The 57,647-nt window shown below is 36.9% G+C and overlaps 1 protein-coding gene across 3 annotated transcripts; it reads left to right on the top strand.

Moving 5' to 3' along the window:
- Positions 1-4,941: 4,941 nt before the first annotated feature.
- Positions 4,942-55,058, top strand: reps2 (RALBP1 associated Eps domain containing 2). 3 transcript variants are annotated; one of them, XM_084427795.1, is made up of 19 exons: positions 4,942-5,218; positions 17,547-17,670; positions 20,595-20,770; positions 21,347-21,455; positions 26,700-26,803; positions 28,339-28,477; positions 28,565-28,628; positions 28,716-28,884; positions 29,063-29,119; positions 29,976-30,060; positions 31,752-31,820; positions 34,508-34,556; positions 36,276-36,412; positions 39,066-39,127; positions 39,772-39,861; positions 46,559-46,609; positions 47,364-47,497; positions 48,550-48,655; positions 53,060-55,058. In XM_084427795.1, exons 1-19 carry the CDS (start codon positions 5,039-5,041, stop codon positions 53,126-53,128), a joined length of 1,974 nt encoding a protein of 657 aa, XP_084283921.1. In that variant the 5' UTR covers positions 4,942-5,038; the 3' UTR covers positions 53,129-55,058. The 3 variants fall into 3 exon arrangements, with proteins under 3 accessions (XP_084283921.1, XP_084283920.1, XP_084283922.1); XM_084427794.1 differs by having other exon boundaries at positions 46,556-46,609; XM_084427796.1 differs by lacking the exon at positions 31,752-31,820 and having other exon boundaries at positions 46,556-46,609.
- Positions 55,059-57,647: the final 2,589 nt, after the last annotated feature.

Below are 57,647 nucleotides of genomic sequence, written 5' to 3'. Positions count from 1 at the left end.
GTTTGGGAGGGTTTCAAGAAAAATCCTCCTCGCTCCTCCAGAAACAAACTCCAGCAAATGTAATTGTCAGACATGACTGGAACTTCAAACGGCACAGGGGTCTGTGGTCAGATGAGACTAAAAAAATAGCTTTTTGGCAGCAAACACACTAGATGGGTTTGGTGAACACAATGATAAAAAGTACCCCATGTGTACAATTTAATATACTGTTGGATCTTTAATGTTGTGGGCATATTTTTCTGCTGGAGGTCCTGGACTTCTTGTTCAGATACATGGCATCGTGGATTCTATCAAATATCAACAGATAAAAAATCAAAACCTGATGCCGTCTGCTAGAAATCTTATAATGGGCCGTGGTTGGATCTTCCATCAGGACAACGATCCAAAACAAACATCAAAATCAACACAAAAATGTGTTTCGGAGCACAAAATGAAGCTTCTGCCATGACCGTCCCAGTCCCCTGACCTGATGAGTGGGCTGAACTGAAGAGAAGAAGCACAAACATGGATCTGGGAATCTGAAGGATCTGGAGAGATTCTGTATGGAGGAATGGTCTCTGATCTCTTGTCAGGTGTTCTCCAAACTCATCAGGCATTATAGGAGAAGACTCAGAGCTGGTATCTTGTCAAAAGGAGATTGCAAAAAGTATTTAATAAAAGGGTGTCAATAATTGTGGCCAACGTGTTTTGGAGAAAAACATTTATTTCATAATGTGATTTCCCCCCCACATTCAATTATTTTACTTAAATGAAAGGTTAGAATTTTGCACATTTTTTGAATGAAAGATCAAAAGGATAAATGATGCAGATTTATTTTTTACAGCCAGTTTTGATCATATTTACCAGGGGTGCCATTAATTGTGGAGGGCACTGTATATATACACACACATATATATATATATATATATATATAGGGTCAGTATTTAAAAAAAAACACTTTTATTCGGCTGATCAAAAGTAACAGTAAGGACAATTACAGACTTACATTTTACAAAGGATTTCTGTCAAATAAATGCTGTTCTTTTGAACTTTTTATTCACCAAAGAATCCTGAAAAAAACATCATATTATAAGCAGATGTTTTTGATCGATAATAGTATATTGCTTATTAGAAGACTGGAGTGATGATGCTGGAAATTCAGCTTTGATCACAGGAATAAATTACTTTTTATGTTTTCTATTTGAATATATTTTATTTTGAATTGAAAAACTTTTTTTTACACAGTATTATACTGTATTTTGGTCAAATAAGTTCAGCCTTGGTGAGCAGAAAAGACTTGCTTTAAAAAAAAAATCTTTCTAAAACTCGAACACTATTCAAACACCATTTAAAGGTTTTAGGGTGGTGTGTATATATATATATATATATATATATATATATATACTCTTTGAATATTAGATAAAAGCAAATATTGTAACTTGCTGTGAGAACACTGAAATAAGTAATTCGCTTAATCAGTATTTTGTCATGGAAAAATAAACAACCTTACCACAAGATAAATGTATTTGATAAGCAAAATAGCATGTTTTCAGAGAATATATCTTGAATTATGGTTTTTTTCTTATAGCCCGTGGCAATTTTCTAAGCATAAACTCACTAAATGTTGTTATATTTCTGCTTATAACAAGAAACAACACTGCCAACAGGGTAATACAACAACAACAAGACAGAAGATCTAACTCATGGAAATATATCTTATTTGCCAGAGGTTTAATTCGATTTTTTTTTTTTTTTTTTTAATGGCTTTGCAGGGATTCTGCTGTGTGCTTCATAGGATTCTGGTGCCGTTTCAATTACTTTTTCCACATCAGCAAATTCCAAACAGGATATAAAGTCATACGAGACTCTCTTTAGAAGAATGAAGCTGTTAGATAAGTGTCTGTCGCATGTAAATGTCATAAAATGTCACGCTTTGCTAACTGGGAGAACTGAACACATGAGAGTTTCAGTCAACGCTCAAGAGCTAGGCCTCATCCTTTATAGTGGGACTTCATTGACTTTATAGACAATCTTCCGGAAAGTTCTTTTTTTTTTATATAGTAACATGAAGTACTCAAAATGCATTAACTTGAGCAAAGTCCAAGATGACCCGAGGTGGAGAGAAATAGGCCTATACGGCCGTGCGCGTTCACACAGCAGCAGAATACGGTCCGATGTTGAAGAAAAGTGCGATAACTCGTTAAAGAATGCAATATGCAATGTTACAATAATGCAGAAACAGAAATTGAATAATCAAATGTAAAAATAAAACCCTGTATGAATTAAATAAATACTGATTCTTATTAAAGCTATAAAAGTTATTCAGTCAAAAGCAGCGAGTGATTATCTCTTTGATTTTTTTCATAACCGATGCGAGTATTCATATCGCGATATGCACATTTATGATATTTCGATATATTGTGAAATTTCAAAAATATATATATTTTCTGTAAAAAATAGGGATGCAGCGATCAGATACTCAGTATCGGTATCGGCTCCGATACTGCCATTTTTGGCGGATCGGGTATCGGTCAGACAAGGCCGATCCAAATCCGATATTGTGCGTATACTATTCAGTGTTATTGTTAAGCCCCACAAAAGGCACACAAACATTATAAAGCACCATAAGTTTTTGTGCACAATATTATAAGTGTTCTGAAGCCGTTATATAGTATAATGTGAGATATAAATTAATATTTAAGTCGTTAAATTCAAGATCACGTAAACGTTTCCCTCAGCTGCGCTGTTAGTCATTCTTCATTCAAACAGCGCGTCGCGTTCAGTTACAACAGTTAACACAATGAAACTCTCTCCAAGATGATTCAGTGTTACTATTATTATACTTGATCTGTAGATAAAGGTCTATGGTTTCGCATAAAACAACTCTATCTTGCTGAACTTTATTGCTGTACCTTAATCATGTTACTTTCTACCGGGTGTCTGTCAGTTAGATCACAACACTGGAGTAAAGTCAGAGCACTATTTGTTCTTCACTCGCACAGTAACTGAAATTTAAAACTGTTAAAAGAAAATGCTGAATAGACTATTGCATAGATAGATACTGTACAATACACTACGCATCAATATGTATTTTCTTTGTGCTATAAACTTTTCAATGCGGACTCGACGCGCTGCGCGCTGTGACTCATGTTGCTTCAAGCGCATCATTCTGCGCTCGGGATGCGCATAAGCGCTTTGTGCCGCTCTGTATTGGAGCCTTTCATATCATAATACAGTGACGCAATGAAACAATATCAATAGCCGTTCTTGTTCTGTCCTATCTATTATGTTGCTACCTCATTAAACAGCTGTGCTATACATTTAAAAAATGTCTCAATTTTATTGTAGGCTATAAAATTATTTATATTTTTGATTTTTGTTGTTGTTTTTCATGAATGTATTTTACAACAATACAAAGAGCAATGTGTAAAGTTTTACCAGATTTAGTGTTACACTTATTGTCTCTAATTTGTTCCCCACTAAAAAAATTTTTTCACAAAATGTTCACATTTTATACAATTATTGTGCACTCGTAATTTTTCTAGACTAAATTTTACTGCTGAATTATCCACTAATCTAGTTTATAATAGCATTTATGTCAGATTATGATCATATATTTTTTGTTGTTGTTTTTCTTTTTTCAGTTCTTATTATCAGTTCAACACAGAGTTATAGAAATTCTACTTGATTAAAAAAAAAACTGCGCTGGTATCGGTACGGATCGGTATCGGCCGATACTCAGAATTTTTGGTATCGGATCGGATCGGTTCTGAAAAAATGGTATCGTTGCATCCCTAGTAAAAAATAAATGTATTTTATTTTGAATTTAAATACACAATATTATACTGTTTTTAACTGTATAATATGTTATTATTATTTGTTAATAATAATATATAATATAATATGTTATTAGTCAGTTATGTATTTGAGTCGTCTGTACGGTTTCAGACAGCATTGGTATCGAAGCGCTACTGTAAGTTGCTGTGTGAAACGAGACTCACACCTGTAAGTAAATGCGGTTCGCAATCCCAAAAACTGACAGTGTGAAGGTAGCCAGTTGTGAGTTACCAGATATAAAATGTGGCTAATTTGCTAGTTATGACATGCACTATCATTTATCACCCCATAGTCTGAGTGCACTTACCCGACACAAGATGGCAGTAAAGATCTAATGGAGTCTGTCATTAATACAGACCAATGAAGTTGATTCATCCAAAATATTCAAAATATCTGTGATGTTTTTTTTTTTAAACCATTTGATTCATGTCAAATACATAAGATTAATACAGTTTACCATTTGAAATTGCAGCTCTCTTTTAAGTTGAAATACATCAAAATGAAATGAATAAACAGTAAATAAGTAGATAAACAAATGCCTCTGGCAATTTTAAAATGTACGTTTTCATAATATTAAATATGTTAAAGTAAATGCAAATGTACACATAAATATTTGATGTAAATTTAAAATGTTAAAGAATGTCAATGTTAAGTCTTTAAACATTGAATATAAAATGTAAATATGAATATTTCATATAAATGTAACTTTTCAAATGCAAATGTAAATAGGCCTAAGCTTTTAAATGCAGATCTTGAATATGAATTGAAAATTAAATATCAATTAAATATTAAATAATGTGAAAATAAATATTACATCTAATAGTCTAAATAAATCTCAATCTTCAAAAGAAATGTAAAAATTAAATCTACATCATTTTAAATAAATCTTAGTTTTGAAGCAAGTGCATTGAAATTATTTTACAATCTAAAATACAATTTAAACATTTACGTTTATATATATATATAAGTAATTACTCAATAAATTGTAGATATTACTAGTAAATATTTAACCTGGTGTGTAGTGAGGGCTTTGTGTGGTTGTGTGGCGCCTCCGTGCGGTCGGATGTGGAACTGAGAGAGATTTAGCTAATCTTCATCTGAGTTCACAATATGTGTGTGTGTTAATATGTGCCTGTGCTAGAGCACCGCAGAGCAGACGCGACGCGCCTCCCTCCGCCACAGGGCCACGGAGAGGCCGTTCGTCTGCGGCTCGCGCTCGGGCATGGATCCGGGATCTGCCGCGGGCACCGGAGGGACCTTCCTTTCCCTGAGCGACAGTGAGCAGAGATGTTACTCCGGGCTGTACGCGCTCTGTCAGCCCGACAGCCTCGGCAAACCGGCGGCGGGGAAAGTGGCGGATCTGTTCCGGGCGTCGCAGCTGCCGGCCGAGACGCTGCACCAGGTGAGGGGGTTCACGCGGGTCTCAACGACGCGACGCGACGCCCCTGAACGCGCGCTCGGATATCAGATATCTGCGGTGGTGTGTGTCTGGATGTACAGTACAGTACAGTATCAGTGTTTTCAGGATAGAGTGAAGTTCAGGAACCGGCTTGTGCTTCGAGCTCTTTGGTATCAGATGGTAATACTATTGTACTCTAATATAGGCTACTATGGATGAATGATTACCATATTCATTCATGACATAGTTCTCCAAGATACTTAAATTAATTTCATAGTATTGCCATGGTACCATGTCCAAAAACATATGGTACTACCATGGTGCTTTTTGGCACTTGAAACTAGTATACTGTATGGTTTATACTGTACTGTAGTATACATACTAGAGTATAAGATGCAATAGTGTTGATATTAAAGTATACACTAGACTAGATCATATACAATATCTTCATAGTATAGCCTACTGCATAGTTTATTATACTCATTTGATATCTTGTTTGTTCTTTGACCGCATTCTTTGTACAGTTGATGGAATAATATGGTAACACAATGGTCTAGTGATATATTTTGACTATGATATTGAATGATTGCCATATTTAAATACTGTGTTGTTGCTGTCAAAACGTGTAGTGTTTATACTAGATGCTGTAGTTAGTATACATTCATTTAGTGGTATATTATTCTCTTATAAGCTTATATGCTTGATAGTGTTTGAGGAATACTATGATGTATCTTGTTGTAATTCAGTGTAATTGCAGTTACATGAGTGTAAAAGGCTGAGTTTATGGTCATGTGCTTGTTTTGAAGGCGTTTCACTGGTTTAATCAGTTTAGAAACTCTTCTATATGTCAGTTTTGAGGAGCATTTGAAGCATCGTTCTTTGCAAACATCCGTGTCTGTAGTGAAGATGTTCTGCTGATGTGTGTATTACTAGGCAGTTTTGTAGAGTACTAGTAAACATTGCGACGTGTTGTGTGCCACTTGACACGTCATGTGAGTCAGGCGAAAGGTGTTTACCATGTTCAGCCTGTTTAAGTCTGTGTGTGTGTGCGTGTTCAAATACTGCTTCTCCGTCCAAATGTGTCTGTTGTCACTGAGGGTGCTGAGTAGCTGTGTGTTTGTATGTGTGTGAGATGACAGGAAGGGTGCTGCCTCGTTCACACACAGATAACACTGGGCTGGACTGTTTCACCATCCACAATAATTCCTAGTTCCACTTCAGTGTCCTTGAAAAGTTTAGCATGTTTCTAAACAAAGGGTTTAACAACATTGGCCATATTTAGAAACTTATTTTATTGTAGTCTGTCAGAATGGGTCTGCTGCTGTATGTTCACACTAAATGTGTTTTTTGTGTGTGTGTGTGTGTGTGTGTGTGTGTGTGTGTGTGTGTGTGTGTGTGTGTGTGTGTGTGTGTGTGAGATGTAGATCTATTTTTTGGATGGCAGTGTGAACCTTAATTTTCAGATCCAATTTCTGCCACATTCATATTTGGAACAGTGTTATTTTATGATCATTGAGTATAGTTTTTATTAATATTTTGAATTATTTCAGTTTTTATTTTAATTTAAGTTAAGTTCATTTAGTTCTCTTGTCATCTTAGTTTATTTTTAAAATGTCTGTATAGTTTTGTATAATTTTTTTATTTCAGTTTAAATTTTTTTAGGTATATTTTTTTTTATTTCTGTTCATATTTAACTTTTTCTTTTAAAGAACTTTTTTTTAATGGTTTTAGTTTTAGTTAACTATAAAAACCCTGATTTGTAAGTAAATAAATATGATACAGATGTTTTTAGTTTTAGTTTTATTTACGCTATGTGACTTCAAGATCACTATTTCAAATAAATACTGTTCTTTTGAACTTTCTATTCATCAAAGAATCCTGAAAGAAATGTATCATGTGACGGTTTCCACAAAAATGAAGCAGCACAACTGTTTTCAACATTGATAATAATCAGAAATATTTCTTGAGCATCAAATCATCATATTAGAATGATTTCTGAAGGATCATGTGACACTGAAGACTGGCGTAATGATGCTGAAAATTCAGCTTTGATCACAGGAATAAATTACAGTTTACAATATATTCACACAGAAAAATGTAAATAATATATTACAATATTACTGTATTTTACTGTATTTTTGATCAAACAAATGCAGCCTCGGAGAGCAGAAGAGACTTCTTTCATTCTTACAGACCCCAAACCTTTGTATGATATCTTATCATGTGTAGAAGAATGATTTCTAAGATCTGTGTGTTCTGGCTCATGTTACGGGACCAGATTTCCTACGGTTTCAGACACAAATAATTGAGTGTAAACAAAAACAAACACAGGCTGTAATATGAGCTGTGTGTCAGCAGGCTTTGGCATGGCGTACGGTTGCAGTGTGTCATCTTGCGGTGTTCCTGCACAGACAGGAAGTCCAGCTCGTCCTTCTGCTCTGTTTCCTGTCCGTTTGCCCCGGTGTGGCGACCCATACTGACTTCATGTGAACCGCAACACACACACACACACATGCGCAAAGATATGAAGGAAGTTTCACACACATAGACATCATCAGAGTGATTTTTTGATGTAATGTTTCTCTTGAACTGTTTGTTGTTGCTCTGCTGTTTTGTCAAATGCATATTTTCCCTTAAAGACAGTCACAGAATGAAATCAGTTTTATCCTGAAGAAACTGGAGAGAAACAGGAGAGTCGAGGTGCGCGTTTGATTCTGCAGTGAGTTGGGCAGATGTGGTTTTATGTTTCAGTTTTAAAGGTGAACTAAGTAACTTTTTTACCTTAACTGAACAGCTTCGGAGTCATTGGAATGGTTATATTACTTATTTCGGGTTGAATGGTGGTCGTTTTGCACCCCCCTGGTGCCCGTGAGCGGAAAATCCGCACTTGCAACTTTGAGCCGGCGGGCCGCCGCGTCAGGAAGTATCGCGTGATATCAGGTCTCGCGATGTAAACAATTGCTTTACGGCCAAAAGAAATCTGCTAAAATGCCGTCATTATTGCGCTCCCTCACGCTGTCTGAACCCGAATGAAGAAGACGTTTTAAAGAATGTCCCATCTGCTTTGATGTCGTTGATCTGCTAGCCTCTGGTGTCTGAGAATCGCCAACGAGTTTTTACAACAGTGTTGTCAAATATCTATTCCGAAGCTGTGGGGGGAGCTCTAGAGAGAAACCTGCGAGCAAAAAGCGAGAATACAGCGAAGAAATCCCGAAACTACTGAGCCCCGCTTTAATACCTGGACATCCCGTTTCAGACATCTTCCTCGTGCGTCGACACTTACTCCTGTTGGATTTAGTTCGTCCGACATTACCCTGGATTAGGGGTGTAACAATATATCATGTCACAATATATCGCAATACAAAAATGCAACAATATCTATCGTGGATATGACAATATGTATTGTGTGTAGTTAAAAAAAAACAAGTTTTCAGAGTTTTAGTTTACATTAAACCGCTATATATAATGTTCAGTATAATGTATAATAATGCAATGGGGGAATATTTGTGGGTCCTGATGATGCCAAATATCTTATGTTACCAGTAAAAGACAGATACATTATTTTAAATATATCTAGTCAGTGAAAGAGTGCAAGCATATTCAGCTTCAGAATCATGAATATTGTTATTCTAGTGTCACTATTGTCCTTTGCATTGGGTTACCAGCAGCAAGTCCAAGCCTATTCATTTACACCCCCAGTGTAATACCCAAATTTAGCATTTTTTGTTCATCTTTTACCATATGTCTTGGAGTATCGCAATAATATCGTGTTGTGAGTGCGGTATCGTGACATGAGGGTATCGTTACACCCCTACGGTCTGGATACCCCTCAAAGACTTGCTGTCCTGGTCACAGATGAGCCAGTGAGAGACACACCAACAATGTGTCCTCTTTTGAACTCTGATATGCCTCACGTTGTAGTGTGGATCGCAAAAGCTATGCTATTGCTCTGCTAATTCAACCTTCACACTCTGCTCTCACTGAGGGAATGTACAATCAGTGAAGTTTGGCCACAAGGCGCGTGCGTTTATTAAGTAATGAAGTAATTAACTTTTTTTTTTGTGTGTGTGTGATTTTAGTTGTTTTAGTAAGTTTAATAATCCTGGCCCTCTGTGTCTCGATAATCTCCAGTGTCTCCTCAGACTCTCAAAGTCAGTCAAGTGAAGTGAGATAATTAAAGCGATACACGGCTGAGAGAGAGGCGTGTGTGTAACGGGGAATAGAGGAGTCATTGTGTGTCTGTCAGTAAGCTCTTATGAGTCTGCGGGATTCATATCAGCTCTCAGACGCTCGGATCCTGGTGTGAGCGCGTGCTGATCTCTGCTCTGTGATGGATGAGTGTTTCTCTGCTGAATGAATATGAACAGGAAGTGGTTGATGTGTTGATTTCCATGAGTGACAATCAAAATATTTTCACTGCTTTAATTACATGACACAGTTTCCCTTCATTTGTTGTCGCAATCCACAGCGCCCAGCTCAACCACAACTAGATATTTGTTAGTTGCTTGTTCTGTGGTTACTAGGGCATTGCTTTTTTGTTACTCGTATGTGTTGCTGAAGTTATTGTGCATGATCTGCAACATGAGCAATAAAAGCTGGTGCTGATATGATAGTTGAGCTGATTTTATGCAAATGATCAGCAACACGATACACGGACTATCATTGGTGGTTCTCACATGATCTTCTGTGTGTCGGACCCCAGGAACAGATCCAATCAAATCAGCATCTTTAAGGTCATCTTAGTAGTACTGTGTGAGAGAGTTATTTTATGAGACCCACTACTATTATAGTTTCTATTATTATTCTAGTTTAATTTTTGTCTATATAATGTCTATAATTTTTTTATGTTAGTTATTTTAGCACATCAAGTTAGGCATGAAAATCATAAATGTTGCCTTGCCAACTAGCTTTTTTATATATATTTTTTATATATTTTATTTTATTTCAAGGTTTTAAGCCCTATTTGGACTGGACTAGTTTTCCAGGGGGAAATTTGTGTTTGTAAAACCGTTACTTTGCGATTTTAATCCCACCCGAAACGGCCATGTCTGTGTTTTTCTGACGCTTATCCCCATGTTTTTTTTTGTTTGTTTTTTAACCTACCTGAGCTACTGTTTGATTTGCGACACCAATTTTACGCAGGCTTTCATTTAATTTCAACATGGATGGTATCCGACGAAAAAATTAAATGATAAAATGAATAAATAGATCCAAATTGCGGGAACCGCGAAGACTGACCATTTTAATGTCTGCGTCAGATAAGAAACTAGTTCCGTCCGAACAGGGCTTTAGTTTCAAGTAACTATAATAGTACTTGATCACATCAGTAAGGTCCATCTCTGCATCTGTCCTTGAGGATAAATGTTAAAGCACTGACTGCACAGGTGTCGTGTAGATTTACTGGCTTGCTCACAGCAGAATAAGTCTGTTGTGGGATTTACAATGGCTTTAAGTCTCCATCTGTCTCTTGGACAAAAGCGTTGGCATGTTAACTGCTTGACTAAGGATGTGTTCACACTTGTAGTTTGATTCTTTTGGTTGGACCAAAAAGAAAATGATACATTTAGTACTGTTTTGCTTAGCGTAAAGAACATAAAGGGCCTGTTTCGGATGGCTATCTGATTTGTTTCATTTACACTTGTCCACATAAATGAGTCTCTGCGCAACTAATATAAATCCTTTCTTCAATTCCATGCTATATGCAAATTTAGCATAGATCACTACCGATATGAGCTGCATTTTATTTAGGCCTATCATCAGCTAATTTCAAGATAAAAGATTCCAATAGGAGAGAGAATCTCCATCAGCACTGGTAAGATCATTTAGTCTCACTACTTTTAATGAAGATTATTGTGCGTCTGCATCTCCATTTGCATCAGTTTGCGCGTTGGCTTGTTGAAGAGATGCTTAGCTACTCATCTGTGGCAATGCGAGTTGCAGTAACGCTGTTATATCTGGCTATTAAGTGTCATATAGCCTATGACGCTCTCACACTTTTATTTTTTTGGCATCTTGGGAGGAGTAAAATTAGGAATGCACGATGTAACGGCCACCATATCGGTTATCGGCCCAAAAAGAAAATTTGGCCGATATATTGAAGCCAATAAATAATTTATTATTTCCTTCAGATGCGCACGGTTCACCATGATGGTTTTGAATTGTTTGAAATATGATTGGAATCACTTCAAAAGAGTCTGTCTTATAGGCTACGCAAGTCTGTCATATAGACTACATAAAATTATAATGAGAACATCATAATTGTGTGCTTGGGACATGGCTTTTAATGGCGAGACTAAAAATTTGGATTTAGATTTATCGGCCAAAATATCAGTTATCGACTTTCAAATATATAAAATGATTGGTATCAGCCAACATTTTCATATCATTGCATCCTTACATGTGTGTCTTCAACAACCAGATACATTTACACCTGTCCAGTTTCGTGTGGTGCGTCTGGCGCGTACATATGGTGGTATTTTTACCAGCTGAGAACTCACAAAGAGCTTATAAAATTTGTAAAGGAATCAGGATTTCCTCCTTTACTGACGAACGAAAATCTCCTGCAAGGGGATGGCGGCTCCGGTGCCTTTACCGAACTATAATGGGCAACGTAGCTCCTATGATGAGAAGAACCAGGTGTGCTTGAGCATTTTTGTCCTTTTTTAAGATCGCATCTTTTGACATCACATCCTGTTTTTGGTCTTTGGTCTGTGTTGCGTTCGTGTTTCACTCGACCCGCACCAGAGTTTGTTTGGAAGTGGCCCTGAGACCCCCTGAAACGGTGAGTTTGTTTGGTGTGAATGGCTGCGTTCACACTTCAAATGAACCACAGCGCGTTGATCCCGGGAAATTGCCGTAAAATTGCTAGAGTGCCTTCTGTGTGAACGCAAACATATCCCGGGATTGATGCCGGGATCGATGCCGGGATGAGGACCTAGTAACATTGCTGGGATCAGTCCCAGAACGTGCGCTGTTTGAACAAAAGCCAGGACCAATGCCGTAAGTGGTTTCGTAGTAACTTTGTTGCTATTAGAAGAAAGTTTGTGTTCGTCATCAACAAAGAAAGAATGAAAAAATGTCTGCAAACTGGAATGAAGCAGAGACCAGGGAGCTCCTTACTCTCCACGCTGAAGCTGAGATCGTTCGCCAGCTTCGTGGAACGATACGCGATGCGTTAGTGTACATGTTTTCGACGCGTACGTTACACGTCACATCCTGACGTCACGTGTCTATACGGGATCTTTACGGGATGTGTGTGAACGCACTCAAAGATTCTGGAAAATCACTGGCAGTGTGAATGAACCAAAATCAAACGATCCAGGGACAAATCCCGGGACAGATTATCCGTGTATTTTCCGGGAATCTCTGTGTGAAAGGTGCTTAACAGAGTTCCTTTTAATCCAGCCAAACCTGCCAAGTGTGAACACACCCTAAGAGACTTTATATAGCACCACTAAAGGATATAGAATGCTTTTGTCACTCACCAGAAAACTTTTTGGGACAGTGTAAGGTGTAAATGTATAGCATTGGTTGTATAATTTTTAATGTCTGACTCTGTAAACAGTTGCAGTGTGCTTTCCTCCTGAGGTATACTTCATTTCACCACAGCTTCTGGAATTCCCAAAACACAAACACAGTTCCTTCCTCAAATGCAGAGATCCGTATCCGGACCAGACCAACCTGTTCGACAGCTGCTGTCAGGGCAGAAAACAAAGTCAGATTTCTTGTGAACGTCCTTGTCTGTAAGTTGCTTTGGCCAAAAGAGTCTGCTGAATGAATGAATGAATGTTAACATATTTAAACAGATCATGTATTCAGATTTAATTGCAACTTCGAATTCAAATGTAGGGATTGAATGGGAATTCTGAATGGTTCATAACCCTGGCTTTTGTAAGCCCTGTTGCAGCAATTTCACATTGGGGCTTTATTTAACAAGCTTACATAGTAAACATCATTTTCCAGCAGAAATAATAATTTAACGGGCGTGTCATGTGAAGTGATGTCTGTTGCCATGGGGATACAAACTGTTTTGGCATGCGCACGTTTGTTTTCTGAAGCTGTGAAAACTCTTCCCATCCCCAGATGGAGGAAACAGACGGTACATGATCTGAAGTTTGATCCGGTTGTACAGAAGTGGATTTAATGCAGTTTCCTATCTGCACGGATTTATTTAATCAATGATTGGTCTGTAGACGAGATCTGTAAAGTTCTGGTTATACTATAGAGGAATTGATTTGTTTATAAGTGCTTTCATAGACTAGGTGATTGATTTTGATTTGTATATCACTCATACCACAGTTGTCTTTCGGATTCGATCAAGTCCTGTCAGATCAAAGGTGATTGGGCTCTCGGGCGCGATCCCAATATGTCGGGACGTCGACGTAACGTCGAACGTGACGAAGTGAGAAATGTCGGGTGAATGTTTTAAAAAAGCAGACATAATCTTTTGTGTCCCTGAACTGAGAGGAACCGCAGTCGACCTCCTGTATCCACACATCCCATAAGCCGCCATAAGTAGGGTTGGGTGGGGAGGTTTCTAACCTATTTAATTATCCTTCCCCCATTATGTACATGTATAGAGTAAGATTATATCTGCTCTGTGTGGATCAGGAGAATGCAGGTCAGGCTTAAGTAATACTGACGGTCACATGATTAAACTGAGTTTAAGTCACCTCACACAGACACACACTGTCTCTTGATTTCAAGGCGAGGAGTTGGGTCACGCTCAGAGCGCGTGAGGCTCTCGTCAAAAGCCATTGTAATTTCCATCAGTCACAGTAACAGCTGACTTTAGCGGCTAGAAGCTCAGAGCTGCTTTTCATGAGCCAAAAGTATTAAACCGTTTGTTCTACAGACATGCTAACTTAAATTATGCAGATTATTGAATAAAATTAACTTGGGCGGATGATAAAACTTGTGAAGGAAGGACCTGATCCATATATCAGAGGTTCAAGTCCAGCCTGCCCACTTTCTCCACCAAAATATGCCCTAAAATATGATTCATTGTATTTTTCAAAACTAATCCATTTAATCCCCTAGTTCAGTAACTTCAGTATGAAAGCAGACATGAAAGCATATCCCAGAATCCCTTGCGTCTAGTCCACAAACACTATACAATAGGATAATATTTAATGTTTGTTATGTGTGTAAGGTGCCATCTGTTAGTTTTGACTGTAGGAGAAAAGTGAATTTAAGCTTTTTTACACTATTTTCATCTTCCGGGTTCAAATTTGTCTTTGTGTCAATGTCACAGGATGTGTTTTCTTGCACTATAGTACACCAATGCCTCTGTGTCTCATAATTATTCATGAGACTGAGTGTCCTTATCCTATGAGAAGACTTAGGCTGCATCCGAAATCGAATACTTCCCTACTATATAGGCTAGTATGCGAAAAACAGTACGCCAAAACAGCAGTAGGGCGTGTGTCCACCAAAGCTTTCAGCTGGCTAAAAACGCTAGGCGCTCTTCTGAAAACACCTAGCTGTGGGCGCTTGAGAGCGTTTTGGCAGCGCAGCATTTTTTTTTCAGTTGAGACGCTTTAATTGTTATGATACAGAATATCCACGAAAGTGTTACTAGTATCTCATTTCACACATATTTTGTTTCTGTGTTGATTCTATATTAAAATGTCGATACAATGTAACATATTTTCTCTGGCTCTTGTTTTAAATGATTTTGTTCCGTTATCATGTTTGTTGTTGTCCTCTGTTGACATTGTAGAAGCAGAATGTGGCGGTTGGTCGGTGTGGTATTAGTCCCGCCTCTCCTCCACTGTGATTGGACGGCTGGGTCAAAAGTGACAGTGATGAGCTGAGTTTTTTTTTTTTTTTTTACCCAAAGTTGAACATTCTTCAACTCTCGGCGACCGATAAAAAAACGGCTGGCGTTCATCGCTTCAGTACAAATGCGAACGGCTGAATGTAGATGTAAATTCAAATTCAGATGTTATTTCATAATTTGGTCAGTGTCCCGGCTTTCTTTGGGAATGAGTAAAAATGTGTTTTGGAGACAAATGTCCATCTAGTCACTGGACTCCTACGATTGATTAGATAAGAGAATTGCAGAAAGCATCTTGTTGTTTCAGTCATATTGGGCTAAAGTTCACAGCTTTGAGTCATGAGGCATCAGCACTGCAGGGATGGAAGCAGAACACGATCAATAATCCTCATCACACCTGGTCGAACAGGAACGCTGAGTCAATGTTGGAGAAGTTCCTCGGATAATGTTTGGGAAGGTGGAGGAAGGCCATAGGTGAGATTATAGTTTAGAGAACAAGGACGACCTTAACTTTTTATTAGGTATGTGTGTTCAGTTGTGCTATTTCTACAAATCTGAAGAGGAACTATCATTTGAAGAGAAGTTTGGCTTGAGCACAGGCTGTTTTTCTCCACACGGGCGACCGTGGCTTTTGTTATATTTAACAGCACACTCAACACAATGTGCTGCTATTTAAAGCGCACAGATCTTTTCCTGTGAGTGTGAAGACGTTTACAATGAATCCCACAGTTCAACTCTATTGATTATTTCGTTACGGAAGGATGGATTTCAGCAGCGTGGAGTGATAAAACAATGACTCTAATGCTACTGTGTGCTCTTTTCTCAGGAGGAAACACTAGTTTATGTCTCATTGTACTGAAGGATAGTGATTCAGCGATGATTTAGACTTGGGTTGAGAGTTATCTCATAATCACAGCAATTAAAATGGAGCCTGTTTACTTTCTTAATGCACGATTGTGGTGTTATTGTGAGTTAATGGTATATCATTTTTATTTGTTTGTCTTTGTAATGGCTTTGCCTAACTTGTTCCTTTTCTGCTGGCATCATCAAGTCCTTTTATTTGCAACCTCTCCCATCCACAACCAGTATGAAACACCCACTTTTCACCATCCAATCAGGATTCTGAATGCATAAACTCAAGTCCCGCCCTCCCTTTCCCATTTCCATTTCCATTTAGTCATTTAGCAGACGCTTTTGTCCAAAGCGACTTACAAATTAGGACTAAATTAAGCGAGTCATCGTGAAGAGGCAAAAGCAAGAAGTTCCGGCATTGTTCGGAGTAGCATAAGCCTGATAAGGGAGGATTAAAGGAAAAGGAAATATTCTTTATTTTTTATTTTATATATTTTAATTTGAATATTTTAATTTTAATATTGTGTTATACACTGCAAAGGTTTGGGGTCGGTAAGATTTTAAAATGTTTTTGAATGAAGTCTCTTCTGCTCTCCAAGGCTGCATTTGATTGATAGAAAATACAGTAAAAACAGTGATATTGTGAAATATTTTTACAATTTAAAATAACAATTTTCTATTATAATATATTTTAAAATGCAATTTATTCCTGTGATCAAAGCTGAATTTTCAGCATCATTACTCCAGTCGTCAGTGTCACGTGACCCTTCACAAATCATTCTAATATGATGGTTTGCTGCTCAAGAAACATTTCTGGCTATTATAAATGTAGAAAACAGTTGTGCTACTTTTATATTTTTGTGAAAACATTTTTTTTTTCAGGATTTTTTGATGAATAGAAAGTTCAAAAGAACATCATTTATTTTAAATATAAGTTTTTTTAACATTATTAATGTCTTTACTGTCACTTTTGATCAATTTAATGCATTCTTGAATAAAAAAAAACTGTAATGTATCTTGGATTATGGAAATAAAATAGGTAATAAAATAGTGTTTAAATTCTCATCTCCTCAATGATGTCCTCAATCTTGAAAAGACATTTGAAACCAGCCTAGTAGTTCACTAGTCTTAACTGGTCTGAGCCTGTTTTAGCTGCTCTGGTAAGTGCTTTTAAAGTGGTTTTGGCCATTTTTCAGCAGGCCAAGCCGGAAGACCGTCATAAACCGGCTTAGACCAGCAAACCAGGTTTAAGCGTGTGTTTTCAGCAGGGATAGATGCCTTTAACATCTATGTCTGTCCAAAGTGAATTATGTTATTAATCTGTTAAGATCTGTATTTGTAGTTACACACTTCCTATCTCTAATCTTCGCTTGTGGCTGTCATTACAATGCGAGTTTTCAATTACAGAAGCACAGATAATAGTGAAGTTCAGCCTGTTCAAAGTGCAGTTTATCTTCAGCCGGCTATTCTTTCCACTGTGAGCCGATAATGAGGATTTAGCTATTATCTTTTCATTTTCCCATGTTAGCAATTTCCCCCTTTAAGATAGAAGCCATGAATTCCACTTCACATAATGAACGAACGCTTTTTAAATATTGAAGCTTAATTCACTGAACTAAATGTTTTGTATACGGTAATGTGGTTTTAAAGTCTCCATATGGCCCTTTATTAATCTCTCTCTCTCTCTCTCTCTCTCTCCAGGTAACAGAGGTGTGTGGTGCTAAGCGGCTGGGTTTCTTCGGCTGTGGGCAGTTGTACGTGGCTCTGAAGCTGATGGCCGCGGCACAGGCCGGTTTGCCAGTACGCCTGGAGAGCATCGCAGGCGGTAAGTCGTACGGAGGGAGAAGCAAACGCGATCAGGGATTTGGCCTTGCATGCTTGGATTTACACTAAAGAGGGATAACACACAGAGGTCGTGCTGCGCTGAGAGAGCGCCACACACTGAGCCAAACTCACTGAGAAAAGCCTGTGTGTGTGTAAACTGAACCACAGGACGGTTTCCTTAAACGCTTGAGACTGCCTCTTTTGTCTAGACTTTTTAATCTGTGTTTACAGTAAATATAATGTCACTTTTTCTTGTGTGGCGTGACAGTTGCTGCCAAATTATGAATTGATCCTGACAACCAAAGTACCATTTAAAAGCTTTAACACACAGGATTTTGAGATTTTGAGAGGTTTTGAGGTTAATAGTAACCAAATTATTAGTTATTATTCTAAACGACATAATATGCATTATTTTATTATTTTTTATTTATAACATTTTTATTGTTTTTTTTTTTAATAAAATTGTTTGAATTTTTTTAATGGTTTATAATTTATATATTTTTTTTACTATTTTTATTTTTACTATTATTTTTTAAATGATTTGTTGCATATGCATAACGATAATTAATTATAAATCCTATAAAATACAAAATGATTATACATTATTATTATTATACATGTATTAATATTATTTATTTATATTATTTATTAAATTATTTTTATGGTTAATAATGTATAGTTAATAATAAACATAATTTTTTTTATTTGTAAAATTAATTATTAATTAAATGATTTATTGTTTTATGATCTACAGTTTTGCTTGGAAAAGCACCACAAGTTTCTAGTTTCAATAATATTATCCAAAATGTTGCTATGTAACTTTTGGGCTTGAGCTCATAAAGTAACTCAAATGGAAACACGGCACAGACAAAACAGTCATTTCCTAAATTTATTTGCTTAAAGTAATATTGAGCACTAGGCTGAATCCGAGCTCAGCACAGCTCCAGGCCGCCCTGCCGGGCTGAAGTGTGGCGAACGGGGCCTGGATTAGTGTTTAATCCTGGTACAGACTGTTCCTGAAGGACCCGAGGGCCTGCGAGACCCTCACAGCGGAGAGAGGAGCTCAGATGACCTCACACAGCAGGTTCAGCACCTCTGATCTGTGAAGATCACGTCTGTTTACTCCACAAATCACCTGGAAAGGGAATGATAAAAACCCAGTTTGTGGACAGGAAAGACAGATTTATCGAGATGACCTCGGAGGGACCTTTTGAGAGATGACTGGCTAGGTTATGTTTACTTTGTAAAGAAGATCATCTTAGATCAGAGGTTTTCAGTTCTAGCTCAAATTTAACATTTAACACAGCTGCATGATCAAGTTCTGGAGGTTCACGAAGGCCTTTTTGAAAAGGAACATAAGTCACATGGCCTCAACATGCTTCATGTTTCACTGAGCCAGTGTAATCCTGTTAGAAGTCAAAAATAAAGCTTGAAAGTAATTTTGCTGTTTTAATCCACTGTGCACAGAAAATAGTATGAGGAGCAGGGCACCAAAATGAACAGAAATGCCCCACAAATTCAAGATAAGAGGGCCAAAAAATGGCCCCGCACAATTAAACTAAATCTAATACAGGCACGCGATTAAAGTGAAATGTGAAAATGAATGAAAAGTTTCAATTTTGCGGCATTACATTTAGATCTGCTTATATCGCATCTGATTTCTTTTTACATGTTTTTTATTTTTACAGTGTTGAGCATTATACCCAATCAGAAATGTTTCTTTTGAGCTTATGAATGCAATGGCCAATCAGAGGCGTTTAGTCTCCGCTGAAAGAACCGGATTTTTGTCCGGTCACCGACTCACCGACTGAATTTTACACTCTTGCAAATTCCCTCATCATAAACAATAAAGTGCAGATACAATGTAAGTAGAGCTGCACGATTCAAAAAAAATAATTCAATGACTCACTCATACTCTAAATAATTCACTTGTTTTATTACTGAATGAATCATCGTTTTTGAACGAATCTCTTGAATGAATGATTTAATGAATCACTCATAAATACTTCACTTGTTGTTTCATTACTGGATGAATCAGCGTTTTTTAAACAAATCTCTTGAACGAATTATTCAGTAACTCGCATATAAATTCTTGTTTCACTTGTTTCATTACTAGAAGAATCAGCGTTTTTGAACAAATTTCTTGAATGAATGATTTAATGACTCGCTCATAAATATTTCACTTGTTTCATTACTGGATGAATCAACATTTTTTTAAACAAATCTCTTGAATAAATTATTCAATGACTCATTCATAAATAATTCACTCTTTTCATTACTGGATGAATCAACGTTTTTCAAAGAATCTCTTGAACGAATTATTCAATAACTCACATATAAAAACTTGTTTCACTTGTTTCATTACTAGAAGAATCAGCGTTTTTGAACAAATCTTTTGAATGAATGATCCAATGACTCACTCATAAATACTTCACTTGTTTCATTACTAGATGAATCAGCGTTTTTGAACAGATCTCCTGAATGAGTGATTCAGTGACAAATAAAACATTTTAACAGTCACTTGTCGCCACCTACAGGGTCTGTTCAATTTTCATCGCTACCGTAGACATCAGTGTTTATCCGAACTATAAACTTTTATCCCAGTATTTATGTGATAATTTGAATTATAGAAGTAATGATACTGTGTAGTTGTAAAAACTGATCTCTCTGGCTCAGCTGCAGCACGAACACAGATTTGAAAAAATTATGACTCTTATGTCATAATATTACAGCCTTAATAATGCTTTTTTTAATTGTATAATGTATATTTTTCATGTAGTAGGCCATTTACATTCTGCAATTGTTGTGTAAATGCATGTATGCCACCTCTGAGCAGCATTAAACAGCTGAATTTTATTTTAATCCTCTGTGAAAAGAGCATCAGAATGCTGTTCTGAACACAGTGTCATTTATCTTTCCCCACAGAACTTCCTCTTCCTGTGTTTGTTGGCATAACGAATGAGCTTGAGATGCGTTACGCCAATCACCCCTCAACCAATGAGAGCCAGCCGCACATCCTGGGCTCAGCTCCAGGCTCCGCCCCTCGTCCCCCTGCAGACAGACCTGTACTGAGACACCCTGACACCAGCATGGACAAACAGGTCAGACATCAGACATAGTTTAAAAGTACTTTTGAGCTTTAAAAGACACGTAATATTATTGATTTGACAGCACTGACACTATCATTTGAGAACAAAACTTGAACCTGAATTGATCTGGATGATGATGTGATTGTCTTCTGTAGAACTGATTGAAAGCTGAATCGAATTTGTTTCATAATTGATGAATTTTGAATCTTTGACACTGTTTTTGAACTGAATTGAATCAACATTAAACTGAATTATCAAACTCGTCTCGTAATTTAATGAACTTTACGTTGTTATTATTATTGAACTGAACTGAAATGAGCTGAATAATGACACTATTGTCTTCTGAAGAGCTGCTTTATAGTTTGATTTGAGTTCACTTCATAACTAATGAACTTTGCAACATTAAGCACTTTTACACGCACACACAAATGCACTGATAACTACCAAAAATGTGTCTGTTGAAATAACCTGATTTACTGGTTTACATGCAAATCAGTAACCTGGCAATGCAAGTAAATCAGGTTTACAAGACTGTATTAAAAAAGCTGATTATTCACCTCACCATTATTGTGTATTTGTATCTGACAGGAGGCGTGGTCTCCACCGCGGTCACCCGCCATCTCCCCGCCCCGCTCACCGTCAGCCTATCGCAGCTATCCATACGCTGCACAGAGAAACGGAACAGACACGCTATTGGGTGAGAGTCACTGTCAGTCATTCCGCATCCAGACCGGCCTATGAACCTAGACATGACAGGAAATTGATGCTTTTTATTTAAAAATGTTCACCGTTCAAGATTTTGGCGGCAGTATTTTTTAAAAGACATTAAACTTTTTTTTTTAGCAAGGATGCATTAAATTTATCAAAAGTAACAGTAATATATATATATATATATGAAGCTGCACAACTGTTTTCAACATTGATAATAATAATAATAAATGTTTTTTAAGCATCAAATCATCATATTAGAATGATTTCTGAAGGATCATGTGACACTGAAGACTGGAGTAATGATGCTGAAAATTCAGCTTTGATCACAGGAATACATTACATGAAAAAAAATATTCAAATAGAAAACTATTATTTTAAATTGTAATCATTTTTCACAATATTTCTGTTTTTATAAATATTTGATCAAATAAATGCAGCCTTGGTAAGCAGAAGAGACTTGCTGTATAGGTATTTATTAGGGGTGGTTAATCTGTCTGATTTCCCGATTCGATTACGATTATTGAAGTCCCGATTCGATTACAGTCGATTTTCGATTATTAACGATTCTCGATTAGCGATTATTGATTTTCCAGTTCACAACAGTAAACGAAAATACACTACAAAGTGATTGCAGTATTAAAAAAAGTCAGCTGCTGAATTACTTAACTCTTTTATTGAGTAACAACTCAAAGCACTTTCTGTGTCGTGTAGTTATAACTTCAGAATTATTTGTATGTAGCTTATGTTCTGTAGAACACAGAAATGAATACATCACATTGTGTTGTGACTCATCAAGTTGAACTAAACAATAACAAATAAATGAAAGGCTTATTTCCTTTAGGAAGTAGATCAGAACCAACATACTGTAGAAATTGGACAATTTTCTTCTAGAAAGACAAGGTGTTCAGCTAAAGATATTAAATAGAAGTCCCAAACTAGCTTTTGTTAATACAATGTTGGTATGAGCCACCACAGTATTTTACAAATATAAAAAATAACACAAAGTGAAAATAAAGTGGCATTTTGGCGTTAATATTGAAACGACAGTTACCATGGTGAATACACAATACTAAAAAGAACTGTTAATGAAACATGGAATCTGCTCCTGGTGAATAGAATGAAAATCATACCTGCATGCAAATCCTTCTCAGCTAACACACGACGTACCAGTAACGTGATTTATTGGTATTTTACTTTTATTTCATGACTTACTAATTTACAACGTTGCATGCTCGTAGTTTCCTTTGCACTTTGCACTATACAGTGGAGCGATACATGGCGCGCCCCGCCGCATTTGCGCGTGCAATTGAAGAGTGTGCGCTACGAGTACAGTATAACGGCTGACAGGACAGGAACGTCCGTTTTTCTGAGGTGAAATACTTTTTATTTCAGCGTACACATAGGTCACTGCCTGGTAGTTCTTATATTGTGCTGGGTTTTCTGAAGTAGTTGTGATTCGTCTCTCATAACATAACATGCTCTAAATGCACGCAGAGTGGATTTTTTTTTTTTTTTTTTTATCGCGGCTTTGAACGATTACGTAATCGTGGCATCCAAAAAATTTTTTTTATATATATATATATAAAAAATCGATTTTTGAAAATTTAATAATCGATTCATACTCGTCCATAACATACTCGCGATTAATCAATAATCGATTTTTTTCACCACCCCTAGTATTTATGTGCATATACATTTGCTCCTACATTTTAAAGCTATTTAACCAGAAAATGTAGCTTTTTTATCATCATCATTATTTTTTTATTTTTTATTTTTACCTGTAGAGAGTTTTTTTTTAAATTAATCATTATTATTTTGCTGAAAATGAGTTCTTATAGATGATCATTTTGCATCAGTAAATACTCAAATCATTAAAACAGGACGAATGCTCATCTTAAATGCTGTATCAAGGAAGTTTTTCAGCAAGATCCTGATAATGTTCTGTTCACAACAATCCCAGTGGAAAAGTGAGGAGCAGATATTTCCACGCTCACACACACCGTGATGCTGTTATTAGATAACACATCACACAGCCGGCGTGTTTCACACACTGTGACCAGAGTCGTGGTTGTCAGACAGCTGTGTGTGTTTGTGAGCGTTCAGCCTTGAGCCCTCAGAAAGCAGTTGTCTAATTGTTGCTCTCCTGTGGCGTATTGATATCTCACTCGTTTAATCACACACCTGTTGAGTCAGTCCTTCAGCCCGTCGACAGTCAGCACAACACACTCGCCAGTTCTGATGAAACAGACACACTCTCATGCTTTCCTGAGAAAATGCCTTGAGCCTGCATATATAACCACAGTGGTATGCTTAATTTAATAACATGCACTTAGTGTGCTTCGTTTAGTGATAGTTGTCCCTCTTGGGCAATTTTGATCTGTAACTTTCTTATCCATTTGTTAGAAAGCAGAAAAAAAAAACAGTTTTGCATGTTACCAAAAATAACGTGATGGTCTGTTATAATGGATTATAATTTAAGACAAAATTGCAAATTATGCAATAGATGCAAAATTAATAATTTATATACAAAATTAGGACAGATTGCCATAATCACATATACAATAGCGCCCCCACCAGCACAGTACAAGGCAGTGCATCTATCTATCCATCTATCTATCTATCTATCTATCTATCTATCTATCTATCTATCTATCTATCTATCTATCTATCTATCTATCTATCGTTCTATCTATCTATCTCTGTCTGTCTGTCTGTCTGTCTGTCTGTCTGTCTATCTTTCTATCTATCTGTTGTTCTCTGTCTGTCTATCTGTCTATCATTATATCTATCTATCTGTCTGTCTATCTGTCTATCATTATATCTATCTGTCTGTCTGTCTATCATTATATCTATCTGTCTATCATTATATCTATCTGTCTGTCTGTCATTATATCTATCTGTCTGTCTATCTATCATTATATCTATCTGTCTGTCTATCTGTCTATCATTATATCTATCTGTCTGTCTATCTGTCTATCATTATATCTATTTATCTGTCTGTCTGTCTATATCTATGTCTGTCTATCTGTCTGTCTATCATTCTATCTATCTATCTATCTGTCGTTCTGTCTGTCTGCTCTCGTTATAACATTCTATCTGTCTATCTTTCTATTATTATATCATTGTTTATCATCTGATTGTGTTTATTAAGCATGCAGTATTTTTGTGTTCAAATAAACAGATATTCAATAATCTCAACAAAAGCAAATAATAGTGAATATTAAGTGTAGATGCTCTCAGCGAGGGATAAACGCAGTGAATGGACACCGCTGCGATAGGAAAGTGTTTTCATCTCATTGTTAACTCCGGCCATGAACAGAGAAACGTCAGCGTTATTGAATGTGGATCAGCTTTCTTCATTATTCAGCAGAGGCCATTAATACTTTATTTAAAATCTACACATAAAAGACATGATGATCTGGAAGGGCTTCAGATGTAAAGAACATTCACCAGATCAAAGTGCAGTCAGGACTCTTTTATTCTTTCAGATTACAGTCATATCAAAGATCATGGCAATCAATGACCTCGTTCTGAATAATTCATGCTTGTTCAGTATTTAATCACTTTTTCTTTCATTTGTTCCCATTCATTATTCCATTAAGTCTTCTTTAAAGGTCCCATGGCATGGATTATTTTATTATTTTCTAATGTTTCCTGGGGTGCCCTTATAATGTTAGTATGCTTTTTAGATTAAAAATTGTCATAATTTAGAAATAAAAGGCATTTTTCCTAGCCTGATTTTAGCCTCTGATTTGAACGCTCTGTTTGAAGGGGCATGTCTGCTGTGATTGGCTGTGAGACTTCAGTGTAAACGCCCACTGCTGTGATTGGCTGTGAGACTTCAGTGTAAACGCCCACTGCTGTGATTGGCTGTGAGACTTCAGTTTTAACACCCACTGCTGTGATTGGCTGCTGTGAGACTTCAGTGTAAACGGCCACTGCTGTGATTGGCTGTGAGTCTTCAGTGTAAACGCCCACTGCTGTGATTGGCTGTGAGACTTCAGTGTAAACGCCCACTGCTGTGATTGGCTGCTGTGAGACTTCAGTGTAAACGCCCACTGCTGTGATTGGCTGCTGTGAGACTTCAGTGTAAACGCCCACTGCTGTGATTGGCTGTGAGACTTCAGAGTAAATGCCCACTGCTGTGATTTGCTGACATGCTGGCATATTAAATAGCTAGCATTACATGAGGAACTCTCTCGAAAACTTTTACTATTACAGCTATTATACGTTTTTACTATTACAGCTATCGAGATTAACGAATCGTGAGAAGTTTTTAGATCTATTCCCATCACATAAAAGTCTGTTGATCGCGTGAATAAAGATCTTATTGCAACGCAGTTTCTGTAGATAAACTCGCGCTGTGTGATTGACAGCTTGGGCGATTGGAAAGGGATTGTTCTTTGATCGCTATCTGTATATTAATCACAGTTTAAGTAAGATTATTTTCATCCTACTAAGAGAAACGACGTGAAGTTGATCGTTTAGTCACTGGCTTGAGTTACTGATGCATAAACAGTATTGAACAATTTTGAGAGAATTTTTATCTGTCTGAACCTGAATAATTACACATCAGAAATTCACATTAACCCACTGGTTCTTCAGAGGCTCGGATGAAGGAACTAAAAAAATACTTTTGTGTTCATTTGTACATCCAAACACTGAGCAACTGCCATGCTTCGCTCATTTGCAAGCCATGATGTCTCTCAAGGAAAAACCATTATCGCGCTCGTGCAGCTCATTTTCTCATGGGCGGCCAAATTCTTTTTGCGGTCAAAGAAGAGAAAGGGGAGGTAACCTTTCCCCGTATGACGACATATAGGGAAGATTCCAGATTCTCCCGTCTGAGGTTTCATTTTCTCAAAGGCGGAGCAGGAGACCCAAGGCTTGGTTTACACCTATCACAATTTCTAGCCACTGGGGGACCATAGGCAGGCTTGGGGAACTCATATTAATGTTAAAAAACCTCATAAAGTGAAATTTTCATGCCATGGGACCTTTAAAACTTTCACTCTTGTTCGGTGTCAGTCGAGTCTGAAACGTCTTTATCTCACTAGCATCTGCTGATAGTGTTTAATGCCATTTCTCTCTGTCATCTGCATCAGTGCATCATTTACAGTGCTGTCAAATGTTTAGATCACAGTAATGGAAAAGCTATCAGCTGTAAAGTCCTTTTGTCTGTATTGACCTTGAAACGTTCACTCTTTCATCTTTTGGTTTTCGTTCACAGCGTATGACGGGAAAGTGCCGTCTCGTCCCGGTGTTCCTCAGGAAAACTCCTCTCCCAGACATTATTCTCTCAAGCCTCAGCCGGAGCAGCCTGTCATTACACGCGTGAGCATTTCCGCACAACTCCTCATTCTCGCATCCGATTGGACAACCGTACAGAACTCCGGGTGTCAGTGTTATAGAAGCACAGACATCATGACACTTCTTTTTAAAATTGTATATTTTTTTTGCTTGAATATCAGTAATAGCACGCCAGAGCACATGCATTACCCAACTGGTCCCGTATTTGGATAGACATGCTTACAAACAATAGATATATAATCATCAATGAATGATTACATGCATAAGTGTAAGATGTCAAAAATATATACAGTAAAGGGGAAAATGGACAAAATCCCACACGCTACTGTCGCTTACAAAATCAATTAGTATTTATTGTAACATTTTGAGCATGTGATCTTTTTTAAGCATTTCATAATTCCATGATGCTTGATGAATATCAGTTGACTGACACATTAATATGTTAACACATAATGGTAATAAATGTTTTCAAGCTACAGTAGTGTGCAGTGGGCTTTTCTTCTTTTCTGTCATTAAACATGGATTTAAAAAGCATTTTTACTTTAAGTAACCAACTAATTTATCTAAATTTATCTATCTATCCATCCATCATTCTGTCTGTATGTATGTCTGTCTATCTATCTATCTATCTATCTATCTATCTATCTATCTATCTGTCTATCTATCTGTCTCTCTACCTATCTATCTATCTATCTATCTATCTATCTATCTATCTATCTATCTACCTATCTCTCTATCTATCTATCTGTCTATCTACCTATCTACCTATCTCTATCTATCTATCTGTCTATCTATCTATCTGTCTCTCTATCTATCTATCTATCTATCTATCTATCTATCTATCTATCTATCTATCTGTCTATCTATCTATCTACCTATCTCTCTATCTATCTGTCTATCTATCTGTCTATCTATCTATCTACCTATCTCTATCTATCTGTCTATCTATCTATCTACCTATCTCTATCTATCTATCTGTCTATCTATCTATCTGTCTCTCTATCTATCTATCTATCTGTCTATCTATCTCTCTATCTATCTGTCTATCTATCTGTCTATCTACCTATCTATCCATCCATCTACCTATCCATCTATCTATCTATCTATCTATCTATCCGTCTATCTATTTATCTATCTATCTATCTACCTATCCATCCATCTATCCATCTGTGTGTATGTCTGTCTATGACAAATATTAAGATTATAATTTTTTTAATTTATATTTATTTATTTCAAGGTGACATTAAACTATAAATATCTTATAGTTGTGCATTAAGTTAGTAATAGTAAGATATGCTAAAAAAAATTAAACACTTCATCTCTAAGAAATAATAGAAAGATATTATCATTAATATTAGTACCATTGATGGTGTGTTTCCTAGGTGATATTAAAAAACTGTTGAGCTTTTATTATAATTAATTACATTCTGCCATACAAGGATTGCAAATGACTTTTAAAAAGTAGTTACATTTTTATTCATATTTATATAAAATAAAAGATTCAGAAGTAATGAAAGGCATATGTAATTGTGAAATCTTGAGTTTTTTCTGTGGTTCAGGTTGGGTCTGTGGAGCGGCTGGTGGAGAGAGCAGAGGTGGATTACTCCGACGACCCCTGGAGGATCACAGAGGAGCAGCGGGAATATTACACCATCCAGTTCAGGAGTCTCCAGCCTGACCTCAGCGCTCTCATCGTGGGTAAGACAGCTCCACAAACACTTCTCATACTGGTGCATTCATGATCTTATCTGGACAGTTTGAACTTTGCATTGATTTTCCTTTCAGGAACTGTTGCAAAAAACTTCTTCACCAAGTCGAAGCTTCCGATTCCAGAGCTGTCGCATATATGGTGACGATAAACCCTCAGTTCTACTGAAACATGTATTGAACGGTCTCTTTACATATGTTGAAAAAACAATCGTTCAATGTCCTTCAGGGAGCTGAGCGATGTTGACAAGGACGGCGCTCTCACTTTCCCAGAGTTCTGCACTGCCTTCCATCTGATCGTGGCCCGGAAAAATGGTTTCCTCCTTCCTGAAACTCTCCCCGCCACGCTGAGACCGGGATTTGTGGAACCAGGTGTGGTTACAGCGCCACCATCTGAGGTACGCAATCTAAAACTCCCAGCATGCCTACTGTATTTGCACCTGAAGTGTTTGTTGATGTTTTGTTTAAACTGTTTAGGGTTTCTCATCCAGTATTATGTTTTATGATGCAACCATGAGATGCGAGCAAGTTCAGATTGACAAGTTTGAACTGAGCTCTAAATGTGTTCTTTTACAGGCGACTCAACCTCTCATTGTCTTTGATGACAATATGAGGCCTGGAGCCAATCAACCGGTAAGAAGAACTTCATTTAACATTTATGCCAAGATCACAATGTTCTGCACATTTTGTTCCGTCCTTTCTTTCTCTTTCTGTCTCAATTTTGTGTTATTTAGTATCAAAACTGGCATGATGATCGTCACACAATATCTCCAACGCATCAAAACAAATAACAAGAACAGTCACAAAAGAGATGCCATTGATGGTTGGATAGATAAATACGCTTTTTTTTTTTGCTAAAAAACATTTTATTATATGCTATGATAGTATTTATTCATATTTTTAATTAGCTATCTTTTTATTTTTAGCTTTTATTTTAATTTTTGCTTTTGTTTTTTTCTTCAAAATTTCTATGTAGTGTTCATTTATTTCTATTTTACTTTTAATAATTTTAGTACTTTAACTTCTAAATATTTTAAAACCGTTAGTTGCCACATTTGCATGACATTTCTTGTTTTTTTAAAATGTTTTTTTAAGTGTTTATATAATATTTCCATTTTATTTCTGCTGTATTTCAATAAATGAAAACAATGTTTATAGTTTAGCTAACAATATCATTGCTGGTTTATTGTGATGAGAATATTTAGTTGGTTAGTTGCATTTATAGCTTCCATATGGAACAATAATAGTATACAAGAATAATATTAAACAGCATGCATTTAAGAATAATAATAATAAAAGAAGATATAAGTAGTTAAATGACTCTCTCTCTCTAGGCATGTCTGTTTGGCTGAAGGCAGAGGGTGCTAATGAGTCTTATATGAGATCTCAAAAAGACAAAAATCCAACGGGTCCACCCCTTATAAATGAGTAAACCTCTACATGTGCTCATATTAGTCATTCTGTTCTGGCTTTTCATTCTCCCGAACAGGAAATGTGTTCTGCTGGCCTTCAGATGACCTCTAGACCAGGTGTGACCGCTAAACAGGACACGAGAGATGAAAGCAGGAAACCGGGTAATGACTTCAGACACAGACCTCAATAATCATGAACAGGATTAAAGGGGAAAAAAAGAAATGGGTTTTAAACAGTGGCCCAAAAAGTATTTGGACATTTAAGCCACTGCGTGACTGTGCGGATGAATATGTTTATCCTGCTGCTTATAAAACATTCACTACTAGACTTAAGAGATATGACCAGTTTAGATGGAAAGGATCTCAAGCTGACTAGCTGAAGACGTTTATACCCATTAATAGACACAAAATATATCCCAGCACAGCGCTACAACAGCCATAATGAAATCACCCTTCAAAATAGATAATGCTTTACAATTCACTTTAATTAGAGAGCCACATATGGCAATTTATCTGTTCAATAAAACACCTCACTCGCATGTTGAGTAATAAAAACACCATCATCTCCGCGTCGCTTTTACAACATTTCAAATCCCTCAGTTCTCGTCATCACCGAAAAGCCGAGCCGATGTTGATTCTTGTTTTATTACGAGGTCTTATCGCGCTCTCTTTCTGCCAGCAGACTCTCCTCTGTTCGGCGTTTGGTTGGAGATTTAGCGGCTTCATGGCAACCTTTCTCGCTCGTTGTGACAAATAACCCCTACCAAACACACGGCAAAGCAGCCTGAGCAACTTTTCTCTGTTTTTACGGATCTGACGAGACACACACGGGCGAGTGACGCATGTACACAATTTACAATCGAAAACCATCCCGACAGGACTAAAATCAACACTTAGAATACGTTTATCATAGTGAATCAGGGTAAGGCAAAAACACCATTTGGAAGAATGATTGATGATTTAGTGACTCATTTAAATGTTGTTAATTTTTTATAAAAAAGTTGCTTAGTGTACCTTTTAAGTGTCAAACTTAACTCTTTCCCCGCCAGTGTTTAAAAAAAAGTTGCCAGCCACCACCTGCGTTTTTGATAATTTTCCACAAAAACTTCATGGCCCCCTGAATATTTTGTTGTATTAATATCTGAACATGCAATACATCAAAAGAAGGAACAGAACCTCTGCTTTTATCAAAAAGAAAACTTGTTTTATTCTAGCTTCATGCATTCTTTTTTATAAACACTTGAATATGGGTAAGTTTCATAAAAAAAGCAACATTTTGAGCAAAAATCAAAAACTACTTGATCAGATTCAGAAAGATGATCTAAACACAGATGGAGTAGATCGAGTCCATCAACACCCCTAATGCTTGCACAGTCTTATAACTCATCCTGGGTCGACATTTCATTCAGTAGCATTAGGCAGTTTAGATTGATATGCTTTTTAATGTTGATGATCGCGTTATTTTATATATGCATATGATTACAGATGAGATCGCTTGTTTCTGCATCTTCTTCGTATGTGTTTTTATCAGGAGATTCAGTGCTCTTTCAGAAGATGTGTAATAGCGCCCCCTAGCGTATAACAGTAAAACACAGAAAATTCTATGTTTGGCGGGGAAAGAGTTAAATTAAGTGAAAGGTTGTTTTTTTTTTAAGTGTGTTTGTGCTTTAACGTTTAAAGATTTGATTATCTAATGCAATGCCATTTCTTCAGTTTCTTCAGTGTGCAAATATTTTTGGGACCACTCTTCCACACTTAAGAGGACAAATGCCATGTAAACTCATTAATATTCTCATGCAGATGTTCCTATTTCACTGCTCTTATTGTGCTTTTTTTTATTGCTGTGTCAGCAGACTTCAGCCCAAAGAGAATTCCAGACCTGCATGAAAAGCCAATAGAGCGTGTCAGCACTTTAAAACCAGGTGACTCACTGTCCTGAGGCGCAGCACACACCCCTGACCCACACCAGACCAACCAAAGCCTCTAATTTACCTGAGCTTTACTGTCTGTGTACATTAGAAGAAAAAGTTCAGGCAAAAGATTACAATTCTGTCATCATTTACTCATCCTCGTTTTGTTCAACCTGTATGACTTTTCATGTGTGACCCTGGATCACAAAACCAGTCACAAGTCGCATGGGTATATTTGTGGCAATAGCCAACAATGCATTGTATGGGTCAAAATGATCAATTTTTCTTTTCTGCCAAAAATCATTAGGATATTAAGTAAAGATCATGTTCCAAGAAGATATTTTGTAAATTTCCTACTGTAAATATATAAAATTTTGTGAGTTAATGCAGCACAATCGCCAACATAAATGGACAACTTTAAAGGCGATTTTTTCAGTGTTTCGATTTCGCTGCACCCTCAGATTCCAGATTTTCAATAGTTGTATCTCGGCCAAATATTGTCATATCCTAACAAACCATACATCAATGGAAAGCTTATTTATTCAACTTTCAGATGGAGTAGGATATTCACCCGTTGTAAAATGCAAAAGACTTCGGACTTCGGAGTGGCTACAGAAAAAAAAGAGACTGCAACCGGCCCGTGCGAAAACAAGGACAAATATCAGAAGGGCATTAAATGTCATGTCACGCAATGCTGATGTTGTTAACAATAACAATTTGAGAACAAAGTATAATTTGCAAGGTTTGACGTGATATGATAAGCGATCGTTAGATTTAATCTGCGCGATTTACTGCAATGGTTTTTTCCCCTTAGTTGGGCAGAACAAATGTGGATGTTACTCAGGCCTCTACGGAGTGGGTAATCGGGAGAATTCCCGGTGGGCCACTTCACTTTTGGGCCGGTCGAGGAATTTTTTTTTTCCACATTTGTCACGTTAGTTACATTAGGCTACACACGTTTCGCATTCTGACACCGCAGCGCGCAGCCTCTGCATGGGTTGTACCATGTGAGGGAGTTCTCCCCTCCCCTCCTATAGAGTTGGTTGGGTCCATAGCCCGTCTTTTCCAAAACGTTTTCTCAGGTAGGCTACCGCGGCACCGCCTACCGATAGCTGGGCCGGCCCAACTGTAACGGTACGCGTTCTCAGAATTGTGAGATATAAAGTCAGAATTGCGAGATATAAAGTCAGAATTGTGAGATATAAAGTCAGAATTGCGAGCTATAAAGTCAGAATTGTGAGATATAAAGTCAGAATTGCGTGAAATAAAGTCGCAATTGCGTGTTATACAGTCAGAATTGCAAGATGTAAAGTCAGAACTGCGTGAAATAAAGTCGCAATTGCTTCTTATAAAGTCTAAGTGAATTATTATTTAACATTTACATTATTTGTTGAACCCGTATTAATACAAACTACACAATAGTAAGAGCTGAACTGTTGCTTCATTTATCCGATTTGGAAAAAGTGGCCCCACTCCGGCCCTGATGTTACTTACTTGTTCAGACGACATTTTCCGGTGAAAATTCTTATGTTGGTCACACTTCCAAAAAGTACAATCTGTGATTCCGAATGACAGCATCCACACCGGCACGGCGACCGACAGCCACACATTCTCCTCAAAACATCGGATTCATCCGCGCTGGGCCGTGCCGAGGCACAACCCACGTAAAGTTGATAATTCCGCGAATAACTGCAATTGCAAATTTCGAACAGAGATGGCGACAGAGGAAAACCTACGGACTGCAGCTTTAAACAAACCCTAAACCTAAAAAGTATTTTTAGCTCAATAGTGTCCATTCATTTTCCTTGTATGGAAAAGAGCAGCATGAACATTCTGCAAAATATCTACTTTTTCGTTTTGTGTAATTTTGCAGCAACATGAGTAAATAATACTGACAGAATTTTCTTTTCTGGGTGAATTGTTCCTCATGATAAGCATGATGAGATTTAAACTGCTCTCTATTGGTAAATCAGCTCTTATTGTCTTCAGATGAAGCTGTATAGCGTTTGTTATTTTCTCTGCTGATGGGTGTGATGTTATGGAGTATAACCCCTCAGCGCCTCTGGGCGTGGACACAAATCCTGTTATATCCACAGTGCTGACCTTTTGTTCTGATATTTCATGCAGTCTGCTCTGATCCCATAACAGCTTATATTTATTGAAGTGCCCAGATCCCTGAGCGCTCACAAATAATCCCGCACTCTCCCTGCTTTATTACTTCAGTTTGAATGCGATGTTGACCTGCACTTTGCTTCCAAGATGATTTTTATGAAATGCTTTTTTTCCCCTACTGTTGGTAGAAAAGAGAATCAAAGTTAATATTGAGTCTTCGTCAATGCCGCAGTGCATGATGGGATAGGAGACAGGCCTGTTTGAGGTGTTAACCGCAGCTGTAGGTGTTGTTTGGATAGTATCGATGCTATCGAGTGTGTTTGATGTTTTATTGTTACGGTTCAGTGTTTCTGTTGAGATGTGAGAGAGCAGTTCAGCTCAGGAACGTCTTACAACTTCAGGTTTTCTTGTAGATGACAGGTAAATAAAATAATACTTTTCTTCAAGATTATGTTTCCGAACAGAATGAAGTCTGATGCTTTTGTTTGTTTTTTAAATGAAATAAATAGGCTTTTACTTTAGGGGTTTAATGCAGGAATAATACTTTTACTGTATCACTGTGTAATTAACATACAAATGTTTTACAGATTCTCCACAAGAGCTTGACGCAAATATGAAGTCAAGAACACGACCCAGGTAAAAACTCTCACTACCGTTACACTACTGTTTTTTTACACACATTTTTTTTAATAAACACTTTTATTTAGTAAGGACAGAGAATGTCTAATAAGGCGAGAAGTTTCACTCTCAGTTACTTCCGGCTTCTGAACTGGTTGCAGTTCCACTCTGATTCCATATGAGGGCGCTCACAGGACGAGTGCAGAATGAATGGAGGTCAATGGCGCTATACCCCTCAAAATCCACTTTTCTCAGGATATAATTTTTTGTCTAGTAATGTGAATGTTGTTTTCGAAAGGAGATGCAAAGAAATTACACATTGCTGGGTGTTAGATTTTTTAGAGTCACTTATTTGCTTTAAAAAGTCTTTTAAAGTGTCAATGACATCATACACATCGTACGACCAGAGATACTGCTTTACGGCAATCCTTCAGTCACTTTGGTGCGTTCGCGCTCTGCACTTTCTTTTCTCTGGAGGCATCGACAACACAGCTGACACAGGTAAACACACGTGCTAGAAGAGTTTTTGTTTTGTTTGTTTCTGGTCCCGCTTCGGATGCCACGATGCCATCAAGCGTTATCTCTGGTCGTAATCAGTCCTTCACTGACCAATCAGCGTTCATTAGCAGAATGCTAGCGTGTTATGGGCAACAACAACTCAACCTGTAAGAAATCGAAAGGACATAAGTACTCGTTCATTCAACTTTCGACCTATAACCCACGTTGAACTTGAAAAACCTACACTCAAATGTGAGATTTCTCAACGGCAATCGGGTGAAAGAGACACATTTAGCCGTCTAGCCCCATAGACTCCCATTCATTCTGCACTCATGGGCGATCGCCCCCAGTGGAACTCTGGTGGAACTACAACCAAAATTCGGTACAATAGGACTTAATAGGGAGTGGGCAGGCTCTCCGTAGACGGGCTCTGGTAAGGATGCATTAAATTGATCAAAATTGACTGCAGAGACATTTATAATGTTACAAAAGATTTCTATTTGAAATAACTGCTGTTCTTTGGACCTTTCTGTTCATCACAGAATCCTGAAAATAAATGTATCACGGTTTTCACAAAAATATGAAGCAGCACAACTGTTTTCAACATTGATAATAATCAGAAATGTTTCTTGAGCATCAAATCATCATATCAGAATGATTTCTGAAGGATCATGTGACACTGAAGACTGGAGTAATGATGCTGAAAATTCAGCTTTGATCACAGGAATAAATTACATTTTACAATATATTCACATAGAAAACTTATTTTAAATTGTAATAATATTTCACAATATTACTGAGTGTACTGTGCTTTTGATCAAATAAATACAGCCGCATTAGAGACTTATTTCAGAAAAAAAAGAAAGAAAACAAAAATCATACTGACCTCAAACATTTGTTTAATGAATTATTAATTAGACTATACATTTGATTCTGTATATATAAAAACACAGGCTTCAGGGTTTGTTTAAATTTATTAAGAAATTACTATTATTATTATTAATTATTCCATTTATTAATTATTCAATTTGAAGTGAGCTAAACATGACTAAATCTTCCAAAACCTCCTTTTTGGGACATTCTCATTTGTAAAAAATTACAAGTTTTTTTTATAAGGTTAGTGTGTGAGTTAGGTTATAACCATATAAGGTTATGATATTTATAACAAGCTCAAGCTGTGTGTGTGTGTGTGTGTGTTGTGTGTGTGTGTGTGTGTGTGTGTGTGTGTGTCACCCCCAGGTCATATTCCAGCACCTCTATAGACGATGCCATGAAGAAGGTCGAGGAGCCGCCCACTCCTCCTCCTCGACCCCAGAAGACTCACTCCCGCGCCTCCTCTCTCGACCTCAACAAGCTCTTTCAACAGAGCAGTCAAGGTTCACACCCATGCCAACATTCCTCATGCTTTTCAACTGTATACACACACAGACCTTCATATACTGAGAACATAAAGTACAGACGTTGAGATCAATTAAAATGAATGTAACAAAAGTAAATATTTGACTGTGTCGATGCGATATTGGCACGTTCTAGGGTTGTTTTGGCACATTAGACGTTGAAGCACCTTTAGTTTTGTGGATACTTTCACTGCTGTGTTTGCAGATGTAGTAACAGGATTGACTGAGAAAATATTGAAAGTTTATTCTTTAAATGTATGAAGCTGCAGGTTTGCACAGTGAGAATAATGCACTGCCAATGCTTGAGAAGAGCGTTGACAAGAAACGGATCTGCTTGAAAAACAAGTCTTTGTGCTTGTAGGTTTTAGATAAAGTTGTGGCCCCAGTTGTGAAGAACCCCAGAAGTTAAGAAAACTCGTAGCCAGTCTTCATCATTTTAAAGACAATGTTACTAAAAGTTCAGAGGTTTGTTACAAGCTCTGAATGACTCGTATGTGTTCACATGTGAACAGAGACACATGAACACACGTCCTGAATCCAGTGCGATTAAACCGCTGTCTGAACCAACTAAATGTTTCAAAGTATAAAATATTCATAAATCATTTTTGCACTAAATCTATAAACAGAGTCCAATGCTGAATTCTCATCATTCTTTAAATGCTCAGTGAGTTTTCATGGCATGCAAACAATTACAAAAATGACCTTGTCTTGATTTTTAGTGCATTGAACTCACTTTAGCTTGCAAAATGCTTACACACACACACACACACACACTTACACACACCCCCACACACACTTACACACACCCACACACATACTGTTCAAATGTTTGGGGTCAGTAAGATTAAGTAAAGACTTTTACACTCTTCAAGGCTGCATTTATTTGCTTGAAAATACAGTAAAAACAGAAATATTGTGAAACATTATTACAATTTAAAATAACTGTTTTCATTTTGAATATACTGTAAAATGTAATTTATTCCTGTGATCAAGTCACATGATCCTTCAGAAATCATTCTAATGTGATGATTTGCTGCTCAAGAAACATTTCTGATTATCAAGGTTGAAAACCGTAATGCATTTTCTTCAGGATTCTTTGATGGATTGAAATAATTTCAAAAGAACTGCATTTATTTGAGATATAAATCTTTTAAAAACATTATAAATGTCTTTACTGTCAGTTTTGATTAATTGAATGCATACTTGCACAATAAATCTTTTTAATTTCTTTAAAAAAAAAAAATTCTTACTGACACCAAAATGTTTTCTACAGCAGTGTGTGCGATTACTATAGTGATATTTTAGTGCGAAAATTGTTGCGCAAGCAATAGATCATTGCAGTACTGGGTGTGAAGTCATTTATAGTGTTGAATTGTTAGGGGTTCAAGCATGAAATGCTGAAACCCTATTGTAATTGTAAGGATTCGTAAAACGCATCGTGCGGGCCAAACCGTAAGGCCTAGAGACTTGAAACCTGGCCAGATGGTAGGCCTCAATTTGGGGACAACCTATCAGAGTATGACCCCGATTGGCCCATAGGTGGCGCTACAGCGACCGAAAGCACAAAATCGCCCATAACTCTTAGACCGTTTGACCTAGACTCAAGTGTCTTACACCACTGTGATCCCTGGCTCAAGGCTATCTCCAAATTCGATTTAGGCAGGATTTTAGTGCAGGTTTGCTTTAGTGCAGAAAACTGGTAAAAAATCGTGAGGTTTAAAGTGAAAGTGAGCCAATAAGTGGTCTTCTACTGCCCTCTGCTGGCCATTCTACTTATTAATGAAGTCTTTTCACATGTGCTTTTCACATGTGCTCACATTCATATTTAGACACTAAAAATCACTTATATAACAATAACTATTATAACACAATCATATTTTGTGTGTTTATCACTTCATTTGACACTTCACATAATTGCTAGTAATGTGGTAAATCGTGGTAAATCACGCTAGAAACATGATAAATCATAGTAAATAATACTTGAATGTGGTGTATCAAGGTAAATCATGCTAGAATCCTGGTAAATCATTCTAGAACGTGGTATATCATGATAAATCATGCTAGAACATGGTAAATGAAGGTAAACTAAGATAAAATCATGGTAAACTATGCTAGAACAGGGTAAATCATGGTAAACCATGATAAATCATGATAAAACATGGTCTTTTCCATCTATGTCAGTGGTTAAATGCTTTCTAAATAAAACTTGATGTCTTTTGATGCTTTTGTGCTTAAAGGCCTTAACTGCTTGAACCCCGATAAATGCTGCTTGCAGCTTTAATTTTATTTAAATCTTGTTGTGCAGAATATTTGTGAACAGTCTTGAAAAAGAACATCAGTATAGTAGCAGTCGTTTGAGCTTGGCCCTGAAGTTTTTCTGAATATGTTTTTCCTCTTAAGAGGCAGTGTAGAGAAAAAAAAATCTCTGATAGCCGAGGCACTCCTTAATTAAAATGTCTTTATTGCAAAAATGACATGTCCTAAATGGACAACTATCGGCTATCAGAGATTTTTTTTTCTCTACACTGCCTCTTAAGATGTTCTACCTTGGACCGAAGAGCACCCAAATCAAACTTAAAAGAAATTGAGCACGCCATTCATCTTGAATCTAAACATGTTTTTCCTCTCTCAGGTGGTAAAAGTGCGTGGTTGCCTCCTCCTCCAGCTCTTCCTCCACGACCACCAGCGACGCAGGTGAACTCCGCAGCATCTCCTCACTTAACGCATTTGCAGATTGCAAGTCCAGTTTAAGATGGGATCTGTGCTCTTAAGGGGCTATAATGTAAGAATTTTCATTTATGCAATCTGGTTTTTATTGCCAACAGCTTTTAACGAAACTTAGAAAATAGGCAACCTAGGAAGTGGGAGTAGGTGACGTTTTTTAAGTTCTGTTAAAAGCTGTTGGCAATAAAAATCAGATTGCATAGCCCCTTTAGAGCACAGTTGTTTCTGCCTGCAGTTCACTTACCGGCCACCAGTGTCACTAATATCAAGGCTTTCTGAATTCTACATAAAGCCCCTTTAAAACATGGGAACTGGTTTCTAGCTTGTCATTAGATGTTTGACCAGCTTCCATGTTCCATAAACCAACTTGACTGATTTTTTGCTGGTCAAAGATGGTCTGTTTTATAGCAACTTTGGTGTATTAATATAGAATTTAATTGACGTGCAGTTTATATCAGCTATTTTAGAGTGGTTTTAAACATGGCTCATTTAATCAGATTGTAAATCTGTTTCAGTGATTGGATACCTTTTAGTTTGCTTTAAAATATTTAATTGTCTGTTCTGTGTCTGTGTCTGTGTTGTATAATAACTTGTGTCCTAATTCAATGTCTCAGATCTTCAGCTTCATGCCTGGCTCAGAGAAGAGTTCCCAGAAGGCCGTTCATCAGCCAAACTTTGCAGATTTCAGCAAGTTTAGTGAGGAGGTGAGTAGACGTTCACATTGATCCTCTCTATTTAAAACACACAATGTATTAACCTCAGATGTGAGAATCACTGAACTGACATTTGAACAACGTAAACCATTTCTGACTGAAACAGAATATCCAGCAGGAAATAATGTAGGGCGGGACATGAATCAAATTAATTTTATTTTTTTAGAATATTCATTTTGTATTCATGCAATAGTAAATGAACTGTGTACAGTAAGAATGAGGACATTTACATTTTAATTTACCATTTTGGTGACACTTTACAGTAAGTTTCCATATGTTAACATTAGTTAAAGAGATCTGTCATTAATTACTCGCCCTCATGTCGTTCCAAACTGGAACACAAATGAAGTTTATAAAGAGATTGTAAAACTAATCCATATGAATTGAGTGTTTTAGTCAAATTTTTTTCTAAAGAAACCTACTATAAAACATTATACTGTCTTCCTCATTCTATGATAAGCCACATCAGCTCACAAAAGGCCATTTGAAACACTTGCCTGACCATATGAAGTCAGTAAAAACATGTTAGTAAATGTTTGTTTTGTTGGACGACAGGTTTATAAACGCTTCACATTGCACGTTTGGGAAGATGATTGACGCGTGTTGCTTTCTCAAATGAACGTTATAAGCGAATAATAATTTGAGCTTTTACAATTTCACAATCGCAATAAGCCAAAGCGTGATTTTGATTTGATTTCACTTAATCGTGCAGCCCTAGTTACGCAGCACGTTTGAGCTTCAGCGAGAACCAATGAGGTTTGTTCTCGCCTGTCAAGCAGGTTCGGTTGAGCTTCTGTTTATGTTCGCTGATCAGTGTTTAAACTTGAATAAGAGCCCACATTGAATCTCTTCAATCTTCAATTATATAAAGCGATTGAGTCTCTTCAGAAAATGTTCATATGGATTAGTTTTACGATCTCTTCATGAACTTTTTGAAGCATCAAAGTGTCAGCTGCGCAACTGTATAGAATTAGAATATATGTAACTTTTTTTTAATATATTTGTTCGTTCTATGAACTCAAATCTGCCTTTTTAATCACATAAATTGGTTCATTGAAATTAATATATCCTCAGTAAATTCTGCACACACAGTCTTCCTGCTGTCTGTCATCGTTTCTTTCTCAGTTATTAATTACGTGTCCTCTTTGAAAAGTCTGCACTTGCTCTTTTCAGTGTGTGTGTGTGTGTGTGTGTGTGTGTGTGTGTGAACACGCCTTCACCTCTTCACCCGTTCTGTCCGCGCACACACTCGCTGATGTGCGTCTTCTCATGTTTCTGTGGCTGCAGGCTGGGAAGAGACGGCAGTTTCCCACAGTTTAATAAGAGAATAAAGCCACAGGAGCCCAATGAAAACACACACACTCATCAGCGTTACACAACCTCAGCTTACATTACACACACACACACTGTTTTGACAGCACAGGCACCTGCAGATATCTGTGCTCAAGCCCTGTCTATGAAAGCTAATACTCTTATAAGATATGAAGATATGAGCGCAGACTCTATATGAAGGGATTCTGGCTTGATCAAATACTCATAACTCCTCTGAAGCCTCCAAAGAGCTCTAACCATCTCAGACCGCAAGCGTTCCTTCATCTTTATGGCCTTTTTACCCCTTCATGCTTTTAACTTTTGGCTTCTGTAAAGCGGTGAGGGGGAATGTGATCACTGCGTGAAATTCAGTTGTCATAGTTGTGCGAGTTACGGCTTTCTGAGATCATTATTGGACAGAGAAACACAGTGTCTTAATCAGTCACCATCTGACAAGTGCGGTTTCAGAACCTAGGAAGTCGCTTTTCTGCATTTTTGATGCATCATAGTAATATTAATAGTGTTTTAAAAGTTTAACTTTATGATGGCAATTTGGAATTTGGAAATGCTTTTTATACTCATTAAAATAAAAAAAAGTAAAAAATGTGAGAATAATAGTAATAAATAGGAAATATATATATATATATATATATATATATATATATATATATATATATATAATTTTTTTTTTTTTTTTTTTTTTTTTTTTATAAAGTTGTATTAAATAAAAGCATTGAATAAAAATTTATTAAATAAAAATAAATCTAAATAATATTGGACTTCTTTTTGGAATGGTTTTACCTTTAATTTCTTTGTATGCTTTTTATACCCATTAAAGTAAATAAAAAAATAGAAATGTTAGAATAATTGTAATAAATAGGCAATATTTTTTATTTATTTTCAATCAAGTTGTATTGAATAAAAAATAATTGAATAAAAATAAATCTAAATAATATTGGACGACTTCTTAGAATTGGTTTACCTTTATTTTTTGGATGTTTTTTTATACTTGTTAAAATATATTTAAAACAATTGTGAGAGAATAATAGCATTAAATAATTTTCTTATATTAAATTTTTTATATATTATTATAGTATTTTATTTTTTATTTTGTTTTATTTCTAATAAAGTAGTATTGAATAAAAGCATTGACTAAAAAAAATACAGAATAAAAATAAATATAAACAACAATAGACTTGTTTTTGGAATTGTTTTACTTTCATTTATTTAATGCCTTTTTTGCTCCTTAAAATAATCCAAAATTATGACAGAATAATAGTAATACATATGAAATAAAGGAAATGCTTTATATATATATATATATATATATATATATATATATTCAATAAAGTAGTATTAAAAAAATAATCTATATAATATCGGACTTGTTTTTAAAAATGTTTTACCTTCAATTTTCTGTATGCTTTTGTATTTTTATGCTTTAATGAGTATTGTATCATTAGCTTGGCAAACTATCAATTATGAATCGTGTCTCTTGTGCATTTGGCTTGTTGAGCGCTGTTTCTGTGGCGTTGTTTATGGTGCTTTGTCACGTATGCCGTAAATCTAGCATCAAGTTCTGGCAAAGATGATTGTTTAGCCCGCATGACCTGATGCATGACCTGAACTACTGTCAAATTTTGACTTCTCCTGTCCTATATAACATTGACACATGATCTCGTTTAGGGAGTAGACCTGACAGCTTCGGATTAATTGTATCTGGGTTCGATCTCATATTGCATTTGATTTGTTCTGCTTTGCAACTTTTTATGTCCATTGTTATCTAAAGACAACACAGCATCCCTGAGGTGTTCGTTATTGACTTGAGCTTCATCCAGAGCTCAGGGCACATGTCATGGAAACACAGTCTCAGAAAACATCCTCCATCACTTACTTTCCACTCGTTTACGTCTCAGATCTCTCGGTTTCCTTCAGGGGGAAGCGCTCATTCTTAATTAAACTCTGAGCAGGAACCAAGAGATTCATGTTTGACCTTGAATCACACCATGTTATTATCAGCATCTCTCCTGAGTGCTGACGAATGAGAGACAGAGTATATTTATGCAGTACTCAGTATTATGATGTGATATTATGGAAACTGTTTGTTTCAGTCCCTGTTACAGAAACACTTTATAATCATTTATTCACGCATTAAGTTTATAGAGTTATTTGCAGAGGAGGAGGGATCAGGGCTGGATTTATTTCTCCAATTACAATGAGGATAAATAATATATTTTTTAATTATTATAATAATTTCACTCTAATAGTAAAACAAAATTTTTAAATATCAGGCAGAAACCTTGTGTATCCATGTGTTTTCTTTGTTTTCATAAATCATTACTATTGGTCAACCTTTATGCCTGTCTGTGGGTTTTGCAAATATTTAACCAGTGAAACGTATTAAAAAGAGCTTGTGACTGAACCTCGTATCGCCATTGGATCGTCAACCTGTCAATCAAACCTCATAACTCCACCCACCTCTATCGTGAATCAAGTGCCGCACACAGTTTGGGGCGTCTCCGCTTGTTTGCAATGCAAGAGTAAATAAAGAACTGTATTTTCTTTGAATAAGTGCAGGGGTTTCTTTACTCAAGAAGAAACACTATAAAGATTGAGAGGAGAAGAGTGTCTTAGTCTTGCTTTTGTCGTCGAGTCACCCGAAACTGTCTTAACTCTTTCCCTGCCATTGACGGAAATTTACGGCTTTCTGTCTTTTCAGAAAAATAAAATTAAGATTTGGAGAGAATAATAGCAATATTATTATTTTATTTTATTGTATTATATAGTAATAGTAATATTATTATTTTATTTTATTGTATTATATAATAATAGTAATATTATTATTTTATTTTATTATTTTATTTTATTTCATTTTAAATAAGTATTTTTTTGTATGTTTTTAATTTGTCTGTGCTTTTTGTATTTTTATGCTTTTTGGAATATTGCGTAATTGGCTTAGCAAACTCTATCAGAATCAATTATGAATCATCATGTCTCCTTTTTTTTTAAACCAATGGATTTATTTAAACAGTGCAAAATAAAGCTGCATGTATAAAATAAGCTTTTTTCTCTCTCTCTCTTTTTATTCCTTTGAACTTTGCTATCCTCTGGTAAATATAATTAATTCTGTGTGCTTATTCCTTTATATTTTGTGTAATATTACTGTGTGACATGAATTCACAGCTCATTACCTCATTCAAACAACAGGTGGCGCTGTTGTTAATGCAGATGACTGTATCCATGTGCTATAAACAGCTTTAACTGACCGGTCTGGAATATTTGACCCTATCCAACTAACCCATGTTCCTCTCACACAGCAGATTATACTGGGCAGGTGTTCGGCTCGGTCACCATTTTTCCAAGTCTTTGTATCATTTGTAGGAACACTTGTTTTTATTTAACACTCCTTTGCCCATGTAATGGTCATTCTGAGTTTTATAGGCGGCGGTGGGCACCGTTACCTTCACGTGGCTGTATTGCGGTCATAACTCTTGTGTTTTGTCCCGAGGGTAGCTGGGTGAAATAACTCCTGTCGCAGCAAATCAAATCATTTATGACTTTTCAGACAAATTTACAGCCTTGCAATTGGCCTGTTTCTGCTATTACTTTTCATTGTGCCATAAAGAACAGATTCCCCGTGCCACAGCGACCACAGTCCTGGGCGGCGGGGGCTTTTTAGCCAACGTATTGCATTTTTTACGAAGTGATTGAATGTTTACACTACACTGACAGAGTACGATAGCGTGGAAATATGGACGTTCCAGTCACGCATGATTAAATAAACAGTAGTCATATTTGTGTGAAATACAGCAGTGTAAGTGTTGTAAGCCAGAGAGTCTTTACTGAGAATGTCGGGATTGATGTTACGCCCTCAGTGATCCGTGAACGCACACGGTGTCGTATCCTGAGCCAGCGTTGAGGGAGAGCTGTGTAATTCACTTTAAAGAGCGAGGGAAGAATTTAATGCGGCCTTCGCTTCTACGCCTCAACTTTTTCTTTGCCCACATCCTCTGTGTGAGAGACTTGGAAATTGCAGCTTTTGGAAAGAGGACTAAGGAAAAATGCAGACTAGTATGCCCCTGTTATGATATTTTAAAGGTTCCTAATTTTGTTTGGAGTCTCCTACTATAGGTTTACATGCATCCAAGGTCAAATCGTGCATCCAAGGTCAATTTCAAGGTCAAATCATGCATCCAAGGTCAAATAGGTTTGATCAAGGATTCAGTCTTTCTAAACCCCTCCTTTCTGAGAGCAACTCTGCCCTGATTGGTCAGACGGCTCAGGCTGTTGTGATTTGTCTACTCTACTCTGCTCTGATCTGATTGGTCAGACGGCTCAGGCTGTTGTGATTTGTCTACTCTACTCTGCTCTGATCTGATTGGTCAGACGGCTCAGGCTGTTGTGATTTGTCTACTCTACTCTGCTCTGATCTGATTGGTCAGACGGCTCAGGCTGTTGTGATTTGTCTACTCTACTCTGCTCTGATCTGATTGGTCAGACGGCCCAGGCTGTTGTGATTGGTCTACTCTGCTCTAATTGGACAGTTGATCGGAAACCAAACGCCCACTACCATATCTTAATTTCAGCTGTGGAAATTTTCCTCAGCGCTTGAAACACAGTGATACGAACAGTAACGATGGCGTCGGTTTTACCGTATCAATTCCAGTGCGAGTCCTCATGCTTTGGAAGTGCAGCAAAGAGGATTTGCTTTTGCAGAAAACAGTGTCTTCTCAACATGTCGACACACAAACCAAACTCTTCCAGTCTCCGCTACAACTACAGTGTTTGAGGGTCAAAGTAGATGTTGTTCACAGACAGCCAATGAAGACCATAGACTGGCATTATGCAAATTTATTACATTGTTACTTGGGTATGAAACCGGAATTAAGACTGGAATTACTGACAACTCGTTTCAGCAGTTCAGAATCGGTTCTTTCTTTTAGGAGACAATAACTCCATTTATCTGCACTTTGATCTTTGAAACTTTGCAGACCTTTTACATTCACAAACAGCTGTATTACACTCTACATGAATGGTAATATTCAAAAAAGCATAATAGAGGCCTTTTAAGGAAGTCTTTTGTATATGTGGATAAATTAACTTTCATCTATCTTATTCTTCTCTCCATTTAAGCTTAAAATTTCAAATTTAATTGCATGCGTGTGTAAAATAAACATGCATAAATGCATGAAAGACCTGAAAGAATCTCGCCGATCCTTTTGAACAGTAGTGTAAATGAAAAACAAGGAATTAATGAAGCCCAGCATGATAACAGATCCTCATAAATGTCCTGTTGTTTTGGTTAATGTTACAAATTGCTTTGGAAAGCTACCATTGAAAGCCTCCTGATCTCAAACTCATCTTCCTCTGACAGCAGGAGACCATCGTGACAGGAGCTCTCAGCACAGAAGACCTGGCACCCAAATCGGTAAGAAATGACCCCTTTCCATTAAACCAGCACCTAACGCCTCATCTGAGACCCTTAAATAGGGCTCCATATCTCACAGATGCTCAGGCCATGAACATAATGCATCTTTACTGCTCTTCAGTGTACTGATGTTTAGTACCCTGGAAATCCAGAGTTCTCGCGAGAGCACAATTTGAATTTGCTCAGCGAGTTGCTTTGGCGTCGAGTAATGATGCTCATTAACTATGCCCTTGTAGCCGAGCTGCACCAATCACATCGGGTTATCTGATATAGGCGGGCCAGAGGCGAGATGACGACAGCGCTGTGACGTCGAAGTCATTAGTAAACATTGCAAGATGGCTATGGATGAACACCAGTTGTTTGAAACGGCTTTGGCCGCTACAATGACCGAGTTAGACTTGGCTTTTTATCTAAAAGAGGATCAGAAGACGCCGCTCGAATCGTTCCTTTGCAAGAAGGGCGTTTTTGCTGTTTTGCCAACCGGATACGGCAAGAGTCTAATCTACCAGTTAGCTCCGCTGGTAGCTAAGCGTATGGGGCTTGTTGTGATTGGTCGTAGTGTTATCCAATTGCGTGCAGTGCGATTGTCAAATGCATGCGAGTTGGGCGATTTTCATTACTCAATGCCAGACCCTTAATCTTTCAGATTTGGGTCTGGATTTCCAGGCTTGATGTTTAGGCATGTTTGGTGATAGTTTACCGAAATGGGAATTCTCTCTCAAAGTCTACCTGAAACATTTAAACCACTTCCCAGGATTCCACAGTGGTGCAACAAGGCCACGCCCCTCAGAAGCCAGTCCGAAGAAAGCTCCACCCAGAAAGCCTGAGTGCCACGCCCCCCTTGACCACGCCCTACTCCGCTGCCACACTGACCAAATCTACACAGAGGTCCGTATATCTTTCTTTTATTAATTTCTATTTATCTAAAAATGAACAAGAATGGCAATGTTTACAACAGCATATCATACCTCAAAGATTACATATACAAATAACAAATAAATTAGAAAAAAATTTAGAAAAATGCGATAATAATATCAAATATATTAAATAGTAAATATACAAGAATGGCAATGTTTACAATAACATAGATGAAAGATTACTTATAGAAAAAAAAGAAAAAAAAAGCGAATATGTAAATTAGAAGAAATATAATAATAATAATATATTACATTTTACATTTACATTTATCAGACGCTTTTATCCAGAGCGACTTACATTGCATTTCAAGGTACACATTTACATTCTTATCAGTTCTTCATATTCATGTATATATATATTCATTAAATAATATAATATAATGTATTAAATGTGCAGTAATGGCAGAGCTTACAATAACTATAATAACATTTTAGCTTAAAGATTACTTATAAAAAGAAAATTGCAGGTATATAAATCTGTGAAAAAGAAGACAAAAATGTATTAAATGTACAAAAATTTATTAAATACAGAATATACAATATTAAATATAACACAATGGCAATGTTTACAATAACTATTGACAATAACTTTATAGCTTAAAGGTTACTTATAAAAATGTAAATGAGACAAAATAAAAATACAATAATAATAATATATTAATGTGAGCGGCAGTGTTTACAATAACTATATGATATTATTATTGTAGTTTTTTCTAATGTACTTATTTTTTTGCTTTAAGCTATATGTTATTGTAATAATATGTATAAAAAATGTAAATTAGAAACTACAATAATAATAATAGTAATATAAATTATGTAATAATTTATATACATATATAATATTAAATATAAATCCTAAAATAAATCCTATCAATAAAAACCCCTCTCACAGAACACATCAGGGAACAAACAGCATGTATCAGTGATTTATAAACGCTAAACAAGTAGGATCCTGAATTGCACATCATTAGAAGCTCATCCACACGTGCAGACAGCGCTCGTGATTATTGTGTTGTGTTCCAGGCCTCCACCCAAGCAGAAGAGAGAGATCCAGATGGCCATCAGGAAGAACCGAGAAACCAACGCAGTCCTGACACGTCTCAACAGTGAACTACAGCAACAGCTAAAGGTGTGTCCGCCGTATCCACACACATACTGTACAGGATTAGTTCTTACACATGCTTATTCCAAGAAGCATTAATAAAGAAACGCCGGCCAGTGATGCTGAAGATGTTAGCAGTCTCATATGATAGGATCTGAAGATTAAAGCTGTCTGCTCACACATTCGTTTTAGGTTAGTTTTCCGGTTGGGAAGTACTATTTCCGACACCCCTACCCAGACCGATCACATATCTCTAGTCTCGTATCGAGCGCATGCCGCTTTATATATACACACACAGACGGCTTGTGTTACCTTCAAGAGTTATTGAGTGACTGAAGATGGTTTAGAGTTGCAGTCCTCAATTTATTCAGTGATCCGCTCAATGAACACACACACACACTCACACATACACACAGTCTGGCTTTCTGAAAATGCAAGCTTAGACTCGGCCTCAAGCAGTTGTCTTCTTTAAAATAGTGCATCCTGCAGCAGCTGTGTGTGTGTGTGTGTGTGTGTGTGTGTGTGTGTGTGTGTGTGTGTGTGTGTGTGTGTGTGTGTGTGTGTGTGTGTGTGTGTGTGTGTGTGTGTGTGTGTGTGTGTGTGTGTGTGTGTGTGTGTGTGTGTGTGTGTGTGTGTGTGTGTGTGTGTGTGTGTGTGTGTGCTTGGAAATGCATTTTACCACTGACTGAGAGCAGAAAGAGAGAGTGAAAGAAAGTGAGGGAAATGAAAAGTGAAAGGCGCTCATAAATGCTCATGTGCAGATCAGGTTGCACTGCATTCTGGGAAACAGTTAACCTGAAGACCACTGCACGCCATGCTATGAATCTCAAATTAGAAAGTGTTTGCTTTTGTTTCCAATTTTATTAATTTAATTATTAATTTAATTTGTATAATATAAATTATATTTTAATAAGTAGTATATTTTAAATTTAATTCAAATGATGTAATAGGGGTCATGAACTGCATTGTTTTATAATGTTTCCTGGGGTGCACTTATAATGTTAGTATAATTTTTGCATTAAAAATGGTCATAATTTAGAAATAAAAGGCATCTTTCCTACTCTGACCTTGACCTCTGATTTGAACGCTCTGTTTAAGGGTCGTGTCTGTGTGAGACTTCAGTGTAATCGTCCACTGCTGTGATTGGCTGTGAGACTTCAGTGTAATCGTCCACTGCTGTGATTGGCTGTGAGACTTCAGTGTAATCGTCCACTGCTGTGAGACTTCAGTGTAAATGCCCACTGCTGTGATTGGCTGTGAGACTTCAGTGTAATCGTCCACTGCTGTGATTGGCTGACATCTTTGCATATGGAATAGCTAAGATTACATGTGGAACTCTCGTGAATTTTTTTTGCACGTTTTCACTATTACAGCTCTCATGGTTAACTAATCGTGAAAAGTGTTGATTATAGCATTATTTTTAGATCTATAGCATTATATGCAGATCGTGGCATAAAAGGTTGCAGTGATGATCACTGTAAGCTGATCACAGACATGTTGAGCGCAGTGATCTCATCATTGCAACTCGATTTCTGCACACTAACGAATGCTTTCATCATAACTAACAGTGCAAACACAGTGTAAATAAGAGATTCATTGATTATAACAGGAGTTTTGGCAAGAGTCACAGATAAACTTGTGCTGTGTGATTGACAGCTCCAGCGATTGCAAAGGGAGCGTTCTTTGATCACTTTCTATATATAATTAATCACAGTTTAAATAACAGATTATTTTCATCCTACTAGGAGAAACAATGTGAAGTTGACTGTTTAGTCACTGGTTTAATTTACTGACACCTCTGACTACATGAATCATTACATATCAGAAATCACTGATCACAGATCAGGCATTAGAATTAACACAGTTACTTACTTGTTGTGGCATTACGAGGGGACATGTTCGGTTCACTTAGTTTTATCGTGGCCACAACATATAAACTCGTGGGAACGTGATATGTTGTTGCCACGAGATCATATGTTGAGGGAACGATATATTTTTCTCGTGGCCACGACTTCATATTTTGAGAGAACGACATCTATTTCTCGTGGCCACGAGTTATGTTGAGGGAATCACACCGGTCAATACTGTAACCTTATTCAGCAGTCGGAGATGGAGATTACTGATGAAGTAACATTTTACTTTGAATTAGGAATGTCATATAAAGATATAGTGCGGTCTCTGGCATTAAGACATGGGTACGTAAGTGAAAGACACCTGAAGCGCATTCTTAAGTTGAATGGGCTTTTTCGTTGAAAATTTGCTGGCTTGAATGAAATACTCGGGTCACGAATAAAGTCCCTTTTAAGGCAATAAACAAAAACAAACTATGAGAAACTTAAATTAACAAATAACTAAGTAAATTATGACCGGGGTAAAAGGAGGAGCCCGTATCGCATGTGAAGATTCGGTTCCCACATGTTATAAAACTGGTAGCCACAAGAAACGGATGTCGTTCGCTCAACATACGATATTATGACGTTCCCACGACTTAATATCACGTTCCCACGAGTTTATTATGTTGTGGCCACTACAAAACTAAGTGAACCGAACATGTCCCCTCCCGGTCATCATACATTACTGTCGAGTCCATATCGTAAAAGTCTGTTTGCAAAGCCTGCGCCGAAATTGCGACTGATTTACCAAAGACTCCACAGTGAAATGTACCGAATACAAATAAATAATGCTCAACTGAGACCACATTCCTAGCATTAGGATCCTTTGGAAGGTAATATTATATAGTCCAGTGATCCACTGATAGCTCTTCGCTCCTCGTCCTCTTCGTCTCACTAACACGCCAGTGGGCGGGGCCAAAGTTGCAATGATGAAGGGGGCGTTGATTTTCTTCTTTAGAGGCTTCAGAAGATCTATAGACACATTCCGCAACGAGTCGTTCGCTGGGCTTGGTTACAATAAAAGCTGTTTTTGGACTAACATGGAAGTTTTCTTCTTATAGTATTATGACCTCGTATGTGTCAAAAGCTCAAGAAAAATTTGATTACTCAGTTCATGATCCCTTTAAATAATAAAATAATGTCATCGCAAGCTTGTTTTGCTATAACAGTTAGACATTATTTAAATATAATTGACAAAATATAATAATTTTATTTCATTTGGCTGGAGAAAATAAAGTAGCTAGTGTAGCTGTACAGACTAAGAACAGGATGACCATGAATGGATGAGTATGTGTGCATTTTAAGATGTAATTGTTGCATTGATTCTTATAAAATTCTATAATTAATAAAAAATAAAACACTAAATCAATTGTTTTAAATGCTCCAAGTGAATTTAGGCATTAGAACTTTATATAACTTTACATGTAACAATGTTAATAAATTATAAGTGTTTTAAAGATTAAGATTAAGTGAGCATTAAATGATGGTAAAGGTAATATAAATGTAAAAAGAGGAGAAATGAGCATGCACAGGGAAATATCCAGAAGTGCCTTTACATTTCATGGTGGAAATGCATGAAGTCTGGGACAATATATGGGGTATCAGATACTCTGAATCAAAAGCAGTCAGACCTGTGCAGATATTTGAGAAGATGTTCCTGATGGGTGTCAGATGACGTGAATTGAAGGCTGTTTGACAGTGCCGTGTCTGTATTGTTCTAGAAGATATGTGATATTCGTGACTTTAATGACAAATGAAGACAGGTCGAAATAAACGTGTCTGTGAGTGTCAGACCAGTTGCTTTCATCCTTTCAGTTTGATGTCATCTGAAGGTCATGACCTCGGGTCACTTTGTCTAGCAGTGGCATTCCTGATGTGACAAATGCCTGTGCGCTCACCAACATTTGTCAATTGAGGATCAGCTTGTTAGTGCTTAGTCAAGCATCACTGGTACTATTGCTCATATAAGGTTAGCAACCACTCAAATTATGTAAATTCAAGTTATTTTTTCCACACAAGCTTTAGGGAGTTTGGATTTGATATATCTATATCAGATCACTTACTTTAGGCTTCAGGTCACAATAGTGCTTTTTATTTATTGTATTGTATTTTATTTTATATCATACACTGTAAAAAAATTATAATCTACTCAAGGTTCAAAATTCTTGGGTTTTTCTAAATTAAAAATTTGAATTTAGAAATTCTCAAATGAATTTTCTAGTGACTGGTCACATCTAAATTTTTCAATTGGTTCAACGTATTATTTCTCATTGAGCCAATGTTAACAGACTATTGCAACAATTGATTCAATATATTTTACAGAATTTCACTTGGGCCAATTGAAAAATGTAGTTGTGACCAGTCACTAGAAAATTGAGTTGGGGAGGTTAGAATTTTTTTTACAGTGTACAGGCCTGAAGGAAATGTTGAAATGAAATTGAGTTTAATTTAATCGAGTCGGCTTAGCTTATCTCGAATAATCAGAGCACTTTTAGCTCACCTCTGTGTTCCCTTTCTCTCCTCTCTCTCTCTCCGTAAGGTTGTGCATCGGGAGCGAGTCACTCTGGAATCCCAGCTGGAGTTGCTGCGGCCCGTGGCGTCAACCTGACCCGACACACACTCGCTTTCTCTCGCTCTCTGTCCTTCTCGTGCGTGCGCTGGACTCTGGGTTCGGTCTGACACTCTGAGCTATAATTCAGTCACGTGACAGGATACTTACTTTAAGTGACCAAACACTTTTAAGACGCCACAAACACTGTGTCAGAACCACAGGAAGAGGATTTTAGCTCCTCAGGAGAGCGCCAAGAATTCTAGGAAGTTCGTTCTGTCAAAAAACGATCTATGTTTTTGTTTGGGTTTGGGTTTGTGTTTGTATGTTCCTGCCTGTTTTTACTCAGCAGAATCATGCCAACACGACTAACTGTTAGTTATGTAGACCAATGAAAAGCTTCAGGATTCAACTTCATTCCAGGAAATTGGTAATCAATTTATGGTTTATGCAATGGATCTGATTCTCTAATGTTTTATCCAATTACTGCACCATTATGTCGGATTATGATTTAAATCACTTTTTTTTTTCTTTTTTTTTTTACTGTTACCATAATTTCAATAAACGTGAATATGTTTGAAGCGGATCCTGTTTCACCAAGAATAAGCTTGTAAGGGTGAATCTCATGAAAGCAAGTCACATTTCACTCCAAGAGCAGAAGAATAAAATAACTAATAATATAATAATGATTAGTTAATTATTACAACTAATATTATAATTTATATGGACTTATGGATAAAGTATAGCCTGTAAAGATTTTTTTCATGACAATAAGTACATTTTAATCATTAAAGTAAGCACAACATATAATGACCTAATCATCTAGAATCTAGATGACTAGTTAGACTAATCACATCTAACATAAAAGTTCATGCTTACATTATATACAGTATATATGTGTGTGTGTGTGTGTGTATAATATATATTAATATAATAATATATGTCTGTGTATATACAGTATATACACACACACACACACACACATATATATATATATATATATATATACACACACACACATAAATATTATGTAAACGCAAACTTTTATGTTAGATGTGTTTAATAGCAATTAATCGATCTGACAGCACTATATATATATTACATTACAGGAATTATGAATAATAATTTGGGGATGGAAAACTTTAATTATCGTGAAAAGTATATCGGAATACAAAAAAATCAAGCTTGATTTTCTTAAAGAAACATATTCTTTCACAATTTGTGTTATTTTTCTTTATTTTTTCTTTTGGTTTTGGGGTTAAATATGACCCTTGACAGATGTTGTGTGATTTTCCTATGCAGAACATTGATGATAATGTAGATGAATGTAGAATAATCATTAATTTGTGCGCTGGGGACAAAGAGTTTGCAAAGATGGATGTGTCCTAAAGACTGTATGTGTTCATGCATGAAGATGAACATTTATTTTTACACGACTAGTTCTGCCGGCATGTTGTATGTGAGTAGTTTGACAGTACAGGACAGGAATGTTAGAATATGTAGACGTACGTGTTGAATGCCACGTTAACCTCAGATCAGTGAGGACGATCCAGTGACTGTGCTTGTAATGTATTACAAAAAAACATTCATCAAAAAAAAATTTATGTTACATTTCCTTTTATGGCTTCCCATATCCTTAACTATTATTTCTAATTGTTAGTCATTTCTTAAGTATTTCTTACTAGCCTAAAACATTTTTTGGGGGGTAATAACAGTAATTAAATGTTAATGTTAAAAAAACCTGCATCAAATAAAAACCAGTGACTGCAAAAAAAAGTAAAAAAATAAATACATGTTTGTTCAAAAGTGTGCTAAATACTTTTCTATGCAAAAAAAAAAAAAGAAATACTGACTTTGCAAGCTTGTTGTTTGCCACGTTGTGTGTTTTTGATACCGAACGAATCTCCCGTACACTGTGTTCTGGTGCAGGAGTGGGAATGTTCTGTCTATGAGTGTGTCAATAAACCTGTGGAATTATGTGAGAATATGACAGATGTGGTGTGTTTTGTCTTGCACATTTGTAGAATCTGTTTTAAGTTGTTCATGATGAATAAATAACAGGGTTTCTGTGGGTCTTAAAAAGTTCTTAAAGTCCCCATGAAATCAAAATTGAATTTTTGTCTTTTAGAATGAATATGTTAGCCTTACTGTTATCTATAAGCTAGTGTGCTCCAAATCAATGACAAAATTCGCATTTAGAAGATATAAGCGTTCAAAACTTACAGTCTCTGACTTCCACCAATATGGATCAGTGATTTTGATGACATCACTCTGCACTTTCTGTCCAATCAAATACTTTCTAGAATCTGAAGCTCCGCCCCCTATATTATAATTAGACACTGAAGCTGCGGCTGAAATTAGTCACTTGTTCACACATTTACTATTTCCTTAATGGTGAGTGGTCAGCTGAGGTGGCTCGGGCATCTGTTCCGGATGCCTCCTGGACGCCTTCCTGGGAAGGTGTTCCGGGCGCGTCCCACTGGGAGGAGACCCCGGGGAAGACCTAGGACACGCTGGAGAGACTATGTCTCCCGGCTGGCCTGGGAACGCCTCGGTGTCCCCCCAGAAGAGCTAGAGGAAGTGTCTAGGGAGAGGGAGGTCTGGGGATCTCTGCTTAGACTGCTGCCCCCGCGACCCGGCCCCGGATAAGCGGAAGAAGATGGATGGATGGATGGATGGTGAGTGGCACATAGTGCACTATCTAGGGGATGGGGAACAATTCAGACGGTGTAAATATGCTTACAATATCCATTGGGGTGAATGAAGTCTGGTTTCACGTTTGTGTCACATGATCAGCCACAGATCCGGTCCAGAGACACGACAGCACAGAGCGGATCATATGATCGAGTCTCGCAGACCAGAAAAGGTTTCGGACCCATTTGAACTCTACACAGAATTCTATATTTTAAAGCGATGTAGATGAGATTAGGAGGAGAAACGGGTTAGAGATTAGGAGAAAACTGTGGCTTTGCTGAGCTGATATAAACACAGCACTATTGGCAGTTTAAAAAAGGGGGAGGAGCTGTTCGATATGTCCCGCCCTGTCTTCCTGTTTCAGTGGAATTACTACATTAAATAATGCTGCATGTTTCAAGGCACTTCACTGGGCTTTTAAAAGTCTTAATTCACCCTTTCACTAATTAAGGCCTTAAAAAAGGTCTTAAATCGGAGTAGAAATTCTTAAAGGGATGGTTTGGAGTAAAATCAACCTTGGCATCATGACATCGAGACAAACACCCCCCCAGAAGCCTTTTTTCCCTTGGTCGAACATTATTAAAGTTAGAGCTTATTTTGAGATATCAGCCGGATGGCTTAGTGCAGGCGCTAACGAATCCTATGATGTATCTCGTAAATTACCCCACTAATAATGCCCAGAATGGTACCAAACTTCTGGTTCTGTGCTCATAAAACGAGGCATTGGAAAGTTTGTAAGTACATCAGGAGTTTATTTAAATAACACTTGCCTGACGGCTAATGCTACCGCTAACCTGGACGTCGAGGTCACTTCAGTGATTTGGGAAAAGCCCGTCCTGGCAGAAAGCGATGCATAAGGATGTAGTGTAACAACGCCCCGTTCCAGGAATGCACTAATATTTTGTTTGTAGTACCAGTTTGCAACAATTATTAGTTAACACTAAGTTGTCAACACCTTGGAAAAAAAATTATAAAAAATGTTGGATATACCGGCTTTCACTGAAGTGACCTCGACGTGCAGGTTAGCAGTAGCGATCCATTAGCGCCTGCACTTAGCCGTACGGCTGATATCTCTAAATAAGCTCTAACTTTAATAATGTTCGACCAAGGGGAAAAAAGGCTTCTGGGTGGGGTGTTTGGCTCGAGGTCATGGTGCAAAGGACCCTAGGTTGATTTTACTCCGAACCATCCCTTTAAGTTCATAAAGTGTCATTAAATGTTGAATACACTGCAAAAGATTAATATCTACACCAGTATTTTTGTTTTGTTTTCCCATACAAATATCGAAACTTTTTTTTAAATCAAAATACATTTACTTGAGATGCAAAATGCTCAAAATTAAGTGAGTTTACGCTTAATACAACAACACGTATGTCAATGGGTTCTAAGAACTTGTTTTGCCTTTAAAGTAGATTTTTTTCTCGGCCTATTGCCACATATTTGTTCTTGTTTTGAACTCAAACTTTATGTTGATCAAATTCTTAGAAAACAAGACTACTTATGTCGTTTTGCTTCTCAAGTCTTGATTTAAGAATCTTAAGAATTTTTTACTGGAAAAAAAGACACAAATACTGAGGAAGAAGAACATACATTTTTTGCATGGTGATCAGAAGGTAAATAGTAATGGTTATTTTCCATATTTCCATAGAGTTAACTTTGTATGCAGCCTGAAACTATCAACGCTTTTGCCGTGAGTTCATCTCTCTGGTTTCCTCATATCTGACTCGAGCGTGAAGACCGTAGAGAATCAATGGTGCAGGGATGGCGAGTGGATCAACAGGTCGTGACCTCTGAAGACCCTCTTCTGTTTGTCTCGAGAGCTTGTTTCACTGCCTAATCTCATGTGTTTCAGATTGTTTGTGTTGGAAATTGATAGGTTCCCCCA

This window comes from Rutilus rutilus (assembly GCF_951802725.1).
Source record: "Rutilus rutilus genome assembly, chromosome: 13".
Classification (NCBI taxonomy): domain Eukaryota; kingdom Metazoa; phylum Chordata; class Actinopteri; order Cypriniformes; family Leuciscidae; genus Rutilus; species Rutilus rutilus.
The sequence above is the reverse complement of the archived record's forward strand: the minus strand, read 5'-3'. Positions and strand labels throughout refer to the sequence as shown.

What these genes read in the sequence shown, in the direction of transcription:
- reps2 (XM_084427794.1), top strand. Translation starts at nt 5,039, where the DNA reads ATGGATCCGGGATCTGCCGCGGGCACCGGAGGGACCTTCCTTTCCCTG. An exon ending in CGGAACAGACACGCTATTGG is followed by an intron (nt 21,456 to 26,699) that starts GTGAGAGTCACT and finishes TTTCGTTCACAG; the next exon opens with CGTATGACGGGAAAGTGCCG. An exon ending in AGATGAAAGCAGGAAACCGG is followed by an intron (nt 30,061 to 31,751) that starts GTAATGACTTCA and finishes CTGTGTCAGCAG; the next exon opens with ACTTCAGCCCAAAGAGAATT.